This window comes from Acanthochromis polyacanthus, chromosome 13 (genome assembly GCF_021347895.1).
Source record: "Acanthochromis polyacanthus isolate Apoly-LR-REF ecotype Palm Island chromosome 13, KAUST_Apoly_ChrSc, whole genome shotgun sequence".
In the NCBI taxonomy this organism is placed as follows: domain Eukaryota; kingdom Metazoa; phylum Chordata; class Actinopteri; family Pomacentridae; genus Acanthochromis; species Acanthochromis polyacanthus.
In genome coordinates, this window is record NC_067125.1 from 14,661,888 (window position 1) to 14,715,958 (window position 54,071).

General features: G+C 41.1%; 2 protein-coding genes across 4 annotated transcripts; one reads left to right on the forward strand and one right to left on the reverse strand.

Moving 5' to 3' along the window:
- The first annotated feature begins 338 nt into the window (after positions 1–338).
- On the forward strand, positions 339–21,553 carry sgcg (sarcoglycan, gamma). The gene is made up of 8 exons (XM_051957732.1): positions 339–749; positions 11,172–11,373; positions 11,940–12,044; positions 14,603–14,690; positions 15,493–15,612; positions 16,547–16,619; positions 18,481–18,604; positions 20,045–21,553. Exons 2-8 carry the CDS (start codon positions 11,179–11,181, stop codon positions 20,210–20,212), a joined length of 873 nt encoding a protein of 290 aa, XP_051813692.1. The 5' UTR covers positions 339–749; positions 11,172–11,178; the 3' UTR covers positions 20,213–21,553.
- Positions 21,554–22,151: 598 nt separating this feature from the next.
- Positions 22,152–53,318, reverse strand: sacs (sacsin molecular chaperone). Of its 3 annotated transcripts, none has more exons than XM_022197234.2 (11): positions 53,099–53,318; positions 49,760–49,824; positions 49,454–49,550; positions 47,994–48,144; positions 45,139–45,229; positions 44,976–45,061; positions 44,089–44,200; positions 43,639–43,785; positions 41,771–43,256; positions 41,049–41,140; positions 22,152–35,063 (listed from the first exon to the last, which is right to left on the reverse strand). In XM_022197234.2, the coding sequence occupies exons 3-11, from the start codon at positions 49,462–49,464 to the stop codon at positions 23,512–23,514; spliced, it is 13,728 nt and encodes a 4,575-aa protein (XP_022052926.2). In that variant the 5' UTR covers positions 49,465–49,550; positions 49,760–49,824; positions 53,099–53,318; the 3' UTR covers positions 22,152–23,511. The 3 variants fall into 3 exon arrangements, with proteins under 3 accessions (XP_022052926.2, XP_051813690.1, XP_051813691.1); XM_051957730.1 differs by lacking the exon at positions 53,099–53,318 and adding an exon at positions 52,901–53,067; XM_051957731.1 differs by lacking the exon at positions 53,099–53,318 and adding an exon at positions 49,924–50,142.
- Between the last annotated feature and the right edge of the window lie 753 nt (positions 53,319–54,071).

Consider the following 54,071-nt stretch of genomic DNA (forward strand, 5'->3'; position numbering starts at 1 on the left):
AAGATGTAAATATTTAATAACTACATAAATTACCCATCATTTCAAAACACTTTCTGTAATATATTGTTATTTATACAGATTTAGCTGAATTATGTATAAGTCTATAAAGCAGATTGATATAATTCAACAACCATCAAACCCAGTCACTGCTGTGTTCACTGCCTTTCTCCTTTGCCCCTTTGACTTTCAAAGTGCCCCTTTCAAGATCCGACCTTCCTGCTGCCCATCACCCAGCAGAGCAATCTGAAAGACCGGCTCAACTTCACGTAGAGAGCCATGACTGAAGTCTCAAATTAGACTGCACCGGCTGCATGGAGCCCTGGGCTGGGCAGGGAAAGTGACTCAGTGGATTGCATGACAAACAGCTGCTTCTGTTCACTCTGGATGTTTCTGTGTGTGAGAGAGACTGAACATCTCTGCTGATGGTTCATTCTCCTCCTCCTCTCTCTCTCTCTCTCTTCTCTCTCCCTCTCTCACACACTCTGATGGTGATATTCAAATGTCTGTAGGGCGGCTAAAGAGGCAGAGGGAGTCAGAGGGACAGAGTGGGTTTGCAGGGGAGTGGGAGCGCCGTCTCGTGGTGATTAGTCAGGGCGCTTCCAGAGCTGGATTTATGGCACGCAGCTGTTGAGCGGCTGACAGACGTGTGAGGAGCTCAAGCACTGCTGCTTCTCAAGCTGCTCGTACCAGCCAGAGCTCTGCTTACTGTTGCGTAGGAAAAGAGGACTGCTGTGCCTCAACACACAACGGTGAGTAGTCCGCTTTTTCTCCCACAAATATTCATTCTGTGTCTCAAAACCTCCTCTTAAGATGAACTTTAAGTGTTTTATAATAGCAACCTTTCACCTACTGTACATGTTTTGAGGGTTTTTTTTTGCCTTTTTTCGTGCCTTATGTTGTGCTGGGATTACTTTCCAGTCCTCACAGAGGTAGTTTGGGATTTGGAAAAAGATGTTTTTAGTCAGCCAGCTGTCGGCAGTGTTACCATACATGGCCAACAATATTGAAATACAAAAATAACTTTGCAAAAGAGCTGCTCCCTCTTGTTTTTCTGTGTGCTACAGTGTCTTATCAGTGTTCATTAGTCATACCTAGGTAGGGGTTGTGTCTTTCTGTGTTTCCTCTGGTGCTTTTTTAAATTTAGTTCACATTGCCGAGTCCTATTTTTAGAAGTTAAGGCATTACAGCAGAGTGGAGACATGACGCCGGCCACTTACTATACAGACAGACAGAAACTTCAGCCCTGTGCTCAGCCTTCGATCGCTCCTCAGAGTATTCCTCAGTGGATGTCCTCCACCTAAACAAATTTTGAGCCTTTCTAACTCGCTGAAACTTCTGGCATTTGGTCAGGTCAAGCCTCTGCTCAGAAAGAAGCCTGGATTCTCAATTACAGCGGGACCCTGTGGGTTTAAAGTGAACATTTAGGCTGTCCAGCTCGGCCCTCGCTGTCATCCAGAGGTCAGAGAGTGAGAGACAGGGCCAAGCAGAGAGCATCACTTGTTTAAGGTTAATTGAGAGGGTGCCCCGAGATGAAAAATGCTGAACCAAGTCCCCTTATCTCATCTGAGGAAGCAGAGGATTGTGTTAGAGGTCTACTTTGCCTTTGAAACTTTTTTAGTTGCCTCTTATGTGGTTTAGAAAGACTTAAATGTGAATCTCATTTTAAAAAATACAGTTATATATCATAAAAAAAGCTCAAAAAATAAAAGCGTGGACCTGATAAAAAACAATTCTCTCCACAAGTCCAATTGTGTTTCCGATTATAACGTATCATAAATTGAGAATTCCTGGCACTTGAGGCTGCTCAAGGCTGTTCGGGGAGTGTTTATTTGGGTTGCTATGGAAGGATCAGTCTGTGGCTGAAGGGCTGGTGGTGAGCCTGAAACTGGAGCTGGAAGACGCCTTTAAAGATCCGGCCTCAAAGCTGCTTCCTCCTCGTACTGCAGTTGAAGGACAGAGGCATCTTAATGCTTTCATTTAAAGTAATTAGGCTGCGTTAGATCAAATTCATTAACATCATAATGAAGAAAGTCAGAGCTCCTTCATCCTCGCCTCTCATTGGTCCAAAGTGCAGAGCTGACTGATCAACATGTTAACACACAAATGATCTGTGCTTGTTAATAGATAAAGTGTGGGGATGCTGGAATCGGTCAATTTAACACACTGCTCTGACTGATTTTGTGAACCGCAGTGGAAAACTCCGCTGAATAAAACACCAAACATTCAACCCTGAATGGATCCACAGCTCTTGCAGAGTTAATCCATGTTGGAGCTGACACCTTCACTAAAAGCTGCTGTTGCTCTGCTGCAGTGCTGAGATTCAATTTATCATTATGACTCATTGTCACAAACATGATTAATATATATAAATGAGGTGAGATACAGGTAAGAAAAAAATTCCCTTATCAAGCTTGACTCTTCTCTCTCCTGTGGAAATATCACAGTCATCTTTTCCTTCTTTTTGCAAGCCACATTCATTTGTTGGGTTGTGGAATAAGGGCTATTCATCACAGCCATAGGCCTGCAGGCATTCTGACACGACTTGTGGAGAGGCATATTTGGTCATAGAAATGCTCTCAGCCTTGACACCTTCTCCCTGTATTTACTGCTACAGAAAGAAAACCTACAGTGTGGTTTTATTGTGGTCTCCTTGGAACATCTTCTCCTGGACCTTAGAGAGCTCAGATCCCAGCAGCGAGTGTGTTTTCCTTTATTCATCGCCTCTCGGTGATGTTTACCTTCATTACTCACAGAAAAACAACTTGTTTGAGGTGGGTTGTACAGGTTGCCACTGCATGCAGACTCTGCTCTCCTCTTCTGCTCCTATCATCACCGACCCATGGGATTTACAGCGGGACGACGCGCTCGGCTGAACATCTGTTAATGTCAAGGAAGAATCACTTTTTGGTTTGAAAAGTGGCTCCTTTAACATGATGGAAAATGCTTTTACTGTGTGGCAGTAAGATGCAACATCTGTCCTGTATGTAAATCACCTGGCTACAGGAGCCGGAGTTTTCTTCTTTAGAAAACACAGCTGAGGCAGCCCAGATTCCTCTTTGTTCAGATAACTTTTCCTGTGAAATTGAGATGTGCTGACTCTGAAGAACTGATGAAGATTTGGAGCAGCTTGATGCTCATAGATAAATCTCCAGTCTGCTTCTGTGTTTCTGCCTGTTTTGGGTGCTTTATTGACTCATAATAATCTACAACTGACAGCCTTTCCTTCAGGCTTTATTGTCAGTGAATGCAGCTTTCTCTGCTGCCTGTTTCTGGTTATTAATGCAGATTAATCAATAGAAAGTGACACTTCTCCTCTGTTTGCAGCCTTGCGAGGCTGTGCGGTCCTTGGCTCCACTGAGCACACACTTCCCGTGTCGCTGTGAAATGTGTCCCTGAGGTTCTCTGTTGTCACTGTGTCAGATGGTCCAAATGTGCTGACTTGAGGGGACTTGCTCGCTGGTTCTGCAGCTCCGCAGTTGGAGCTCGATCTGCCCTCCCGTGAACTGAATACAGAAAACGGCTGTTGTGTCATAACTTACAATACTCGCTGTGGTTTCAAATATGCTGACATTCATCGACTTGGTTTTTGTCGCTGATATCCTGCTGCTGTGTAGCCAGAAAGTGCTGCCTCTGCTCTGTAATAAGTGCCATTTTCCTTTGCCTCTTTGAAAAACTGCTGGAAACCCGGTCAAGTTTTCCATTGGCACAATGAGCCAGATGTCCACTGGTGCTGTGCATGAGCTCTGGGCTCATGAATCACATACTGTAGAGTGTGAACAAGGCATTATACAGAGGTGCAAATAGGCAGATTATATGCGTACAGTTAACTTTATAGACTGGAAAAGTATTAGAATATATATTGTGAACTTGGACTTTTCAGGATCTGTAAAAGCAGTTTGTCAGAGATGGAAACCACCCCAGTGACTCAATTCAGTCAGCCAAAAGACACTGAACCACACCTATAGTAAATATTTGTTGTATACCATCTGGTATGTTACAATACTATATGGATTTGAGATCATTAGTGACAGCTGGATTAATTCTGTAAACTTTCTGTTGCTTGTGTTCATGACAAAATATACGCAGCAACAACATTTCAGCTACTGCCTAATATTATTTAGATCCTCTTTGTGCCACAAAAATAGCTCTGGCCTATCGGGGCCTTACCATAGGAACTTCTGGTGGTGTCATTCGGTGTCTGGCACCCAGACGTTGGCAGCAGGTCCTTTGGATCCAACCCAACCAACCCAACCTTGGATCCTGTGGGTTGTGAACCTGGGCCTCCATGGATCAGGCTTGTTCTTATAGATGCTTGATCGAATTGGAATCTCTGCAGATTGAAGGGCAGTTTAATGTCTCAAACTCTTTGTCATGTTCCTCGAGCTATTCCTGAGCAGCTGTTGCAGTGTGGCAGGACACGTTGTTGTGATAAGGGAGGCTACTGGAGTCAAGGAGTGTTGCTGTCATGGGGAGGTGTGCTCGGACTACAACAATGTTTAGGTGGGTGATATGTGTCAAAGTAACATTCTCATTAATGCCAGGATCCAGCAGAACATTGCGTTGTAATACGATGATCAATTTTATCTGTCAGTGGTTTTAAATCTGGGATAGACAGTATTTTGTGGCATTATTGGGTAAAACGTCAATATTAACGTTTCAACATATTGTAAGTCAAGTGGTCTGAGAGGAAACATGGTTCCATTTTCATGCTTTCTAAGGAATTTAGTCAGTCGCAGGCTTTTGACCAATGAAATGAGATAGTATAGATATAGTAAGTAGCACCAAAGTGAATGGGTGCTGTAGTATTATGGGTGGTATGAGGAAGGCAAACAGGGGACGTGTTAGGGTATGTTAACCAGTGTTTACTAACGTCTCAGTGGGGACTACATAGATTGACACACACACAGTCATGTGTTACATTAATACAGGTCCGGGTCGCACTGTGTTCACATAGTTCCTATATATTTTTATGCATATCACTACATCCCACCTGTTTAGCTGGAGTGCCCCTCACTTCGAATGATGACATAATAAGAAGTTCTGCAAACCTGTTGTGCAAAGCTTTAACATGCACTACATGACTTGGTTTCTTTAATAACATAACATCACCATGTGGTAGAAACGTAATAGTTATGAAGATAACACTTTTTTTTCTAGTAGTGCTCGCTTTGTGCATATAAAAAATAAAATATATAACCTAATGAACAGAGTCCTCCATGGATGCCACAACTTTGAACTGTATGTTGTTCTGACTCTAAACATAGTCTTTGTGGTGAGCTGGTTTGGTTATAGCCCTTCCATATCTTGTGCGCACTGGTTCCGGACTCTTGGCTACCTCTGTGTTGGTGTGAGTTTCACAGGGTTTTGTAGAGGATGTTCCTGTTGGTTCACTGTCACTCCCGTGAGTTTCCTCTTGAACTTGTGGCTCGGCAAAGCGAATCTTTTTTGTGCTTTTCTCCATATGTGGGTTGTACAGTTCACGCAGATGGCTCCTGCAACGTCTGATTTTGTTGCCATTTGGTGTTTGTACAATGTAGCTCCTTGGCTCATTGCACTTTTGCATGACAATTGCTGGATGCCATGTCCCTCTGTCTTTGTTTAACACTGTCACGTGCTGTCCGGGATAGAGTGGGGATAATTCTCTGCGACTACTGCGATCATGGTGTTCTTTCATGTCTGCAGTTCTCTGTTGTAGGTGGAGTCGGTGTTCCTCTTTACCTGGGTCTCCTCGACTCGGCAACAAGGTTATTACTGGTCTACCAAACATCAGTTCGGCAGGTGATGGTAGTTTGCTGTCAATGGGAGTTGCTCTGACCTGCAGTAAAGCTACCTGTAGATCACCACCTGTTTTCAGGGTTTTCTTGACAATTGATTTTATGTGTCTCACATGCCTCTCGATGAATCCGTTGCTTTTTGGGTAATGGGGTGAGCTTGTGATATGTTTGATTCCCCATTTTGTTATGAAGTTTTGGAATGTTTGCCCTGTGTATTGTGGTCCGTTGTCTGTCAGTATCTCCTCAGGGCATCCAAATAGAGACATGTACATTTGCATCTTCTGTGTGACTGCATGGCTAGAGACAGGCATGGGCAGTTCATCCAAAACTGGGAATTTGGAATATCTGTCCACAGTCAATAGGAACTGTCGTCCATTAATCTCAAACAGATCAGAAGCTAGTGACTGCCAGGGTTTAGATGGTACGTTGTGTGGGTTTAGAGGTTCTTTTGGGTTTGCATCCTGATGCTCCACACACACACTGCAAGATCTGCACACTCGCTCAATGTCATCATTTATGTGTGTCCAATAAACACTCTCTCTTGCAAGGCGGCGAGTTTTCTCTATGCCCTGATGACCAACATGAAGCTGTTTTAGTATATCTTCAGTCATGGAGTCTGGAATGAGCACCTGTCTGCCTTTGAATATGACTCCTGCTTCCATTGCCAGTTCATCTCTAAAAGACCAATAAGCACGCAGGCCTTTTGGCAGTTCTTTGATGCTGTCTGGCCATCCTTGGTGGATCAGCTCTTTCAGTGCATTGAGTTTGAGGTCTTTGGCAGTTTCTGTTCGGAGAGCATCCTGTTTTTCAGAGGAGAAGTTTATTATTGCTACAGTATGCAACTCTGGATCCTCGATCTCTATGGCCACTCCGTCGATGCGCTCATCTAGCTCAATGTCGCCGTGGTTTTCAGGGTTTGGTAACCGACTGAGAGTATCTGCCAGGATCATTTGGGTTCCCGGCCTGTACATGACTTCATAGTTGTATCCTTGTGTCTTTATCAGCATTCGCTGGAGTCGTGGTGGTGCAGCATGCAGTGGTTTTGCGCATATGGTGACAAGTGGTTTGTGATCTGTTATCACAAGGAATGACTTCCCATACAGGTAGATGTGGTATCGCTGCATTCCATACACAATGGCAAGCATTTCTCGCTCTATGTTGCTATATCTGGATTGACATTCAGTTAGTGTTTTAGAGCCAAAAGCAATGGGTCTGTTGTTCTGCATCAAGGCTGTGCCCAGTCCTTTCTGTGATGCATCTACCTCAAGGGTTAAGGGTGTGTTTGGGTCATAGTATTTCAGGCAGTCATCTTCTGTAATTGTTGACTTCAGATCCTCAAAGCATTTTTGATGGTCAGTGTCCCATGTCCATGGTACGTCACTTTTTAGCAACCCCCTCAATGTGTGTGCTTTGTCTGCAAACTTTGGTATGTAGGGTGATAGGTAGGTTAGCATTCCCATGAATCTGTGTAGATCGTCTTTGTTTTGGGGTGTTGGCATTCTTTGTATGTCCCTGATCTTGGCTGGGTCCGGTCTAATGCCTTTGTCTGTGTACAGATTGCCAAAGAATGAGATGCTTCTCTGTTTTATTGTGCATTTGTCACTGTTGAACACAACACCTGCTTCAGCTGCTCGTTCCATCAGATTGATCAGATTTCTGTCGTGCTCTTCCTCGTTTTCTCCAAAGACTGCTATGTCATCGGCTATGCTGACAACACCTCTGAGCCCCTCAAGGATCTGATCCATCTTAGCCTGGAAGAGGTCTTGAGAGACACTTAGTCCAAATGGCAGACGTTTCCAGCAGTATCTGCCGAATGGAGTTCGAAATGTTGTTAGCAGTTGTGAGTCTTCATCAAGGTGTATTGACCAATAGCCTGCTTTTGCGTCAAGTTTGCTGAACATTTTTGCATTTGCAAACATCGGATTCAGTTCTTCCACTGTTGGAATCTTGTGTGGGCATCTCTTAAGGCTGGCATTTAGCTTTTGAGGGTCTAAGCATACGCGCAGGGATCCATCTTTTTTCGTGCTGTATGCAAGACTGGAGCACCAGTCTGTGTGCTCTTCTACCTTTCGTATCACACCTTGTTCGACTAGTGTATTCAGTTCCCTCTGTAACTTGTCTTTGATGTGGATGCTGCATTTCCGTGGTGGATCAATGAATGGTTCAGCATCTTCTTTCAGTATGAGTTTAGCCGTTCCGCTGAAATTCCCAATTTTATCAAACTGGTCTGGATATGCTTTCTTAAGGTCTGCACTTGTTGATATGCTTTTGGGGGTCTTTGCTTTCTTTTCTTGTACTTTTTCCTCACTGGCTTTCCCATTCTCAGTTATTGTATCCACATTGACAGTTACAAGGTTTAATAGTTCACTTGTGGGAAGCCCAACTATGGCTGGACCTGGCACATCCACAACGTAGAATTTGGCTTTTATCCACTTAGAGTCCTTATACTGACATGGGATGTCAATTGTGCCCAGGCAGGTGATTTGGTGCCCACTGTATGCAGATATTCTTTTGTAGTTTCTTTTTAGTCTTTTCTGGGTACATGCATTTTCACCATACATCTGTTTGAAAGTGCGTAGTGGGAGTGCGTTACCTGATGCGCCTGTATCAACCTTGATACGTAGTGTGTGTCTATGGTCTGGTAGGCCAGGTGGTTTCACATTCAAGATTGTGTACACCTCCTCTCTGGGTGGCGTGCTGTCTATGCTGTGCATGCACTTTTCACTGATGGTGATGGAATGGAACTGTTTTTGGTATGTGTATTCCTCCACAGTGTCACTGCTGTCGATGGCATCAACATGGGACTCCCTCTGTCGTTTGTAGTCATTTTTGGAGGTCTGTCTGTGCTGTTTGTTTTGTGGTAGGCGAGACTTACTTCTCCGGCCTCGACTGAAGTGCTGTCTCTGTCGTCTGGTCTTTTTACAGCATTTCGCCCAGTGACCTTTAGTACCACAAGCAGAGCATTCATCATTATATGCAGGGCATTGTCGTGGTTTGTGATTGGTGCCACAGTTTTGGCCCTCTATCCACAACATGAATTTTCTCACTGTGTGACATGCCAAGTTTGTGTAGCTGTTCATTGCCTGCTGACAGGGCTTCATATCTTCGTCCTTCAGCAAGTACCTCAGCCAAGGAATAGCCTTGAGGTTTGCTGTACAGATCATTTCTCAAAGCATCATGGGGTGTGCTTGCAATAATGAGCTCGATTAGACGTTCATTAAGCTCTGCATCAGTAAACTGACATTTTTGTGCTAATGTTCTGGCTCTAGTCACAAAGTCATCAATGCTCTCATCTGGTTTTTGTCGATATTGCATCAAGTGTAGTCTATGGATTCTAAAGTTCACGTTTAATTTTAGCTGACCCTCGAAGTAATCCCATAGTTTGCCAGGCACCTTCTTCTCATCCTCGCTGAGACCGCTCGCATTTAGCCTTTTCAGTCCTTCATCTCCAATGCCACGGCATATTTTCCTTGCTTGTTTAGCTGCATCAACTATTTCTTCATCTTCCAAGTAAAGAGACATTTTTTGTTTAAACAGTGAAATAGCCTCACTCAGATCCGGGTCGGACCAGTTCATCGTTGGAAGATGTGATGCCATTACGTCTTCGGTTTCTCTTCACTCTGTGCCGGTTGCCGTCAGTTAGCTTTAGCGCTGTTAGCACTGCTCCGGTTTGCACCTACTTGAGTGGCGACAGTAATTATCCTCGGACAATCTTGTTCATCTATCGTCACTTTTCATAGGTTTCCCCTTACCGCTGCCACCATGTAGTATTATGGGTGGTATGAGGAAGGCAAACAGGGGACGTGTTAGGGTATGTTAACCAGTGTTTACTAACGTCTCAGTGGGGACTACATAGATTGACACACACACAGTCATGTGTTACATTAATACAGGTCCGGGTCGCACTGTGTTCACATAGTTCCTATATATTTTCATGCATATCACTACAGGTGCCATGAGTTAGATGACAGACAACTGCTTATTGAGTAGCATTTGAATGATGAGTAAAGCTAAAAGTTATTACTGACTTATAATTGTACTATCTTTGGGCATACTTACATGGTGTGAAGAACTCAGAGGGAGGGGCTCCTACTCTAGTAAAACAGAAAGGAAAAAGTTAAAGGAAAATATGCATATTTCGCAGTACAAATAAAAACATGAAATACAGTAGTAATGTAAATGAAAAGACAAAGTGGCCTTCTCTAAAAGGGGATCTAGTGTGTGCAAGATACAAAGCTGCTATAATCAGTGGCAAAAAGACTTGAGTTGGATGTGTAGTTATTCGTATTCAGGATACTTGCAAAAGGAGCCTACAGTTTGCAGAGTTGCACTTGTGGATAAGCTAATTGATGAAGAAGTAACAAGGCTCTCAGTGCACAACTTTTTTGGAGGTTTTGTTTCGATAATCTGTTGTCTGCAGTCAAGAAAGTACATCTGGGAACATTCTGTTCAAAACAGTCTTTCTTTGCTGTTGTAATCAGCATTGTTAGATTAATAAAAAGCAAAAGAGAGAGGTAGGAAGGACAATTCTAGCACAATGGCAGCTCCCCTCAGCTCTACGAACATTTATAACAGTTTTCAGGTTTTCCAGCTTACATCTTTGCCCTCACTGCTATTATGGCTTTTTTTTCAGCATGAAAGCTCTGAAAACTCACTGTACACTAACTGTTGAGCACCAAATGGCACTTAGCGGCTAGCTAGGGGAACACAGTGGATCATTTAGCAGTTTAAGAGTCTTTTACATGTCCCTTAGGAGTTGGTAGAGACCAAACACAGAGCTAAAATGACACCCCTTTACCCTCACCACAACCAGTTGAGGCTGATGACTGGCCATACTTAAGGACCATCTGCTGAAGGTGACTTCTTCTTAAATGGGATTTTTTTTTTCTTCCTACTGTCACCAAAGAGCTGCTCAAAAGGAATAGCTGGATTTGTTGGGTTTCTCCCAATAATGCAACATTGTAAGGGTTGACTTTACTGTGTGAAGTGCCCTGAGATCACTTATGTTATGAACAGACGCTATATAAATAAAGCTGAATTGATGCCAGAGTTGCTCTGCATCAGCTAGATGTTTACAAGGGCAGCTGTTATCTAAGATCATTTGAAAAGGTGACAGGCCTTGATATGTCAGTGCTATGTGCAGTTTGTTTGTGCTGCCCAGCAGGCTGAAGTATGATGCTTTGTAAAAAGAATTCTCTCCGTGCAGCCGGTTGACCTGCATCACTCTAGTATATAAATAAAGTTACTTTCTATGGCCTGCTCTCTCTGATCTTGACAAACACTGACTGTGTGGCATGCCATGTCCAATCTGACTGAAAGGCATGGAAGATTGGTGCTATTTTTTCTTTAACATCTGTCTCTGTCTCCTGTATACCTGTCATCGTGTTGCGTGCCCAGCCACCAGATGGTGCGGGAGCAGTATGTCACCACCACCCAGGGCAGCAGCTCGCCCCGGACCGTGCCCGACCACATCTACAAGATCGGCATCTATGGCTGGAGGAAGCGCTGTCTCTACCTGTTTGTGCTGCTGCTCATCATCATCCTGGTGGTCAACTTCGCCCTCACCATCTGGATCCTCAGGGTGATGTGGTTCAACACGGTACGTGTGACTCACACTGACAAACTATGTTTTCAGCTGGGGTTGTTTCTCTGTCTTTCTGCTTTTCTTCGCTATAAATTATCAATCAATTAATCAGCATCAGCCCATAATGTTGTACACAGACCGAGCGTTACCTGTTTGCGATTGTGAGCAGTAGCTGTAGCAGTGGTATTATCCATCATTAACTGCTACTTGGCTGTCTAAGCGGGATAGTTAATGTGTTTGTTATTTCATGGAGTCTTGTCAGATTCTCAAGTCCAGATGGCAACTGTGGATTTATGCAGAAAAAAAGAGATACGACAAACCAACACACAATCTTGGATACACACACACACACCTCTGTGAAGAGCCACCGCTGCTTAAGCAACTTGCTGTTTTATTATAGGATGGTATGCAAATGCTGCAGGGAACACTGCTATATGCGTTTCACATTTGGAAGTCTAATCCTCCACTTCTAACTTGCCATATTTCTAATTCCTGCCTTGCAGACAAAGCTGTTTAATTGTCTTGCAGTTTGTTGTATATTTGTCTGAATACATAACCTTGTGTTTTTATTTTGGCTGTAGGAAGGAATGGGATATCTACAAGTCCACTCAGATGGGGTCAAGCTGGAGGAGGGCGAGTCTGAGTTTCTATTCCCTGTTTACGCCGAGGAGATCCACTCCAGAGAAGTAGGATAATCTGGAACACACACTTTTTTTTTGCTCGTCTTCCCACATGCTTCTTCACTCTGTTATCCCTCCACTCCTTTCCTCCTTCCTGCTGTTCTTCTCCCAGTTTTCACTTCTTCCAAGCTAATGTTCAAACTGCAGTTTTCTCAGTTAAGTAACCCGACAGAACGGCCATTATTTCATCTCACTGTTTACAAATTTAAAACTCAAGTGCACGTCCTGCAATCATCTAAATCTAATTCCTCACAGACAATCGAGCTGTTTTTATCCAGCTGCAGAGCAAGCTGCATATTTCTGACTGTACTTTTTTCTCTTTTTTTTTGGGAGATGTGTCAGAACAAACTGGATTTGGCGGTCCCACACAGTGCACGTGGTGGTGCAGCGAGCTTCCCATTAACCTCAGGGATATTTGTGGTGGAAAGTAGTTTATGGCCCGCCTGCTAGCAGCAGATGGGAACACTTTGCTGCAGTTGTTTACATGTTATGGCTTTTCTTGCTCATAGCAGCAATTTTTCTTGGGATTTTTCCTTACTTCATGGGCCTCATTAAAAAGGCAATGTATTTCTCATTTATAGAAGGACACGTTCTCTAATGTTGCTCTATGGATTTCTAATGAGCTTCAGTGTTTAGAGATTCACCCCGTCGGGCTCTATAGGAAAAGTTATTTTCTTAGATCATTTTTATAAACATGTCTTCTGTACAGCTGCAAAGGAACTGAAGTGATTTATTGTTTGGCTGCCTCATTGAAACATTTCATGAAGGGATATGTTTTCTGGAAGCTTTTGTCACGCTTTCTAATCTTGTGCAAATATTTATGTATAACAACAAGGAGCCCATTTAATAAGACAAACAGCTTTTAGTGTTTTGTTAGTAGTTAATTTACTTTTTTCGATTTATTTGTTTAAAAAACAGACAAGGTACATTAATCATTCAAAATGTGTGTTAGCAACAAGCTGAACTTTCATTGTCTGTCCTTTTTCCTGATGTTGTAAAGCATTCAAAATGAGTGATTATAGCACAGTATGTACTATAGTTGAATCAGCCTGCATTCTAATAAACACAAATACAATACAGATAAAAAGCAGAAACACGGTTGAATGCAGCATAATAGCTCGAGGACTTGGGTATGTTAAGAGTATAAGCCTGCTAATCGTGCAAAAAGGTAACATTAGTGTCAACATTGTTGGTTGTTAATATTGTCATTGTCTCTTAATACTTTTGTCTGGCTGGTGTTTGTCTTCCTTCATCAGAACATTAGATAATAATCATTATTAATAAGTCATCAGTGGAAAGTCAGTTCAGTTACTCAAGACTGCAGCTGTAAATATTCATGTCAGCCCATAAATAATCCAGATGAAACTTATGATGAACCAAAACACAACACCAATGTAAACACAAGCCTTAATAATGTGAACGTCAACACAGATGCTGTCCTTATTATTCATTATCTATCTAAATGTACTGAACATAATTAAAGCCACTATTAGTAAATTTAAAGTTTTATAAACAGCTTCTCATCAGAAAGTATCACCAGATTTTTTTGAGTCCACAGTTGTACTCGGGGCTCTGTGGTGCTTTGAGCTAATACTAATGTGAGCAACAAACTAGCTCACATGAATGTCATTACCGTTGTAGGATGTTGCTCATAAACCAGCCTGACTTTACAAAAAAAAAACCCTACAAATGTCAACCTCGTAGTAGTGCTAGAGTGAAGGTCAGGAACCGTGAATGTCATGACCTTTCATTAGTGAGTAATAGAAATATTTCACTCTGCCTTAAAGTGTTGGAACAATCAATCTAATTGTCCCAACTTATGAAACTGAAGCGACTATGAACATCTGAAACTCCCCATCAGTCAGTCAGAACTGAAGAAGCCTCTTGGATGAAGGTGAAATATCTTCAAGAACCTTAACCCTCGTGTTGTCCTGCGGGTCAAAACTGACCCGGTTCAAAGTTTGAAAATGTGAAAAAAGTATATATTTTCATACTGAAACTGAAATTTTTGGGAAATCTTTGAACACTTTTTGGTGGGAAAAAAGAACTGTTAAAAATGTTTCTTAAGAACATCCACAAAAAAATCAAACAAAATCCAGCGAATTTTGCAGGATTTTGGTTGATTTTTTGTGAATGTTCTTAAAGAAAATATTAGAAGTTTTACTGATATATATGTAATCACTTTAGATATTTTTAGTTTTTTTTTTTTAATTTTTACAAATTTTTTGAAAATATTTACAAGAATTTTCTTGCCAAATTTGTTTTTTTTAAATAAAACTTTTAAGGGAAACATTTCAGGAATAATTGGAATTTTCTTCCTGAAGATTTTGCAAATTTTCAGATATTTGGGAAATTTTTTTGCTGAATTTTGGGATTTTTTTTCAGACAAGGAAACGATATTTTTTGGTGAACGTAAATGAGGAAAACAGGAGGGCTAAAGAGAAGTGCTTTGTACTGTAGCTCCGAGGATTACCATGACCTTGACAGATTCTACAGACATGTATCAGCAGGGTTTACACAGGGTGGTAACATGTCAGTCTTGTTTTTTCTTCTTCTTTTCCCAGGACTCTCCGCTTCTAGCGCACTCATCTGAAAACGTTTCCCTCAATGCCCGTGATGAAAATGGTGATGTTACTGGGAGGATATCTGTGGGTAAGACACGCTGCACTCACACCCTCTATCCCCCTGATGTATGAGGGCAACAGTAAAGACATTCATGCACTTGTCCTGCAGGGATTCCTCATCCAACATTAACAGTGACAAGAAGCCATCTTTCAATTTATAATCTCTTATATTTCCATTTAAAATCCATTAAATGCAGCATCCCTTTCTCTGCCATTGCTTCTGGATCGTTCTATATTACACAGAGGTCCTGAGGCCTGCGGAGGATCATTTTTGTGCTTCTTTTATGGCTCACCAACGGCCACGTTGGGGTATTTTGCCATAATTTAAAGGCCAGGAAATGACCCAACTAATTGTTGTGTTCCACAGAGCCGTTATGTGTCCTTGATCATTAAGCCGTAAAAAGCATAGCCCGCATGCTCTCGGCCTTCTGTGAATAAAAGTGAAAAGCTTGTTAGAGAGGACTGCATTTTGATTCACAGTTGTAGGCGCAGATGTGGGTTAAATATCTCAGTGAGTGATCTGCCTGCGTTAGCCTCTCAGTGCTGTGAACACTGATGCGGTGAAGGACAAAGTGAAACAACCTCAGATGATTTAGCTTTCAGGTTGAGCAGTAATGGGGTTACTCATTTACCTCCTGGATTTACACATTTTTAATCCATCGGCAGGTGGTTGTTTGCTCACCTTTTCCCCTCTTTATACGGCTCTAAATCATGAATGTGGCTTTTTTATTCTCACATCATGAGAACAGAAAAGGTTGTAGATTGTGGTCGTCGCATTGTACTAAATGCCAAAGCCCTTCAGGTAATTTTGGTTGTTTTTGTTGTTGCAGGTCCAAAAGAGGCTCAGGGACACACTCGGAAGCTGCTCATTAACTCCCACAATGGCAACATGCTGTTCAGTGCAGATGGTGACCAGGCTGTGATTGGACCAGACAAACTACGAGTCACAGGTACACCAACGCCTGCTACGTGCCGTTTCCTCGGATATAACACACACCTGTTGACGGGAACATTTTGGAAAGAGACAATGCTGACAGCAGATGTGAAATCAACAGGAGCAATTTGTTTTGATGGCAGATATCTGTGCAACAATCCAGGAGCCAAGGACAGAGACAGATGCAGTGGTAATCATCTGTGCTGCACAGTCGAGTGCATGGATATCTTTTAAGTGCACAAACAGCACATATAAATGGAATGTCAGGAGTTTGGTTATCTGAACCTGCACTAAAATCCATCACACTAATAGAAGATTCAAATCAAGTCTTTTAGTCATAGTTTCTAGGCAGCAAATTAAATCTCAACAGAGAGCTGAAGGGTGAAGCATTTACATATTTCTGTCCTGCATTCTGAGTCTTCAGTGTCCAAAGTGTGTCACTGACCTCACACTGCGATGACAGATAAATGCTGAACACAGTGTCAGCTGATGGCTCCGTAACACCTGGGGTCAGTTTGAGCCGCAGAGAGCTGCAGGTGGCACAAATCTAAAGTCCTCAAAACAAAGCTTCAGCATTCACAGTGTTTGTCGAGTGCTCACATCCATCACAGTTGGCTCCACATTCTGTTCAGCACACGGAGGTTTTTTGGATCCAGTTTCCTCTCCCCTCATTCTCGTGTTGTTGTTTTTGAAGTATTTCAGTCGAGACTCAAAGTCGTGAATCAGCCAGCAGAGAACACTGCGATCTCTGTATCCAGTCAATTTTGACAGACAAGTGAGGATTCGGAAATCACATATTTCAGCAACGAGCAGCTCAGAAAATCTACTTAGACTATGTTATTAAAAATCTGTCTGCAAAAGCACACATCAGGCCTTCGGACTGAACTAGATTTTGTGGAACACCTTGATTGAAGCTCATGTAGCTGAATGTGCGACTCTTTCCTCCTCAGGTCCTGAAGGAGCTCTGTTCCAGCATTCAGTGGAGGTGCCCCAGCTGAGATCTGAGCTTTTGAAAGACCTGAGGTGAGCATTTTAACCAGTAACAAGATTGAGGTCTTACAAGTCATGTGGAAATACATCAAGAAGACATTTACAGCTCTGTGTTGACTGGACCAAGTCTTTGTAGTAAACACATTTACCAGAGGGCTGCACAGTGGAGTAAGTGGTTAGCACTTTCACCTTGCAGCAAGAAGATCCCTGGTTCAAATCCGGGGGTGGGCCTGGGATCTTTCTGCATGGAGTTTGCATGTTCTCCCTGTGCATGCGTGGGTTTTCTCCAGGCACTCCGGCTTCCTCCCACAGTCCAAAAATATGCTGAGGTTAATTGATAACTCTAAATTGCCCGTAGGTATGAATGTGAGTGTGATTGTTTGTCTGTATATGTAGCCCTGCCACAGACTGGCGACCTGTCCAGGGTGTCCCCTGCCTTCGCCCGAGTCAGCAGGGATATGCTCCAGCACCCCCTGCGACCCTAGTGAGGATAAAGCGGTGTATAGAGGATGGATGGACATTTACCAGATATCGGCTGAAAAAGCACAAAACGTTAAAGATTTTATGTGCAACATTCAAAATCACTGGTTGTCTCTACAGCACTAGAATGTCATAACAAGACAAACAGTTCACATCTTCCTGCTCTCTTTACTTTTTAGCTACAACAGAAAGTTCATGTGCACAGAAGCAGAAAAAAAAAAAAATCCATCCACAACCATTAGGCCACACCAGTGTTGTAAAATACACTGAATGGCTGCAACAAGTCGTTCTCAACAGGAGTAACATCATATTCCGTCCTTTTTTCTCCTTTTGTGTGCTCCGTTATGCGTGGATCTGTTTTCATGGTCAGTCGGATCGGAGCAGATCCATGTGTGGAAACAGACACACAAAGACTGGAGCAGAACAGATGAGCAGAGGAGATCCTCAAAAGAGCAGCAAAGACTCTTGAAATAAAACAAGTTTATGTAAATAACATTAATAAAATGCACTGAACAAAACTATTACTTCAGCATGCAAATGTTCCTATTCTCTGAAATCTTATTTCAATTGTTCTCCTTCAAAAAACATAATAGTTGTGCAGAAAAAGTTTTAAGCTGTGCAACTGGTTACAAATTCTCAGCCATTGAGTTAATCTACACTCTAGTCAGGTGTGGCTTTAAAGGACAATGATCAAATAGCCTGACCAGTAAACAGACACTCCTTTGAACAGCGACTATAAAAGGCCACCTTAAAATGCCAATTTTATTCAAAAGACACAATGTCACAGATGACAAGAGAAAGATGAGAGCAGGCTGTTGGTATGCTGGATGCTGCATGTCGGTCAGGCACCTAAATGTCCACGACTCCACCATTTGTTATGTCAGAATTTCTGCCTCCAAAAACGTCCACCAACTGCAAGAAACCCTTCAGCAAGAGTGGGACAACAATCCACAAACTAGCATTTATATTTCTGTTCAGTATACTTTCACCATCTAAACACTGAACTGCACTTCAGCTTTCCCGGTGCAGTGTGGGAAGTCACTTTATTCTGTTTATAGACTTGAAGAGGACCAAAAGTTTTAATGGGAGGGACTAACATGCACTACTATGCACTAACAAGCAGGTGTGACCAGACCAAGTGCCAAAATGTAAAACAGAGACTGTCATATTACAACACTTGCAAATGGAGTGTGACTTCACTCTCTGCTAAGGACATCATGATTTATCTTTACATAGTAGATAGCTGCCTACTGCCACATTAATGTCACTTTTACCTTCAAAATCTTGCATATTGCACCACACCACAATACAAAATAATTTCTGGATTACATTTTAAAGCTCTGAACCAGTGTTGTTTGATAGAAATAAAAGCATAACATAAATATATTTACAAAGCTGAGGTGTGCTTCTTCAGGTTGGAGTCCCCTACTCGCTCTCTCAGTATGGACGCACCAAAAGGAGTTCATCTCAAAGCCCTGGCTGGCAACATTGAAGCTGTTTCCAACATGGATGTTATTCTGCAGTCTAGTGTAGGCCTGGTAAGAAAAGCTCTTTTCACTTCCTATTGTCTGCTCCACACCATCCTCAGGTCTGTTTTTTTCTTTACATTTCCAAGGAAATATATATACAGTATTGTTTTTTACCAGTAAACATGCTGTTTCTTGCTTCCACTGTCTCTTGTGGTCACACCTCGGTGCTCAAGTGCAGTTTGACAGAAACTCAGCCTTTTCTATTTGATGGACATTTTTGTCCAAAATACTGAAGTACCTTATAAATTTATCCATTTTAGAGAACACAATACACAAACTCATATTTTAGTTATACGGTTATACTTTATGCTATGATATGTTATGCTGTACTATGCTATATTATACTATACTATGCTAAATTATAGTATACTATACTATGATATACCATGCTTTACTATGCTATGCTTAACTATGCTGTGCTTTATGATATTATGGTTGGCTACGCTATGCTATGCTATAGAATGCTAGATTATACTATAAGTTATACTATACTACACTAAGCTATGGTATACTATGCTATACTATACTATACTGTAATATAATATATTATGCTATGCTATGCTATGCTATACAATGCTATGCTGTGCTATACTATGCTGTCCTATACTATGCTATGCTATATTTTATTATGCTATGCTATACCATGCCATGCTATGCTAAACTCTATTATATCATGCTATGCTATGCTATACTATGCTATGCTATGCTATGTCAACAATGCTATACTATATTATATCATGCTATGCTATGCTATACTATACAATACATATCTTTTCACTTCTAGCGGAATTATTATATATTTACAAGCTAATAGTTCTACAGCAACAAAAGAACAGCAAGACATTCCCATTATCTGTAAGCTACAATGAGCTCATTGCCTTTGGAACTTCGGAAACATTTGTTTGGACTCTGTGGGTCTGTTGTGGTGTAGTGGGTTGCAGTTTCCATGTTACTGTTTAGAGTGAGTTTTAGTAATTGACTCTGACTGAATCAGGTCTGGGTAATTGTGGTGCAGCTAACTGGCTGAACTACATAAAACATTTGTATCAAAGGCACTTATTTGACCTCTTTAAATTCATTCTCAGTAGAATAGCACATTTATATGACAAAGTAGTCTCAGGGATTAACACTAGTGGATATTAATCTGCACTGAACCTTTCCTAATGATGCTAAAAAAATATTTGAATGCACATGTTTTCTGATTTTCTTTTAAATTTCTGCCTCAGAACTGTGGATGTTTGTACCACATTCTGTTTAGTATATCTTTATGGACTCGTGCATTTTTTAGGCGTTACTAAACATCCGTCTATAGCTCCCTTCATACTGTGTGTCATGGTGCATCTGTGCACTCTGTGACTGAGAGAAAAGAACAAGCAGAATGATATTTCTTTGCAAAGCTGTGTTGTTCTCCTTTAATCGTTCTTGTTCTTCATGCTGTGTGCTGTACAGCTGGTGTTGGATGCTGAGACGGTGCGCATGCCGAGGCTGCCTCTGAGCGAAGAAGGGGTTGCTGGAAATGCTCAGGGTCTCTATGAGGTCTGTGTTTGTCCCAGCGGGAAGCTCTTCCTATCCAAGGCTGGAAGAACTTCCACTTGCAGCGATAATCAGGACTGCTAGATTGACTCTGACAAGGTCATTGATTTTCCATCTCTCAGAGGATGCATCTTTTGGGAGGCAACAAGCACAATTGTTTATATGCCGCCTGGGTTTTTTTTTCTTCTTTTTTTGTAATCTTTATACCACAGTGGTTCTACAATGATCCCACTGGCACATCGAGGCCTGTGAAAATACAAATGCCTGCTGGCATACATGTTAGAGATGTCATGAAATGTATGATTTTAATTGCATTTATAGTCTTCTAACTATTCAACTGAAACAAATTGGCTCTCAGTACTAAATTAGTCTGCATCAGAGGTTTGTGGAGAATTTTTTACACACAGTATCATGGCTGGGCAATGAGGAGCTGGTAACAGCTTACATCCTATGCAATATTATCGTATGGTGCAATAAATAAAACTGACACATATCAAGGGCTTGGGAAATTAAAAAAATAAATCTCTAAATGGCAACAGAATGTGATTGAAAGTATTTATTTTAGTTTATGCAAAATCCCTTCTTGCTCCAAGCCCTTGGTATGCTGGGTTTTAGTTTAAATGTTTAGCATGTTTTTATTTAAGTGGGGAAAAAAATGAGAAATTTTAGTATATTTTGTCCTTGTCGTCATCAATTCACAGATGAAATTTGATTGGTTTTCCTATTTTTTTATTTGCTCAAATTCAGACACAACTCCAGGCAACCGTCATGATTCATGTTTTTCTTCCAATGTTTTGCAGGGTTGACATTAAAATACCAAGTCCTTGTGGCACTGCACAGTGTTACTGGCATCACATGTGTAATTATGTTTTTTCCAGTTTGTAATGTTATACGTATGTTTGGCTGTGTTATTTTGAAGTCCATCTTAAGCATGTAATTATGCAAAAACAAGGCAGACAGTTTTTATTGGTGGTAAGCTGCTCCGTTTGCTCAACAACTTAGTTTATAATCAAGAGATTGACAAATAAATTACCTTTGACTGCAGCAACATGACAGCAAATGCAGATCTAACAAAGAGAGTTGTGGGTAGCTGAGAGAGAAAAATAATTGGGATTGTTATTTTACTTTTGGGTCAAATATGCTTTGATTTCATTTATTTGTGACACAATACGCATGATAGCACTTAACAATTCACAGTTCAGCATGTCAGAAAGGACATTCTGTAAAGTTACTGAGTTTATTATCTGTTCATCTTTGTTTTGAGCATATTTACAATAATTACCATGTCATGGAATTGTGTTATTATCGTTAGTGTTAATAAAGTAGTTGATTTGTAGTTCTGAGTTTGGTTTTGGCATATTTTGATAGTGTGTAATGTGTATTTATTCATTTTGTATGTTGAATAAAATTTGTGCTATTCTTCTATGTGTCTGCGCTCATATACTTTTTTGTCTGAAGATGCTTTCCAGTGTTTTTTAATCGCATCTTAGGAAGGAGAATGCACGAACACAGTTTTTTGTTCTGGTTGATAGTTTGATAATCCTGACCGTGATTCTCTGATGCCCTCTAGTGGAAAAGTTCTACAATGACACCAGGATGCACAGATTTACACCAGCAACCAAATCTAGTTTGTTTATGTCTAAATCTAGTGTGTTTGCTGCAGTGAAGATTTGTGACCTTTATGCACATTCACACTTCATGATACTGAGGTCAGTATCAGCTCGCCTGCAGCAAGAAGATGAAAGAAAATCTTGACGCTTTGGCATGTAGAAATAATTCTCCAACTCAAATTTATCTCTAGGAATGCATTCCAGCCACCTGTGCCTACTGTGGGAATCTCCATTAACAGAGTAAATTACACCTGGGTTAATATTCATCCAATTTAGAGAATTAATTGTTTGCTTTGAATGATATGAAACATAAAAAAGAGGACTATTTAAAAATTATTGAAATCAAACAGACTAGGAGCTTTTTGTTTTAACGTGCCATTTTTTTTTTTTTAAATCTAGAAACAAAAAGAGAGTGTATTTAAGGGGGATTTATTAGGCCTTGTTATGGCACAGTGTACATCAACATGTATGATACACAAGGTTATATTTCAGGACAACCCCTCAACTGAAGTCACCTCAAGCTTGAGGTGTAAAAAGACAACAGATACCAAGAAGCATATTTTAAATTATAGTTCAAAATGACATTTACAACATGTGGTTGGTAAGAGTACAGTCCTTCAACTCAAGGTCAAATAAAGCTGGTAAAGCAGTAAAAACACACAAGCACCATTGTCTGGTACTATTCTATGTTCCTTAAACCAGACAACTTCAAATTACAAAAAAAAAAAAAAAAAAAACAGTGATGTGAACATTGTTTCATGACGACAAAGGTTAACATGTTGAGGGTTGTGCCCAGATCATAGCATAATTATTATATATATGGCTCTTTAGTTTATCACAATGTCCTACTTAGTATTCCCAAACGGGGAACAAAAAAAAACTTTAGGATGACTCAAGTTATCTCTGCCCTTTCAATAACTTTAGTTATCAAAGCAGCGTCTTCTCTCCTGCTTTGAGTACAGCTACATGTGATTCATATGAATAGATAATAATGCAAAATATATCCCCAATAAAAAATAACATAACACAAAATGTTTTCTATTCACAGTTGGATTCTCCCGAGTTGCTGGGGTGACACAAGCGCTATACAAGTGCAAGTGCGAAATACATGAGGAGTTTCAAAAAAGTGCTCTGTCCAGAAACAGGTGACTGGCTATGTTACAGAAAATGTACAACTTTTACAGAAATTATATGAAAACAACCATAAAAATACAAAAAGAAAATGTACAAACATGATTGTATTTCCTTGACTTGCTGAGCTTTTGCAAATAGGACACGTTGCATGACAGTAGTATGACAGTAACTGCAGTATTTGACATTTTACCTACTTCATTATAAGCACATCCTTTAAGTACACTCAACTGGTTTTCTGTAGCAAGAAAATATATTCACTTTTTTTTTATAAAAGATAAAGTAAAAAAGCAGCATATTTTGTAATCTAACTCAGAGCAAATATAGTCAATGAGGGGACTTTGGTAAACAAAACATATTGCTGAGGCATCAGTATGTACAGCATATGCAGATTTTTTTTTTTTTTTTCACATTTTACAGCAAATCTATTTTAAGTCAGCCTAATAGGTTATGAGAGCCATACATGTATTCACTGTGCATGGGCCATCACAGGTTAAAAACTGCATATGTACCATAAGCTGCCAGCTGGATACTTCAGTGTTATTCAAAGTGATATACATACATGATCTGTATTGCACACAGCCGCAGGTGTCCTCCAGTCCATGGGGGATCAATGCATACTCATTTTCACGTTGAACAGTTTCATATTTTTTGCTGCACAAAGGTTTCAAGCTTTATAATGATCCGTGCGGTACATTCCATCACCCTCATTGCTACCTCAGATGTGTATCTGTCGTTGGGAATCTGTGGAAATGGCAGGAGATCGGGGTAGCGAGTTCGCAGGCTGTCCACACCGTACCCCTCCAGGATCTGAACGTCGCTGACAAGGCCTGTTAAGTGGGAGTTGTACTCCTCCACTTTTTGAGCCAGAGCAGTTGGTTTCACATCTTTGTCAGATTTTCCTCTGACTGCATAGTCAGCAGCTATCAGTGCAAGCTTTGTGGCCAAGTAGCATTTGAAACAAACCCACTCGTTAGCATTTTTATGAAGATCATTGCGAGCAGCAGAGTAGTTTGCTCTGGCTTGCCTCAGCCACCTTCGGGCTTCCACGGGGTTTCCAACTGTCTTGAACGTTGGTGGCACGAAGAAACGGTGAGAATGTGATGAACCTGCATAGCTTGTGTAATGTTCCCTGAACTGTTGCCTTTCAGACTTGTGACTTGTGGCTTCCTGGTTCCACGATGAATAAAACCTTTGAAATGAAAACTTCTCTGAGTGGAAGCGGGTTGACGATGAGGAGAAGGATCTCCTGGAAGCCCTGTCTGTATTTTGCTGATCAGCTAAAGACTGTTTCTCCATCCTGTTGATCTCATTCTGTAAATGCTTGAAGACTTCGGTGGCAATATCCAGATTCTCTGCATTTTTGTCTGGATGCCACTTGAGATACAATCGACGGATTATCTTTTTTCTCTCTGTCTCAGGAAGCTTCCAAGCTTGTTCAACGACTAAGGTCACTTCTTTCAAAATCTCCGGCAAAGCATGAAGTTTGATCTTTTTGGGAGACTGTTTTTGAGGAGGAGGACGGAGGTTTTCTTTGCCAGCAAAAAGAGGAGGGATCATGCGGAGACCAGGGGAACGACTGTCTGAGCTTATTGGAGTTGATGGGGCACTGGTGTCTCGCCCATGGCTGCTGTCATCTTGTCTTGAAAACTTGTACAAATCGAGGGAACTGACGATTTTGTACTCACTGTAACCAATGTCGATCTGGAAGCATTTCCCAAGGAAACTTGTGTTTTCCTCTTCTTCTCTTTCCACTTCCTGAACGATGATGGCGTAAGTGTAGGTGGGCTGATAGGATCCATATATGTCTCCACCCTCAGAGTCAACAAGGTAGCCCACATATTCTCCTGGATAGAATACATTCATTGGATCCATGAGAAGTGTATGATGTATCTCAGCTGGTATCGGGGTTCCAGGGAGGGGCAGCTCTAGTTGTGAAGGCTCTGTAGAGTCATACTTAACACCAAGGTTGTCCAGCTTCTCTGTGATTCTGTAGATGTCATTGCAGCCCAACATGGCGATCAGATAGGATGTGTCAGAAATCAAGTTGTCTGTAGCAGACTTCAGTGTCATAGCAAGTGCCAAAAGAAAGTTAATGTCTTTGCTGTCTGAATGCTGGATGTACAGGTGAATCACAGCTGTCCCATATCTCTTGAGAAAGGCAAGTGTTTCACTGCGACTGTGTGGGATCGGACTGCATCCTTTTACTCTCAAAGTTGTCTGGAGTTTTTCAAAACAGGACACTTTCAGTCCTTCACAAAGTGCTTTGCAGAGTCGTATGGCCTTTTCTTCATTCACAAGGTATGCGTTGTCATTCTCATGTTTCATTATTCTGATCAGTCCAGTGATGAACTGCTCTGATGACAGCAAAAGCTGAAGCCGACCTTGTAGTGAGCAAAGAGCTCCAAACTGGCACATTTTTGGAGAATCTTCATCAAGTTGCTCTTCGAGAATGCTACTCAACAGTCTAGGCCTTAGTTTCTGTGGAAGTAACATGATCAGCTTTGTGTGGAAGGCGTGATCTTTGCCCAGATAACATTGGCTCATGTCCACAAGCATCTGAACCCCAACATTACCCTGAATTCTGCTCTTGTAGTGTGGGGCATCGTCAAACACCAAGCTATTGGATTTTGCCAATCTGCCATCGTGGCTTGGCAGATAAAATATCAAATCTCTGAGACTCTCCAGGTCTTTGCGAATTTCCACTGGATCATTATGAAGAGACTTGAACAACCCGGACACAACCCTTTTCACTGTTCTCATTTCATTTGGGTCAAGCTGCTTTCCTTCTGAATTTCGGAAGATTCGCCACAACACTTCAACATATTGTTTGGTTGAAACAACATCTTCTGTGCCCAGAAGTTTAAACAGCTGATGAAAAGTACCCAGTTCAAGAGGCAGTTTGTACAAGTAGGGTTTGAAGTCAGATTCATTGTCCAAATTAATGACAACTTCTTCAGGTTTCAGCAATTTCCATCCTTCTTCAACCATGACAAAAGCCACCCCACGGAGCTGGTAACGGAAATCTCTTTTATCTGCATTGAGGAACTCGTATGTGGATCTCAAAACTTTGTTCCTGGTTTTCACCATTTCATCATCTGGATTGGATATGTTGCAGATGTTCTTGCAGTTGCTTATGACCTTCTCCAGAGGGGGGTCCAAGTTGACACCCAACATATTTAGCACTTGGTCGAGCTGTTCCTGTCCAGTGACAGCGCTCTCCTCCTGGTCCTTTATGCTTGAAGGTGTAGCTTTCTCAGGCAGAATTGGACAAGATGTCCAAAGCAAGTGAATAATGTCTGTTTGCTTGAATTTTGGATTGACCTGAGACCCACTGAAACGAATCAGAGGAAGTGTGCCACTTATTTCTTGGTACTGAGAATGAAGCTTGATGAGTTCTTTGGGGGCTCTCTCAGGGCACAGGAATGGTATCATTGAGAGCTCCTTGAGAAAAGTACCCTGGAACAGGTCTGTCCTCTCATTGAAAATATGGTTTAAGAGAACATCCACAACGATTTGGACTTTTTCTTTTGTCCAGTTCTCTGTTTGGGCCTTGATGCTGACCTCTTTTGCAAACTGAAGAACTTGCTGCTGTGACACTTCATGTTTGAGACCAATATTTCTCAGAAAAGTTATCCATGAGGTGAGCAACAGTGTCCCATTCTTGGGTTTTGAGACTTGCTCTACTTTCTTAAAAAAGTCATTTGGTATGAATGACTTTGCAGGTAGCATTACTTCAAACACCTTCACTGTCTCGTCAGAGAAGAACTTGGTTGGCCTGAGTCTGTTTGAGTAGTCATAGATGAATGACAATCCCTCCAGTTTCTCATACAGTTGATCCTTCATCTCACATGGTTCTTCCATTGACAAAAGTCTCTCCTTCAAATAGACAATGTGTTCAACTTTGGCATCATAGGAAAGACTGTCAAACTTTGGTAGGAGATGTTGAAGGTAAATTTCTAGGTCATCAATTGGCATACAGCCAAGGAAGGTGTACAGGTCTTTCAGCTGCGGACTGTCAGCAAGAAAGGAAACAGAGGTTGTGTGAGCCCATTTGTCTATGTCTGTAGACGGGATGCTTTTTGCAAGGACATAGTTTGCCCCATAGTTCGCAATGCTGATGTATCTCCCACTAACTGATTTGAAACATGGGAGAAGTTTCAGGCTCTGTATATCTTGTTGTGTGAGGTTAGCCAGGTTGCAGTTGAAATACAACAGAAGAGCCTCAAAGTCCTTGTCAGTCAGGTTTGCTGATTTGAATGCAGATGTTTGAATCATGTATTCCACAGCTTTCAGAACACTTGATGGATTTTCAATGTTTGCTGTGTATTGAGTCAGAAACGGCATGATTTGATTCTCTTTGCAACAGATTTTGTTCACTGCAAGCTGAATGCATCCTGCTTTCATTAGGGGGTGAAAGGCTTTGTCATTTTGGCCTTGTGGAAATATGGCAATGTTCATCAAGCTCAGAGGTAAAAGCACATCATGTTCGGGAACAACAAGCTTTTCTCTTGCCATGAACTTGATTCCAGGAAGCAAAGCCCAGTCTTTCAGAATGTCAAGCACTGTGTCGAAGCTGGGTTTAACATCCACCTGATCCTCCTTAACAGCGATATTCTCACTGATGAAGTTCCACACATTCTTCAGCCAAGATTCACTTGCAAAGGTGTCTCTCCATCTTACAGGGATCCTTGTTCGATACTCTCTTGGAAGAACAGACCCTAGCAGGTCACCAAAGCTGCTGATGTCAAACACCTTTGCAGCTCCTGCCTGTAGCAGGATGTTGCTGTACTTCATGTACAATGTATTCATAAACATTTCTTTCCTTGACGATATCAGCTCGTGATGTGTTGTCAGAAACTTTGGTTTCTTGGAATCAAACACCTGAAGCATGTTGTCCATTGTTAACAAGAGGGGCAAACCCTCAATTTTCACTTCATCCACTTCCACATCTTTGAAGCAGTAGTCAACTAGAAGCTTCAAGTGATGGGCTAGCTTAAAGCTTGACTGTTGGAGACGGCAAGGGAGTTTTCCAACGTGGCAGGATGTGTCTGGTGATGAGAAAGTGTGAAGAAAGTTGCGGACATCACTTGGTGTAACATAACTAACTGGAATCCCTGCATCATCCAAACAGAAGTAGAGATTTGCAGTCTCATCACAGCTGTGGACCAGGTTAAAACCTATATCAAGAAGCAAGGTTTTCAGTCTGTAGACATTTTCAGCCACAGACTTCCTTGAAGTAATGTTGTACTCTGTGTTTTTCAAGTGATGAAGCTCATCTTGTAGCAGATTGTCAAAAAAGGCTCTACCTTTGTTTGCAGTGGATGTGTTCACCCATGAAATGTAAACGACAGAGTGCATGTCAGAGTTGTCCATTTGTGCTGCTCTGACAACAGGAAGTAGACGCTTGAGGTCAGCATGAATAGAGTTGTATACTGCTTTAACCAGGCAGTACCAATCCGGCTGTATATCAAGTCTGTTGACTGGGAAGAAGAACAGATACTTCCGCAATGTGTCTTTAATAACATGAAGTGGTGTTCCTTGTAGTACAGTCATGGTGGGATCAGGACCTGGGAAGTATCGACGTTTAAGCTGAATCAGCAGCTCCACACAAGCAGGGGCTATCAGTGATGTCATCAAATTGTTATTCCAGTCACTGCGTACCCCCACTCCATTGTCATCTCTCCACAAGTTTCTTCTTGCAGAGTCTAGGGCAAAATGCCCATTGACATGAAAAGGTAAGCCAGTCTCCAGTGAAAGGGGCAGGAAGCAGAAAGCTCTGTGGGGTTTTTTGTAGTTGTGGCTTACACATGCAGCTACTCCTCCACGTGGAAACAGAGTTATGTCTTCATTTTTGTGAGCTGAGATCACACTTTTTGAAACATTTTCAATGTTAGGGAAGCCAGATCTGTTGCAGATCATCCATGTAGTCAGATTTCCATCAGTGTCCTCTATGTCCATTGTGTAGGTTATTTGTTGGACTGGGATAGCAGTGAGCTGCTTCTTTTTGGTCACACTGTCAATGACAGAGGCATGAAACTGTTTACGTTTCAATCGATCACCATCTGTTATTCTGGCTGTCACAGAATACAACACTTTTAGTTCACCAGATGCATTATCAATTTCACAGATTGATATTTTCTCCATGTGGTTGAGAAACATCAGAAGCTCTGCGCCATCAGTTTTTAGCTTATCCAAAAGGTTTTGCACCATTCTGTCAGATGCTGGAACAGAACTGATCTCTGACGTCTTTGCCATGTCCATAGAGCGGATGGGGAATCTGAACATTGTGCTGCGTTCTAACTTAAAATGAGCTCCCAAGTAAAGATTCAGAACATCAGAAAACTGAGATCTGAAGTCAGAGTCCAAGTCTCTAAACATTCTTCCAGGACTTACAGACGTAGCCCCAGGTGCATAATGCGCATGTGGATCGAAGATGCAAAGAATGTCATTGTTTGAGATGAAGGATGGACAGTCAGTTATGTGATAGACAGAGTTGAATCCTATGCCATATTGACCAGTTTTGCCTGGATTGGCCTCTTTTGTTCCTCTGCCGAGGTTCTGTATGCCTCTGATGTCATCCTCTGTGAATGGCTGATTGTTATATACACAGAGTGATGGGCCTTGCATTGGGATCCATTTATCATCAAATATTCTGTCTGTTGGGTGTGTCCTTGGATCAAAAACAAAGTAGATTTCTGTGGCTTTGGCATCATCTGCATTTTGAAGCAGCTCTTTTAACATTTCTTTTTCTGATGGATAAGCATTGAGAATGCTTTTGATTCTGCTTGTGAGTTTTTCTTTTTGTCCAAACTCACTCCCAAGAGTCGAGAAGCAGACATTTGAGGCGTATCTCTCCAGTGCTTTGTGACGCTTTGGGACTGCTCCTAATTTTACGGCAACCTCTCTTGGAATATCCCCATGACAGTATTTCACAGCAGTGTCTCTGACTTTGATCCACGGGCAGTCATTGTAGCATAGTGATTTTGATGGCTGCAGTGTTAGGTTGGAGTCAGGTAACAGAATTCCACCATAATGCGCTTGGCAGTATTCTTGGTTTTTGTCTCGTATTAAGCTCCATATTCCTTCACTAATAATTCTGCGACACAGCTGGAAGTTTTCCTCAGTGAGTGCCTTTCGCCCACATTCTTGCTTCACACTTTCAAGAACTGCTGAGAAATCCTCAACTGTGAAGCTGGGTTGTACACCAACATTTTCAAAGAGCTCACGACAGCTGTTTCTGTATTTGTTAGGGAGCTGATACAGATGTGGAGCTGCATCAAAATTCAGATGGAATGAAACTTTGGAGGGGCTGACATATGTGTTCTCCACCAGGATGGAGTTGAAGGCTTTTAGTTCTTCAGTTATTTGACCTTTTGCACTTTCATCCTGTAGCATTTCCTCATGAAGGTACTTGTAACAGGCGTTTGTTATGTTTTCCTGATACAGAGTGACACCATCAAACGACTCAGACAGTTTTTTTAGTTGACTGATAACCAGTCCAACTGTGGGCTTCCTGATTAGACCAAGACAGTCCTTCACAGCCAGTGACATTGCGCCACAACCTTTGAAGGATGGGGAATTCTCATTCAGGATTGGCTTCATTAGACACACTGTGTCTTGATGGTCAGTTGTGAAGAGCTCTCTAGCTGAGAACATTGTTGATGGGGAGAAGTCGTTCCCATGCCATGGTAGAGAGAAGCCTGCAGGCCTTGTCAGGAATGGAAGAAACTTGATGTCCTGTAGCTTCTCTAGGTGCTCAGCTGCTCCTGGATCCCTCATCTTCAGTTTCTCGTCAATGAGACTGAGGAGAATACTGCTACGAAAGCACGCAGCTGTATGATCATTTTCATTGAGGTCACTAACAGAATGAGCACGCTCAGTCAGGTCCTCCCATGACAAATCATCTTTCACCATGCCTAACTGCACTAGCTTTACGAGACACACAGGGTTTACATAGTCTTTAGAAGTGCCTTCAGGAAATCTTCCATCATCAGTGTTGTACAGTTTAGCAACTCTTCCTTCTGGGTGAATGAGTTTGGAAGGTAAAACCAGTTCCTTATTGGGGCCAGAACATGGGATACAAGGAGTAACCCTGAGGATGGATGCAAAATCCTCTAGCTTCTCATTTAAGACATAGTGCATCAGGGGATCTCGAAGCTCTTTGTCAATTTCCTGTATGTGAGGGAAAAAGACATCTGTAAAGAACTGCTTCTCTGTCAGGGTGTTCTCCATCAACTTTCCTTTACATCCAGCATCATCAAATCCCTCCTTCACCCAGTCAGGCAGCTCAACAGCACATAGGTTTTGTGAGCCACTCTTCTTGAGATATTTCAAGAATATCTTGAAAGCTGCAGGACCAATGTCTGGCCTACAGAGCAAGGCATCGTCAAGAAATCTGACATACTTGATAGACACCCAGGTTTTCCCATCTGAGAAAACTTTTGCTTGCTCACTGTCACCCCCTTTGGCTATTTCTTGGTAGACGCCCTGGCTGACCAGTGTGAAGTCATCATGCACCTGACCTGGATCTGGCCATGCTGCATAGTAGCTGTACTCAAGTAGTTCTCCACTTTCAGCCATTGAACGTAGCATTGTGAGAGCTGCTAAATAGGCCTGGACAATGACATGTCTCATGAACACAGAGTTCCACTGCCCTTTGGTGTCGGTCTTCCAGATCTCTTTGCGGTTGGAGGTCACAGCAAAGCAGCCATTAATGTGTACCGGGAGGCCTGTTTTGATTCGAAGAGGTAAGTAACAAAACACCTCTCCAATTGGTGTGGCATTTGTCTTCACTGTCCATTTCCGATTCTCTTCCTCTGAGAGAAGAACAGCCACCCCTCCACAAGGCACTAATCCGAGTCTTTTTCCACTGTCACTAAGGGAAAACTTAAGTGCCTCATTTGCATCCATGCATGAACAAATGAGCCAGTTGGTAACCTCGACTGCCTTCTGGGGCATTTCATCTGTGAGTCTTCTCGTTTGAACTCCCTTAGCAGCCATCTCAAAGTACTGGTTGGGATCTTCCTCTGAACCTCTGAACAGTGGGGAGTGGAGATCAACGATGCGTTTGAACACATTATGAAACTCCTCCACCATGACGCGTATAATGCAGCCAGACTTGGGAACATCGGCAGGCACCCTGCTGGTGCTTGCAACTTTCTTCATAACCTTTGCTGCAGATTTTAGAATACTCAGAGGTCCATATGAGGCTTTAGAAGACCACACACTTTTGTTGATTGCAACAACATCTTGTGCTCCTGCTGGATTTGGTTCCTCAAATTTCAGGTATTTCAAGACCATGCTTCCAACATGCTGAGTGAACAGAATGAACCGATGGCCACATATGCTGAACTCATCAACGAGAGAATAGATGTCCGTGGTATTGTAGTAAAGACTACTGATTTCGCTTACTGATGCTTCTTGCTCTGTTCTGAAAGGGAGTCTGAACAGTGTTCCACTGTATTTGTATGGTGAGTCCTGAGCTAAGGGAAGCTGGCAGTTGAAAACATTAATGAAAGGTTTGAACTGATTGGGGAATTTCCTCAACCTCTTCTGTTGTTTGCTCCAATTGATTTTGATCCCTGGATTGGACCTGTCTCTGATGTGCTTGCTAATGTGATTGATGTTGGGATCAAACATGATCATGAATTCTCTGCTCATTATGATTGGGATATCAGTAATGTGGTAAACAGAGTTGAAACCCAAACCAAACTTGCCAACTTTGTCTGCTTCACATCTCTTCACTGATCCACCTAACCTTGTGATGTTCAAAAAGTCTGTATCTGAGAATACAGCATTGTTGAAAGACCACAGAGAGGGCCCATGGCAAGCAATCATGCCAGGGTCAAGGAGATTCTCTCGAATTTCTGTGTTTTTTCTCATGTCAATGAGGAAACTGCACTCTGTTGCACTTGCATCATCAGCATTCTGGAGCAGCTCTTTAAAAATATCTGCTACGGATGGATACTCCTCCAAAATGTTCTTTATTCTCACTGTCAGAGGTTCTTGTTGACCTGATTGTTCAAAGCCAAGATTCTCTGGGTTTATCAACCTCGTACTCAAACATGGTACCTTCAGCCACTCTGCAGTTTTCATGGGGATGTCATCATGGACCAATATAATTGGCTCTGAAGCATCTTCAAGTAAGTCATTCAAATCGTCAACCTTGATGTCACAGTAGGTACATTCATGAATGGGCTTCATTGCTAACTTGCTTGGGTCCTTGTAACAAAGAATCGGCACATGCATGTTTATGTCTACAGGTATCTGATTGTTGTACAGCCATCTCAGGATGTTGATCAAGAGTAGAATGTCATGCTTACTTTCTTCCTTGGTGATTTCTCCTTCACATCTTTGTCGGATGGTGGCGATGACTTCAAACACATGGCTTGAGAGAACTTCTTCAACTGAACCACAAAACTTGAAAAGCTTGTGGAACTTTCTAATTGTCTTTGGCAGAGAGTACAGGTAAGGCTGCAAGTCTAGATCAAGGAGAGGTTTTAGGACCGTATGGCCCGGTGATGAGAATGTCTTTCCTGTCCACACCCAATCAAAAGGTAGTGATTTCATTGCTTCTCTTGCATCCTCAAGATGAGCCTGCATGAAGCCGTAAATCTCAAACAGGATCTGTTGGAACTGATACCAATCCTCAGTGGTGAATGCTTGAGATTTATGCCAGTCATTGACTGCTTTCAAGTGCTGTAATACTTGATCCACTTGTGGCTCTACACTGAGTTTCAGTGCCTTCTTCATACCTGTAGACATGTGTTCAACCACTGCCACTGAAGATCCCACAAGAACTGCATGGGATATTTCACACATCTCTGACAAACAGCAGATATTAAGAGTATCTCCAACCCAAGCAAGTGATTTAGGGTAAGTTAGAGGTCTTTCCTTACAAACAGGCACCCATTTCAGTTTTAGCAATGATGTTTGAGCATCAGCTGATTTGACCAGCTTGGTCTGTTTGTTAAGAATTTGCAGGAGTGTTTTTGCCTTTTTGATGATTGACTCCCACTCAGGTTCCTCACTTCTTTGCAACTGCTCTATCTTCTTTGCCACTTGAAGTGCATCTTTTTCGCTGAGCTGTACTTCATTTCTTAGTCCCAGTTGCCTGAGTGAATGAAGAATATCAGGAGAAGATGTGAATGTACTTGTGGGAAACCTGGTTTTCTCTTCCATGTAGAACAGATGCTGCAGAATCTCTAGCTCAGGATCAAAAAGATCTGAGGCTTTGACTGACTTTCCACAAGGCAACTGAATAAATTTAAGAGCAGAGAGCCATCCAATCACAGATGAGTTTTCATTCTTTAAAAATGCCAAATGTTTAAGAGCCCAGAGCATGATTTGGGTTGTCTCATCAGTTGTGTAGAACCCTCTCTCAATATCCTGAATAATCAACTTCAAACATTCTGTTGTTTTTACTTGTTGAATATTTAGCATCTTGATGAGGCGGATTGATTCTTCGTCAGAGCAAGTGACAAGATTTTCGGATAACTTAACATCTGGTGGGTACTTGGCTCTATGATGTAAAGCTCTGGCTCCTCTCAGTGATGTAAACCCTGGTGTACCCCCTGAGAAGGTCCCCACTTTCTCAAAGATACAAAGTTCAAGCAGTGTATGCTTTTCTTTCTCTGTGATGTCAGATAGTCCTGCAAGAAAGCCTCTGAGTGCGATCTTCTCTTTGACTGAGAAAGAAGAGACTTGGCTAGATAGACGTTGCATTGACAGTCTATCCATAATTTGCAGAAGCAGTCCAGGAGAGGATGGGTGGATGTAGTTCTTTAGCAGAGGGTGCTGCAAACATGGATCCAGCCTTTTTATCACTACTCCTCCAAGCTTCTCCATGATGTCAAGAAGGTTTTCAGAAAGCGGCACCTCTTCCTCATCCACAAGAATTATGGGGGATGGAGTTTTGAGACGTAGAAGCTTAACTACATCCATGCTTTCCTCAAGTGGCACAAGTGGGATCAAAGGCATGTCTTCAAATGTATACAGGTCATCAGCAAAATTTATATAGAGATGCTTCCAAATCATCTTTAGCCAGGACACCGTGGGATGCTTCAGCTCTCTGTTTCCAGGTTCCCATTGGACACTAAAATCTCTAGTTGGCCAGGCTGTTGAAAGGATCTCCTTGATGAGTCGAGCTGATCGTTCAGGGTTTAGTAGTTGTAGCTGAGTGCAGGGTCTTCCTATATTGACAACAAAGAAAATGCAAATAGCGACAGTTATTATTGTAGACATTACTGAATACTTACAAGGTAGTTTGAGATTTCTTGCTATTTCATGACGTGGCAACTCCAGCTTCAAGTGCACTTTTGCATATACACCTTAACCTCTTAAGCCCTGGCCATATTTTCAGAAAAAAATTCTTTAGCACACCTGTGGGCCGACCGGGCTTAAGAGGTTAATGCAGTAAATGTAATGCAATGTACGCAAGTCTGTATGCACTCTGTCTAAAGAATTTTTTTCTTACACTCTGACCCAGTTTTGTTTCGTTCATTAAAAAAATCACAACAGATTTCAGTTCAGTTCTAAGTATTAAAAAAAATTAGAGAGCAACACAGGATAAACAGATTCACTTTAAAACAAGTTTTGAAAAAAAGGTAAATAAATTAATAGTCTAGTAAAGACAATGCAGTGATATTGCTGTTGTAAGCCATGCAAACACGCACACACAAACCTTGTTCTGTACACACACACACATACATGATGCTATACTATACTGTACTACATACACTACACTTATAATAAATTCCTTAGAATCTTGAAATGTTCTTATAATTTCAATGTAGTGTAAACTGTTTTTAATACGTAACTTGTTAAAACACTTTAAATCACAAAGTGTACCATGAAACATCAAATGAATCCCGTAACAAGTAAGTCAGAATGAGGATCAGCGAATATGCTTCACTTAGGATACGGGCCCATTGGACTAAATTTATTAAATATAAACTTGTGAGTTGTTAATTTTGCTTCTTCCATATGAGAGAGTTCTCTGACTGCATTTCCTACGGTGAAAATTTAGTCTCACATTAGTTTGGGTTAACAGTCAAAAGGTGCAATGTTTGACACACTTTGAAATACCTACCTGTGCACCCCCAAAGAAGTTGCTGCACTGTAATTCAAATGAAAATTTAAGAGATGAGGAACTCATTCATGTCTTGCTCTGTCTTATACACTGCTCAAAAAAATTAAAGGAACACTTTGAAAATACATCATATTTCAATACGGGGAAAAAACAAACTGGATCTTAGCATTGATATGGACTGGATAATGTGTTAGGAATGAAAAGTGCCACATTGTTTGATGGGAATGAAAATTATCAATCCCCCAGGAGGGCTAAATTCAAGACACCCCAAAATCAAAGTGAAAAACCGAAGTGGCAGGCTAGTCCATCTTGCTGAATTTCCTTGGCAGCAACTCGAAATGGTATTCAGTAGTTTGTATGACCTCCATGTGCTTGTATGTGTGACTGATGATGCCGGGACAAGCTCTGAATGAGAGGACAGATGGTGTCCTGGGGTATCTCCTCCCAGATCTGAACCAGGGCATCACTGAGCTCCTGGACAGTCTGAGGAGCAACCTGGTGGTGTTGGACGGAACAAAACATAATGTTCTAAAGGTGTTCTATTGGATTCAGGTCAGGTGAGCATGGGGGCCAGCTAATGGTATCAGTTCCTTTATCCTCCAGGAACTGCATGAGTTCCCTTGCGACATAAGACTGGGCATGGTCGTGCACCAGAAGGAATCCAGGACGACTGCACCAATGTAGGGTCTGACAATGGGTCAAAGGATTTCATGCTGATACCTAATGGCAGTCAGAATGAGGGATGTGCGGACTCGTCGGTTAATCGGTTAATTGTCGACTCATTTATTAAACGGTTAGTATTTTACTAGTCGGTTAAACGCTAGTGTGCCCCCCCCGCACAGCCACGCTTCGCGGCCCCCGGTCCCGACCGTGCGCCACCATGCAGCTCTACGCTCAGCCGTGCGCCGCACACTCGTCCCGTCTGGGCTACCTGGTTGATCCTGCCAGTAGCATATGCTTGTCTCTTTTTTCAACCCCCGCTATCCCCCTCATCATTAGCGGTGTTTTGACCACTCCAGCTACACCCACCACGTCCCTTCCTGCCACCCCGAAGCAAAGCATCGGCTCCACTATGTGCTGCTTGTGGACTGTCATGGCGCACCGACCCGCTGCCGTTACGCACAGACGCAGCGGCACTTTCTGTCTCAGTGGACGACTGAACATCTTCATCAGAGGGTGAATATTCCTCTTCAGAATATGAGTAAGCCATTACTTGACAAAGTACTTTGTCAGTGTTGACCAGACCTCTCGGTACGGTGAGTTTTCTCACTCTAAAATGTGCCATCTTGCGCTCTGATACGCTCCGACGGCGAGTCTCATCTCCTCGGTTTTCAAACTCTGTAAACTTCAAAACTTTGCATGAAAACACGCCCACAACTGATGCTCAGATTGAAGTTCCAGATGTCCGCCATCTCCTGGTGTACAGTACATGAGGCACACGAGGCAGTATATTTGAAGCTATGGCTTGTTATGTTCAGCAATGTTGCTTGTCGCAATATTGCGACTTTGGCGCTTAAAGGGTTAAATTGCAAGTTCAATACTAATTTCCGAACCGACTAGTCGTTAATTTTATTGGCGACTAGTCGGTTCGGAAATTAGTCGAAATTCCCATCCCTAGTCAGAATGCCATTGTCCAGCCTGTAGAGGTCTGTGCGTCCCTCCATGGATATGCCTCCCCACGCCATCACTAACCCACCACCAAACCAGTCATGCTGAACAATGTTACAGGCAGCATAACGTTCTCCACGGCTTCTCCAGACCCTTTCCTGCCTGTCACATGCACTCAGGGTGAACCTGTTCTCATCTGTGAAAAGCACAGGGCACCAGTGGTGGACTTGCAAATTCCTGTGTTCTATGGCAAATGCCAGCCGAGCTCCACGGTGCCAGTCAGCGAGAACAGTGGGCACTAGAGGACACTGGGCCCTCAGACCACTCTCATTACATCTCTTTCTGATTGTTTGATCAGAGATATTCACACCATTGGTCTGCTGGAGGTCATTTTGCAGAGCTATTGCAGTGCTCATCCTGTTCCTCCTTGCACAAAGGAGCAGATATCTGTCCTACTGATCGGTTGAGGACCTTCGACAGCGCTGTCAAGCTCTCCCAGACTAACTGCCTGTCTCCTGGAATCTCCTCCATGCTGTTGAGAATGTGCTGGGAGACACAGCAAACCTTCTGGCAATGGCACTCATTGATGTGCCATCCTGGAGGAGTTGGACTGTCTGTGTAACCTCTGTAGGGTCCAGGTAACGCCTCATGCTACCAGAAGTGACACTTACCCTAGCCAAATGCAAAACTAGTGAAAAACAGTCAGAAAAAATTAGGAAGGAAAAAATGTCAGTGGCCTTCACCTGTAAACTCATTCCTGTTTTGGGGGTTGTCTCATTGTTAGCCCTCTAGTGCATCTGTTGTTAATTTTATGAACACCAAAGCAGCTGAAACTGACTAAAAAGCCCCTCAGTTACTTACTTGACCAGCTCAGTATCCCACATGTTTCACTGATTTGATGCTTACTTAGATTAAAAAGTGTTCCTTTAATTTTTTTGAGGAGTGTATATTTTTTAAAACCTGAAACAATAATCTTTTTATGTTTGTTTATGTTGAACTGGTCACTGTCAGCGATGTCAGTGGATCTTAGTATCTATAAAGTGGGACTCTAGCATCGTCAGTAGGGGTGTGAAACAGAGAAAAGACTTTTTTTTGGAAGTAGGGTGCTAGAAGTTAAGCTCCTGTAGACACAATGCAATGAAACAAAAACAAATGTCAAAAAAGGACTAAAATATTTAAAAACTCCATCAAGATTGAATAGGAAATGTTTTTTTGCAGAGAATTACTAAAAGTCGGTCCCATATTGTTTTAGTTATGTTAAACTGCGTTTAACTTTGGGTTTAGGGGACCAATCTGTTATACAGTATTTTTCCTCTGCCTGGCTCACGGCACTCTGATCAGTCATGGTTTGCAGTTGGTGCACTCAGGACCTGATCGTGTGGATTGAGTGGAATGTGTGCCATGAAAACAAGTCATCCATGAATCAGCATGCTCTTTCTCTCTTTCCCTTTCTGTCTCTCTCTCCTAAATTATCTTTCAGCAGTGTACCAGATTTAATGTCCTGTTGGCACTGCTGGAGAGTAAGATGACCCAGTGTTACTACACCATGGCTGAACCCACATAACTCACAGTCATCACAGGACTACAAAGATTTTAGTTTTGAAATACAGTTCTGTAAGAAATTTTACATGTAATACTATAAATCATGATCACACATACACTACCAGGCAAAAGTTTGGACTCGCCCCTAATTTTTCCGTGATTGGCTCATATTACCTAAATTATGAGTGCAATTTAGCCATGTTTCATTTCTAATCACAGCAGAACTATAGATAAGAACACTGAAAACAAAATTGAAGCATTTAGCATATAATACTGTTAATAAACTGTCTAAATCTGTGACTCATCAAAATAGCCTCCTTTAGCTTTGATAACTGCTTGACAAATTCGAGGCATTCTTGCAATCAGTGACATTAGATAATCACTTGAAATTTCCTCCCATGCTTCTGCCAACATCTCATAAAGGTTTGCAGCACTTGTGGGTTGCTTGTTCTTGATGTTTCTGTCCAGTTCATCCCATACAACTTCGATGGGGTTAAGGTCAGGGGATTGAGCTGGCCAAGTCATAATCTTTAGCTTCCCCTCCTCTTCTTTCTTGGCCAAATACCTCTGACACAGTTTGGAGGTGTGCTTTGGATCGTTGTCTTGTTGTACTGTGAATGGCTGTCCCACTAAACGCAGCCCAGAGGGAATGGCATGCCTCTGTAAGATACTGTGTTATCCATGCTGATTTAGAATTCCTGTGACTTTGTGCAGATCACCAGTCTGACCCCCTGCAAAACAGCCCCAGAACATCACTCTATCTCCACCATGCTTTACTGTGGGAACAACACACGCAGGAGTTACGCGTTCTTCAGCCCTATGTCGAACGTACTTGAGCCGTTTTGATTCAGACATTTCAAACTGTGACTCGTCTGTGAACAGAACTGTTTTCCATTCTTCTACAGTCCAGTTTCTATGTTCTTTAGCCCACTGAAGTCTCTTCTTTATGCTCTGCTTTCTTAGCAGTGGTTTCCTGGCAGCTACCCTGCCTTTCAGACCAGATTCCCGCAGTCTACGCCGCACACTATCCACTGACACATTATTGCTCCTGGTTGGGTTTAGCTGAGCTCTTATTTCTGAGGCTGTCTTTTGTCTATTTTGAAGACTGGTGACCCTGATGAACTTATCTTCAGCTTTAGACGTCACTCTGCTTCTACCAGAACAAAATCTGTCTTCATGTGAACCTGTTTCTCTTCATATCTCTTTACTGTTTTTGCAACTCCACTTTGTAAGACTTTAACTTTTTGAGCAATTTGTCTTGTAGAATAGCCTTCTTTTTTCAAAACCTGAATTTCAATCCTTTTTTCTTTGCTTAACTGAGGTTTTCTGGCCATTTTTGTGCTACTTCAGATTTAGATAATTTTCAAATTAGCTAAAGACACTCTTCTTTCCAGAAATTGTCAGTCTTTAATATCAACTCAAAAAGGTAACACAAAATATTTGTGAACAGCGTAAAGAACTGTGAATCAAGGTGTGAAAAACATTCTATTGGGATGGCATAGTTATTACAGGGGACATGCAACCCTTTGTAAAGATATTTTAAGTATTTTAACCAAACAAAAGATAGGGTAATGTTGCTACCTAAACCTTCTAGTAATGCTTTCATCAATAAATGCTGAGAAATATCCCTACTTGAGTGCCAAACTTGATTAAATTTTGTTCACAGCATACTCATGAATGTTCTTGGAATAATTAGAAATAACAAATTGCTAAAGTTAGCTCTTAATTGGGCTGTTTTGACAAAAACACGGGAAAATTAAAGGTGAGTCCAAAATTTTGCCTGGTAGTGTAATATAGCAACTTACTCTGACTGTCTTTAAATATATTTTAATCTAATCACAGAGTGAGTTCCTACTGTTAAAATTACAAATGAATTGGTCTGATTATTGTACATCAAAATCTCCTGGTCAGTGTTGGGATCAATTTGTTACATTACCTCTGCTTCTGGCTGCTTTCTTCAAACTGTCCATCACTGAAGGCTTGATACTCTCAAGTATGAACCGATGCTCGAGTCCTGGATACAGAGACCTTAGGACAAAGCAAAAGAAAAACAGGTAAGTAATTTTACAATTTCAGGTGAGTGTGTACACGTTTTAGCCGTCATAATCAAACCTGGATCTATCATAATCAATGCTGTGTATCCCTAGAATTCTGAAGGCAGAAGGACAGTAAATTTGGCACTATACCTGTCATTCAATTTGCACCTATTGCTGTTTGATTATTCAAAGGCAACTACAAAGTCACAAGCTAATCATGCAATCAACAGTAACCTTCCCTTATTATTTCTTAACAAGTTTGCATCTGCTTATGAAAACTTGTTAAGTGTGTTATATCAAAACTTATGTATGCAAACGGCAATAACATTAATAACTCTACACACAATAAACCACACTTTTTATAGGCATATGTTTACTTCTGGCCCACATAATTGTGCCACGAAGTATTGTCAATGAAAAAAACATCAATGTTATTTTAGGTAAAAATACATTTTCATATCATATTATTTTCACCAGTGAAAGGTGAAAAGGTAAATAAACATCAAAGTGAAAATTGAAACAACAGAAACTGAAACCAATTGGTCAGATGAAACTGAATGAAACTAAAACAGATATAGCCAATTTAATGTCCTTGAAATCAACAGTTTCCCTTTATCTCTACCTGGGGTACTCCTCAGATGCAATGTAAATGGCATCCTTTTCACTGACAGAGGATGAAAATGCTGTAAATGTCTCATCTTGTAGTGGCAGGAGCTCAAGTCCTATAAGGTCACTGTAATTGGCATCACTCAGGGCAAACTCCAGCAGCAGCAGCTTCTCCTGTGAGGAACCTTTGTGTTTGTTCTTCCTGATCACCTGCCGCAACAAAGATGGAGTCACCTTCTTCACTTCAGTGGACTCAGTCACATAAGCAGCCAAGACAAAGTCCACAGCAGCAGGCACCTTTGCCACCTGCATTCCTGAGCTTTGGAGGTAGTTGATCACAGTCTCTGATATGTCCTCGTCAATGTCAAGCTCTGAGAACACAGCCTGGTCCACCTTGATCCAGCTCTCACTGAGGGAATAGATTACTTGCTCTTGCAGCAACTCATTGAACAGTGGCTGTAGAATGGGTTTCCATCGGGACTTGACCTGCTTAGGGTCTGGCCAGGCCCTGTAGGTCCCAGTAGGGGACAATGGAAAATCTTGGTCCTTTTTTGTCTGTACCCTTTTGATGGCCTCAATTATGAGAGTAAAATAAGCCCTAGGGATGACAGTGATTATAAGCAGCTCATTCCACAAGGCAGCCGGATCCCTCCACTGGTCCACCTCCCGCCACTTGATACTCCGACGGTTGTCTGTGAGGCCAAAGAAGCCGCTGACATGAACTGGAAGTCCTGTTTCACTCTCCTCCCCGGGTGGAAGAGGCAGGAAACAAAAAGCTCTTCCTGAGAAACCAGATGTGGCACCTTTGTCCTCTTTGTTGATCAGAGTAAGAGGCAGGGCAATGCCAATCGTAGGCATGAACTTTAAATCATCTGCCAGAGAGTCCAACTCAGCACACATCCCTCTACCTCCAACTCCATTGCAAACCAGCCATGTCATCCTCTGAGTCTCTTTAGCTGTTTCATCCTGAGTCTCTATGTTGACCTGGTAAGTGACGCATGTGATGGTAGAGCTAGGAACTCCATTGCTGTAGCTGTCTATAGCCTGACCCAGCGTCTTCAGTGCGTTTGGCCTTTCTAGCTTATCGTCGGTATTCTCTGTTGCTGTAACCTGAAACAACATGCGCTCTGTCCCATCAGACTCGCGCACATGCAGAGAGATCTTCTGAACACTCTTGAGGAAAAGGAGCACTGTGTCTGCATCAGCTTTGAAAGACTCAAAGAGCTCCAAAACTTTTTCCTTGTTGTAAATGTTGCCACTGAGCTGGGAGGGTTTCATGCGAAGCGGGAAGCGGAACAGAGTTCCAGGAAAGCTGCCGTCCTTCATGGTTTTCTCAGAACTCCCAAACATCCCGAAGTAGGGAGCAAACTGATCAGCCAGTTCTGTGATCTCCTTAATTTCTGTCTTCAAGTTCCAACACTGCCCAGACTCATTCACTCCAAACAAGGTCTGATGAGGGTCCAGCATGGCAATCTGATCTCCACTGAATATACTGGGAACATCTGAAATATGAATACAAACAACACTATTACAATCAGAACATAAGACATATCTATAGATAGATTTACATTGGATTTTTATTTAACAATATTATATAAACATAGAAAGTGTCTATTTATATGCATTATTTGCAGTTAAACGCTTCACAAGCTTAAACACTTTAGTAATGAATTTACTGAAATTGTCTAGCAGGCTTTAGCATCACTGGAAGCATTTCTTTAAGTATCTCAATCTATCACTATCTAGAGTTAGGTTGTCATATAAATGGCTTATATAAAAATTTATGAAAATAATCGTTCAACAAGCTTGTACTCCTAGTTCTTAAAGACTGATTGCACATGATAAAACAGGACATAAGTTAACATTTTATGTAACATTTCTCACCTGTAATATGGTACACAGAATTGAAGCCAATACCAAATCGTCCAACTTTCAATGGATCTTCTCTCTTTCTGCTCCTTGCAATCTCCTGAATCCCATTCCAGTCTTCCACAGTGAACACAGCGTCATTGTAGACATACAATGCTGTTCCTGCAGGTAAATACATAAACAAGGTAAGAAAATCCCAGGACACATATGCAGTAAATGTACAATGAAAGGCTAAAGGTAATATTGTACGGTTTTAATAATCCCTGTAACAAAACTGTCTTTTCGTTTTCCTCTTCACAGGGAGTTTAGAGGAAGAAGAACAGCTATAGAACAGCTGCTAAACAAAATGTAAGTAGGACGGATTCTAGCCAACATGAGAGCTTGAACTAATGCCCTCCGATTAAAGAGCAGTGCCACTGATCACTGGGTGATCCTGCTGTACTTAACTAGCTACTAAATGCTAACCTTGATGCTGAGCCATGTCAGGCGACCACAGCGACTCCACTCCATACTCCGTCTCATCGTACATGAACTTGACTTCTTTTGCTCCAGCGTCTTCTGCATTTTGAATCAACTCCTTCAAAACAAAATTTAAAAGTTATACATTCATTAATGTCGGACCTTTACAGTGAAAGTACACAATGACATTAATTTATCTGGTGGATGTTTTTATCCAAAAAGCCTTGCAGTAAATCGAGAGCCTTACTAGAGTGGATGGCCCCATTTGGGACCTTTTACACTGGCAATAGTGCCACTATACAGTATACAGTAATATAGCTGACGCCAGCCAAAACTATGCCCTTTGTTTTTGTGCAAGCTTGACATATTTTCTTCTTCCAAATCCCAGAATATTTCATCTTTATTGCTGGCACACATCCGTCCCTGGAAAAAATCTGTACCATAGATGCTTTATTAATTATGGTCTATTGAGAAAATGTAAATAAATAGAGGAATTAGGGAGGCAAGTGTGCAGTAACTGAAAACTAAGTCAGTTTTTCATTCTTTCAGTGAATTGAAACAAAGATCAGTTATCCAACAACTACAAAGAGACATGGAGAATGTCTGAACAGAATCTGGCTCTTGGTAAAGGCAACATACAGAAAGAATAGTATTAATCAGAATGTATGTTTAATAAGGAAATATACTGCTGAGAATGTAAGACATAGCCTCTTCATCATAAAAGTGCCCCTTAAATTCTCACAACCACTGACGTGATAGTGATGAACTGAAATTGACAAATGCAGGAATGCAGACTTTACTTATTTCGCAGATTTTGTCCTGACTTGTCAAATAAAATAAAAACATGTATTCCAGTCAATAAAAGTAAACAAATGATGAAGCATTGCACGTACTTTGAGAATCTGTCCTCCTTCGGGGTACCTCCTCAGAATGTCTTTTAAAAACTCGACCAGTGGAGGTGTCGTCTGTCCGAACCTCCCTGTGAAAGACACGCTGGGTAAATTACACTGTCATAATAACTGGTTTATTGCAGAGATGAGGCGGTTTTAATTTTACCTCCTCCTTTTAGACCCCTTCCCTCCAGAGTAACAGACACTTCTGGGCTTCCTGCAGGCACCAAGCTGCCAATCTGCACGCTGTCTTCCAGCTGTGGTAGAATGATACAATGACAGAGCAACAATTAATAGACAGTAAATAAAAATCTATCTGGTGTGTGGTCTGGGTTATTACATATAGAATGTGAAATAACATCAATAGCAAAAATAAGTTCTCCAACTACATAAAACACAATAAAAATGACAATGGAATCATATAACTCTATGAGTATTGTAAAAGATTAAAATAATATCCACAGTAAACAGTTTTATTATTCACTGCATTCATAAAACAGCTTGAAAGCCTCCTATAACTGTTATTTTTTTTATTAAAACTATTAACAGTTGTCTTCACATCAACATTCCTGCACCATCATAGCTATTGTTAAGTCCTTTGGGGTAGATTATGGCACATTAGTTGACAGACAATCTCGTATGGGTGCATGTTTCAGAATCAATGCAGCAGGGAGCCAGAGTCGGCACCATGCCTGACTCTGCTGCTCGTTGGGGCTTTTCAAGGTGACACTGCGGCCTACTGCACTCAGCAGTCTTTGCACATCAACATGCTGTCTGGCAAACTGAGCCGTGCATACGAAAAACCCTCAGTCATCATCCTCATCATGGTCACTGCACCGTCAATAATCATCACACAATTCAGGATGAGGGATTTCAAGTCATTGATGTCATATTAAAATTTAATATGGGGGTAATATATAGTGCATACACTGTAAAAAAAAAAAAAAAAGAAGCTTATCACATTGAAGGTTGTGAGGCATGGGGGTTGTATTAAATAAAATTTTGACAAAACAAATAAAAAAGGCTTACATGTTGTTATTAATACATACATTGCATCATTTGCGATTAACACTCATCTAGACAAAAAAAATGCTAAAACATTTTCTTTGCCAAGTCTCACTATTTTGTATTTATATGCAGTATATAAACACTTAATGAGTGGTTTCTAGGACACTATTATTGAATTTTATGCAGACAGTTTTTATTAATGTAGTACAAAATATTTACGTACTGCAAATAGAGCAACCTAAAGTAAAGTGTTTCCAGTGCATATGTACTCGTATAATAGTGTTTTTCAGCCTCTGGCTACAGGACTGAATGTTTTATTTAATCTGAGAGCATCCACAGACAGTCATTTACCATGAAGAATGCATTTTAAAACTCGCAAAGACTCAGCTATGCTTGCCTTTCAGTTTCTCCTGAAAAGCACACCACTCTTCAGATAAGTAGAGTGTTTGGCACAGCACCTCCTCCATCAGACTGCTGCACAGTTTTAATTGCATCAGGCAGAACACCAATGCAACTTGATACACAGACCTGCATCTAGAGGGCACAGTGGAAACTATTTTATTTGTTCTTAGAAACACGTCATTTTACAGAACCTGTAAGGATAACTTAAATATTACTTTCATTTAAACTGACCTTGCAGTGTATGTGCTATTACTTTGTGGGTGGGGCTTGCAGTTAATTTCTGCGTATGACATCAGGGGGGGCTGCCGAGCTCTGACCACCACCTGGTGCCTTCCATCAGCTGAGCCCCAAGGCACAGGGTCAAGTGCAGTCATTTTAGGCTATTTACTGAGTGAACTATCACAAACAACCCCCCCAACAGACAAACTGTATAATTATCTGCCAGAAAGTGACAAAACTGATCAAATCAACAAAGTTTACATTTGTTTGTTTTGAAATAAGATTTCTTTTATAGCATTAAAGAAAACTACAAATCACAAGGTCATAATATAAATATATAAAATATAGATATATACAATGTGTAATGTATGTGTAAAACAATATTGTGCAATATTTCATTGGAGTTAGTGGCATAATAATCTTTTGTGTAAAATAGAATTGATCTCTTTTTCATAAGCTAAGAATACAGTAAGTAAATAAACTACTCCAGTGTTAATGCACTATGATAAAGAGATGCCCAGTCATGTTTCCCAGCAGCAGCAAATGATCTGACTCATACCGTGGTCAGGATTACACTGCATTACTCTGTACGAATTCAACAGATAGATAGATAGATAGATAGATAGATAGATAGATAGATAGATAGATAGATAGATAGATAGATAGATAGATAGATAGAGTCAAGCCCAAAATTATTCAGCTAATTGTGACTTCAAGATACTTTTTAATGTAAATAGCAGACAAATTATTTTTTCTACAATGATGCCTCTTGTATATCATCTTATTATCTTATTATCTTTTGGGAAACACCAGTGTCATTTCTAATTAAAAAAAACCTGCTGGTTGAATAAAAGTAAGTTTAAGTCAAAATTTGCTCAATATTCTCAATAATTTTGGGCTTGACTGTAGATAGATAGATAGACAGATAGACAGATAGATAGATAGATGAACTCTGCTTACGTCAGTCATAAGATCAATAACACTAAAATCAATCCATTGATTGCTAACAGAAATAACAAATTACTCCTCAAGGAAGACTCACAGCACAATGAGAGTACTGTTACAAGTTTAGATGAGATCACAGCATTAACCTGCAGTTATGGCACGGGGTCTTTAAAACAACACCACTGATTATTGCTCCGCTTGTTTTTGTGTACTGGGATTAGCAAAACGTGACAGAGCCTCAGAACATCAGGCAAACAACAAATGTTCATTTGTGAGGAAGAATGCAAAGAATGTGGCAGTAATAAACACAGTGATAATGATTGTGTACTGGGTATTGCTCGGACCTCATTCGATACGGGATAACCACGTACAACAATTCTTTACCACTGATGTGACACCTATAAGATGTTCACGTTGCACATTGCACAAATGACAAACAACACTCACCATTCTCCCATTGTGAGTCAGTCGTTGCTCTTTGATTGGGAGGTTTGTCTCCTCATACAGCAACTGTTTGACATCTTGAACAGATGTGCAGGGAGAGACCTGGTAGGACCTGAGGCCAATGCACTCATGACGAACTGTCACCCATGGCAACCTGAAAAACATGGACAAAAAATGTATTTGAAGTTCCACAACAAACAAATGCAAATTCACACTATTTAGCATAATAGTAACTAAATATATCTTATATAGTAAACTACTTTAGCATTAATTAATTCTTTCAAGCACTAGGCTATTTCTTTAACTGTCACCTGAAAAAATACATAAAATTTAGTCAGTAACAGCTGCAACACTGGAAAACACAAACAAACAACCTCAGGCTCTACGGATTAGAAACACAGAAAGAGAATACAATACGTCTCCTTGTCTTCATCATCAGCCCAGAGTGAGATTGGAGAAACTAAAGCAAAAATTTCCATTTGTACTTCTGCCTAATCAAAACTCTAAGTTAGAGTAATTAACAACTGCATACTCAGTAGAACTGCAACTCAGTAGACACTGAAGTTTTTGGTTCTGTTGTAAAATGAAGTACGATAAACATTATATTAATTTTAGTCAGAGAAGTACCAGGCAGCCTTTCCCATGGATGTATCAGACTTTGCAACCTTTGAAAAACCCTTGTTAACTCATGCACTGACAAGACTACACCCAACGAAGGAGTCCTAACTGTAATGCTACAGCAAAGAAAACACGTTGCCAAATTTGATCACTACTGTAGAGGACATAGAGCTGTTGCCCGCAGTCATTATTGATTTAGGTTTAAGTTTGGAAGAAACATGAGATTGGCCATCTCATCAGGTCCATAATGGTCCATTAGTGCCATTTTATGTCTGTATGAAGTTTTACATTTTGATCACATAGAACAAGTGCAATCATAGTCATGGATTTCTCCAAAAACTCTTGAGATTCGTGTTGTTTCCCGTCAATATCCCATCATTTTTGCTGCTGGTCCAGTCTGCTTCAATGACTGCTACACTGAATAACTCAGTCTAGAAATGTGTTGCTGCTCAAGGGATGGACATCTATGTTCCTCCTATGTAAGGCCAACCGATAGGCTAGTCTGCGGACAGCTATAAAGCAAAATATTGTTGCTTATTCAGCAGCAGGCTACTGGACACATGCAGTTACTGGTGCAGGAGCTGGGTGGGTGTGGCAGCAAGCTCCAGCAGAGGATGATTGAAAAGCTCCTCAGCCCTTATTAAATTGCTCTGGAGCAAGGAAACAAATCATGGGGAGAGCATATACATGACTGAAGCTCTGCAGCAAAGAACCTGACAAATACAGTTGTTTATGCTCAGCTGGGGAAAACCTGAACTTCTTAACCAGTGAAGTGTTAAAGGAAAAATACTAGTTCAGCTTTCTACATGATAAAAGTAATACTTAGGAGCACAAAATGAACTTACCAGTTTGCCATGTCGCTGCTGCTTTGTGTCCCAGCACACACACATTCATCGGACTATCTTCTCCACCGAGCGCAGGGATACTCCGCCCGGAAAACGGCTGTCGCAGAAACAACACAACCGTTATTTTCCTCCAAACACCTGCTCCGTTCAACCTAACAGTGTTTTCAGATCATACCAGTCATTTCTGGTGATGTATTCGACACAGAAAGACACATTAAACCAGTATTTAGCTGGGACTGATGCTGTGAGGCGTCCTCCCAGCCGGTGCCAGTGTTTTTGAGCCTCTTTATCCCGACCGACACTCACTTGTATGTGTCCCGCCGTTAACGGCCCTCTTGAAAAGCTGATACATTTCACGGCAGCCGGTGTTCCTAGAAACAATGACAACAACAATGGCATGTGACATCGTTTTTTCCCTCCATCTACACACTGGCTCCTTCAATGGCGATGTTCTAATAATAATGAATTACACCAAGAGAGAGAGAGCAACAACTGCGGAGCCGCATCGAGAGTTTTCCTTCCCCGTTAGTTCCGTGTCGTCTTACATCTCTAAACAGTGTTTACTACCTCTTGGCATCTGGGTTTAAGTCGGTCATGACGTTTCATTGAAATACTCAATTTATATACTTAATTATTCAAGCTTAGTTTACTTAAATAAGCTTCTGCTGCTCCTGTTCCATTAAAAAAAACGTGGAGACACAAGATGAGCGATTTTTTGTTTGCGCATGCGCGGCAGACTCTTCAAGGAATCTCTTAACAGGATTCTTCTAAGTATTAAGTGTTACATACTTTAGCTTCCTGCCCTGCTAATTTTATTTTATTAGTGTAAATCGACACAATAATGTACACCATATTATCTGTAGATCTGTTAAAGTCACACATTCAACAGAGACTAATATAAACCAAGAGCTCTCACTCTGTTTAAGTGTTGTGACAAAAGGTGATCTTTTGCCAAAAATTTATTGTGAACCATCCTTATCATTATATTTGCATTATTTTACTTGCTCTGTTCCCTAAATTATAATCAATCCAGCTGTTGTTACTGCTTGAAATAGCTTTAAATGATCAACTCAATTGGAACAAAAGTGTTTTCCTACGTGCCAAAAAGTGATATCACACTGTGACTGAAATGTTATTTATGCATCAAAATCACTTGCAGTTATTCACTATGGTTGTAAAGTCAAGATTATAGCCAATATAATAACTGTAAAATAGATTAGTTTCTTTACATTTAAAACTCACTATTAAATCATCTTAATTACTCTCAACAAGGATATCAGACATATCAAATACATACAGCCTAAACATAATCATCTTAAATGTCATGTGTGATTATGCTATAAACTGCAGACATTGTCTTTGTTTTTGTTTGGTCTTGATTATTCTGTTTCAAGAAACCTTGAAGTTTCCCAAACAATTTTATGTTTTGCATGTTCTGACTGTTTGAGCCAGAGCATTAGACATATAATGCAGCTTTAACAAAAAGTGCTGTCAGTTTTTGGTAGATGACCACACCAGAAGTAACCTATTGATATTTTGCATTGATAATGATAATTGGATGACAGACAGCTGCAGTACTTTCAAGGCTTGGATGAGGCAGGAAACCATTATTTAAAACTATGACCATCTGTGCTGCAAGGGTCAGGTTCACTGGTAGCATCCAAAGCTGCATTAATGGATTTTTTGGCCACTTGATGGTAAATGAACGCCAAGCTGGGAACTGTGAAATATATATGTAATTTAAAAAAAATGCAGCTTGTAATATTCTAATAAATTCTCCCCATTCCTATCCAGGGAAAAAGTTTTTGTTGTTCCAGCACAGGCCATCTCTAGAACAGACATCATGAAACAAACAAGTTCTCACTGTAATGGAAATAATAACAAGCAGATCAAGAATCAATGCATAGAGTTATTGAGGTTGTCAATGCTGGCTGGTGAAATGATGTACTACTCTCCCTAAAAGGTTTGGCAAAGTTAGTGGACATTTTGGGGGACAGGATCACATTGTTGGACCTCCAGAGTTGTGAAATAGTTTCTTACTAATGGCTGCATTATGGACATTCAAGGGCTATTAAATGCTAATCTCTGCTAAAAATCGAATATCTTTTTTAAATCAAAATTAATAATTCTGCCCTGCAATAGAATGGCTTAGATGTAACTTAATGCCAGATTTAAGAAGTCTCCACCTCTCTCCATCTACCCAAATCACTGCAGCTCCAGCACACCAGCTCACCTACAACTCTGCTCACACACTGTAAAACTGCTGTTTGCTACACAATGGCAAGTTGTAACATTGGAATAACTCAGCCATGTTAAAACCAGACACTGATTCTGAAGAAGAATAATGATGGTGAAAGTTCAACCCTGGAAGTTGACTGTGATGGTCCGTTACATTGTTCAAAATGAAACCCTGGAAATCTGGATCCATGTTTTCTCAAACTGTCACTGTTACACTGCAGTGTAGTGGTGCTGACTCAATACACATTATGCATTTTTTAGCTTATTTTTTCAACAAATTGATTTTCAAAGGACCTTTAAGTCAGTTGTGGACCTCTCATTTAATAGCAAATATGGCTTTTTTAAGATTTATTCATATGAAAAGTTTATCTATAGACATTCACTGGTGTAATCATGATTTCCACACTTTTTTACTGATAGTTGTCATGGTGCCCAGTTTCATTTTTACTGTAAACAGGCTAATAACAAAGATCAGCATCCTGTTGCAATCAGCTGCTACAGCACCAGACATAAGGTTAACACAGTCCGGCACATCCTTCCTGTTAAGTGGGTTAAGGTGAGTAGTTTTGTGATATTAGTGACATATAAGCACACAAATGTCATACTGCCATTACTTTAACTAGTCTAAATGGCTAGTGCTGTTGAATTCTGGGAGTTGTAGTTGTAGCACCACAGAGCTCACAGCCAGCTCACTGCAGTGAAAGATGCGCACATCAACTTTGTAGACGAGAATCAGAGGCAGAGACAAGGGCCTGTCCTCATCCTGCTGATCACTTCATTATTAAGGCCTCAGATCACATCAGATTGAAACCTAGACGGCGATATTGTTCTATACAATGTAGGCTTTTGCGCAATATCATGTATTTCTCTTTGGGCTGGATTTGTCTAATTATATAGAAGCAGTTCTTATATTTGTACCTGATTACCTTTGACACAGATAATACAGCATCTGTACTGTTTTGAAAACAGATTTGATAAAATCAGCAGGACTACGTAGAAAAGTGACATCATCACTTGAAAGTCAAGGACTCCCAGCACCTTAAAATAAAAAGCTGCTCTCAGTGAGGCATTATGTCGGGATTCCCGAGGACACGCAGCCAATCATCTGAGCACCACCCTCTGCAGAAAAACAACATCACAGTATTTCCACTCCTGGAAACACCGACAAACAACCCAAATTGCATTTAAAGCAAAATGCGTCAAACTTACCAGAGTACAATGATTCCAGTCGCCAAGAGCTGCATTAGAGATCCCACCCATCCATCCAGACTTACTTCTGTTTATATGTATGCGTTGTTGTGTGATCTTAAAATACCCTTTGAGCGGAAACGATGTGTATTTCCCAGTGCCCTGTCGCCCCAGCAGACCACATCTAATGCCGCATTGGAGAGAGAGGAGGATACTCACATCAGCATCAGCGCAGCATCCCTGTCCTGCCTCTGCACCGCAGTGGACAGAACAAGTTCCTCCAGATGAAGAGAACAGGACCTGACCTGGACACCTCAGAGATGGAAGTTTAAATGGGACCAGCCTTAAGATGCGATCTCTACCAACCGTGGACTCCTCTGGACAGTTTCATACTGCAGGTTTTAGTGCAGGTCTCTTAAAGAGACAGCTGCTGTGGAAAACTCAACGTGTGGGACACAGTGCACCAGCAAATTATGGGATGGGCGAATAGAAACGCAAAGATCTCACTTGCAAGTGTGTGCTATAGAGTGTTATATAGAATAAAATTAAATGGATCAGCTTGAGTGTCCACTAACAGTAGAACATTACATGCATGAAGCTTGCAAAAATATCAAGATTAAATCAGATAGAAGACAGAGTAGATTGAATATTAATTTAATGCAATAACTGGCATGTAATTGCTTTCCCCATTATATATATATTATATAGCCAAGCAAAAACTATGAAGACTTAATACTGTAGAGAAGAGAAGAGAAGAGAAGAGAAGAGAAGAGAAGAGAAGAGAAGAGAAGAGAAGAGAAGAGAAGAGAAGAGAAGAGAAGAGAAGAGACGAGTCAAGACAAGACAAGACAAGACAACAGATCAGGGTCTTTATAAATACTGAGTGTGTAATAAACATATAATACTGTGTAGGGGGGAGAATATCACAGAATAGTATATATGTAAGTAGAATAAAGTCCAATAGAACACTCTGAAAAAGAGCAGATTAAAATAGGAAAGAAAATCTGTCAATTTTACATAGGCTGTTATATAGATATATAAATAAACACATGGCAATTATACAGATTTCATGTTATATTATACACACATTAGTACAGAATAGAATAGAATAGAATAGAATAGAATAGAATAGAATAGAATAGAATAGAATTCAATAAAATACAATACAAAATAATGCAATTCATGGACATAA

What these genes read in the sequence shown, in the direction of transcription:
- sgcg (XM_051957732.1), top strand. Translation starts at nt 11,179, where the DNA reads ATGGTGCGGGAGCAGTATGTCACCACCACCCAGGGCAGCAGCTCGCCC. An exon ending in AGGAGATCCACTCCAGAGAA is followed by an intron (nt 12,045 to 14,602) that starts GTAGGATAATCT and finishes TTCTTTTCCCAG; the next exon opens with GACTCTCCGCTTCTAGCGCA. An exon ending in TGCAGTCTAGTGTAGGCCTG is followed by an intron (nt 18,605 to 20,044) that starts GTAAGAAAAGCT and finishes TGTGCTGTACAG; the next exon opens with CTGGTGTTGGATGCTGAGAC.
- sacs (XM_022197234.2), bottom strand. An exon ending in GCATCTGAGGAGTACCCCAG is followed by an intron (nt 41,141 to 41,770) that starts GTAGAGATAAAG and finishes CTTTGTCCTAAG; the next exon opens with GTCTCTGTATCCAGGACTCG. An exon ending in GAAAGCAGCCAGAAGCAGAG is followed by an intron (nt 35,064 to 41,048) that starts GTAATGTAACAA and finishes TTGTCAATATAG; the next exon opens with GAAGACCCTGCACTCAGCTA.